This window comes from Sabethes cyaneus, chromosome 3 (assembly GCF_943734655.1).
Source record: "Sabethes cyaneus chromosome 3, idSabCyanKW18_F2, whole genome shotgun sequence".
NCBI lineage: Eukaryota > Metazoa > Arthropoda > Insecta > Diptera > Culicidae > Sabethes > Sabethes cyaneus.
This window is the reverse complement of record NC_071355.1, coordinates 219,263,913-219,335,745: the sequence shown is the minus strand read 5'-3', so window position 1 is coordinate 219,335,745 and position 71,833 is coordinate 219,263,913. Positions and strand designations below refer to the sequence as shown.

Below are 71,833 nucleotides of genomic sequence, written 5' to 3'. Positions count from 1 at the left end.
CCACGTTTATAAAGCCTCGAAGCCTCAAAGTCCCGATTTGTCAACGCGTCACCAGTGCGACCAAGAAACTCAAAAATAATCTGCAAATACAACCGCCGGCGAAATTATGGATGCTTCTTGCAACGAACGAGGCACGATAGCAAACGATGCTGGACTGTTATATGAAACGACACCCTGTATATAAGCACTTGGTTATATAAAACCAATTTAAATATTTTAAAATTCCTAGTAAGGCCAGTGACAACGAGCAATATAACGAAAAGTCTAGCTATTTTTTATAAATGTATTACACACTAGAATAACTTTTTAAGACCATTCATTTTGAACGTAAAAAATACATGCATTTTTACGTCCAAAATTTGAATCAACGTTCAAAACGTTCAACGTCGTGTTTCGTCCAAAATTTGAATCAACGTCCTCGCGTTTTACGTTCGAAATTTAAATTAACATCCGCGCTTTTTACGTCCATTATTTGAATTAACGACCTCATTAAATACCATCAAGTAATCTCAGGAAATTCGAAAAAAATGTTCTTTCTATTTACGTCTTTTTTACGTCCAAAATTTATATCAACGTCCTCTTTTTTGTAGCCGATTTTTTACGCTAATTTGCACATGCGACAGGGCTCAGAAACCAGAGTACGCGACGTTGGGCATACGAATTTTAGGCATAATGGACGGTTGGTATAACGGACGGTTAGGCATAATTTACAAATCTACACTTTCCTATGAATACGCACTGGAGTCGATCATTGCACACAATACAATGTGTGCCGGGTCGGTCATTTAGCATAAAGTTATTTGACGCATGACTGTTTGGCATAGCGTCGTTTGTCATAAAAATATTGGCATGATCATAAGGAACCATTTAGCACAATTCCTTAAGACATATTTTATGATTTTTCATAGCTTTGTTAAAGCGAGACGGCCACTGGTCACGAGTGTTGCCGGGGACCCGCCGTTGGAAGCGCCGGCCATATATTATGCCTTCCGCATATTATACCTATCGTTGATTACGCCTATCATCCATTATGCCTAGCATCAATTATGTCTATCCTTCATTATGCCTAACTTTTATTATGCAGAAAGCCCGTATGTGTTTGTATGTCTATCATCCGTATGCTCAATGGGTATGAAATGGGGAAGGCAAATGAAGAGCGTCCAATATAGCTCTAGCCATCCTAAGCCCCTACCTAGCGCCTCCACGTGGTCATACCTGGTAATGCTCTATTGAGTAGCCAAGCTAGGAGGTGCGTTGCTGGGAGGTTCCCGGCTGCCTGGTCTCAAAACCGCGGTTTTGGGCAGACGGCGAAGCCACACGGCCTAGCTAACAGGTAAGCCTAATAAGTTATTTTAATTATTTTTTTCGTTTTAGCTTATGAAGCATCTCCTGCTATATAGTAAAAACCTTGGCCAAAACGAGTTTTAATACTGCACATGGATACCAGAATGAAAAATTAAATTAACTATTAGAAGCATTTATGGAACCTTGAAGGACGCTACTCTATTCCATACGAAGGACTGCTGGTGAGATTGTTCTATTTTTACCATATATACCACATTTCATCTTAATATCATATTATTAACAGTATTATTATTGATATCATAAATGCGGAAGGCTGGATGACGGAGTGGATTGCCAACCTGAATCCTTAAGGTCTGAAGCAAATATGGCACTTCTCAATTCAAAACAAACAAATCATCACGTGGGTTAAAGTTGGTACAGCGAAATTGATTATTACATGGAAGGATCCTAATGCTGGAAGGCGACTCTTATAACCCCGGAATGCGCACAAGTGCCTCTGCTTGTGGGTCCGCCCAATCCCTTTTGGCCCTTCTGTAACAACATTAGTGTGAAATTCATTTGATAATCAAATTTGGATCTACTGTAATTCTACCCACATACATTGGCAAGTCCTTGAAATGATGGTGGCTTTCCCCTACTACTACTACTACTACTACTATCATCCGTATGCCCAATGGGGTACACCCATATGAAAACCATATGAAAAATTCAAGTTTATTATACCTGAAAATAAAAAAAAAACAGGCAAAACAAAACCAACCGATAAAGTCTGGGGATAAAGTCTATAAGGTCATGAGCATTTTGTCTTACCAATGCTAATATTTAGAGATATAGGACCCTACACGCTTAATCATAGAGATGTAAATAAGATATTTTTGAATAAATCATTTGCAAGCGCATGCAAACTGATTGATCCTAGAAAACAGCGACATTCAAGAATTTCTTAAGTAATTCTTAAGTAATAATAAGAGATTCTCTACATGTCCCTTCACTTCTGCTTATCACGACGATGCAAATGCATTTTACCATCTTTGCATGAATTGGCTGCTGGCGTTACTATCTAGCTAATAGTTAAGAAAAGTTTCCTTGAACATCATATATATTGAAATATATATAGAAATAATCGAAAGTAAGAAACACTAAAGAGAGTTTGTCAACGTTACTCAGATCCTTTTGAAAAGTTACGACCGATTTACTGTAACAAAACCGCATTATGAAAACAACGTTGTACAAGAACATTCATATAAAAGTTGTTTGTGATGATAATCCATTAATAATTATAATCCACGCGATCTCATCAAGGACAGAATTACAATGCGATTTGTTTGAAATGTTCTCTTTGTTTTGTTTTCTGTGACAAGCTAGAATTTTTTTTCCAAAACTATTTGTTTAATGCATGTCGAAGCATTTTTACACTCAAAAACATGAGTTTCAAACTTGTTCCCACAGCGAAAATGTTTCGTCATTTTTTATCAACAGCAACAAAAAACATGCAAACATCAGCAATGCACCAGGCGTCTCCTCGTCCGAGCGGCTCATTATTCATCAGTCTGGTCAAGCACATTGCCGCATACTACACACAACATTGTTCTGCTCGGCGGCCGCCACAAGCCACTAGCCGCGCTCACACGACCGCATCCGAACGGGATTGCTACCGTCGATTAAGATGCCTGGCAGCCCATCGCTTGTCGCACGATCCAACCTCACATAGCGCGAACAAAGCAATTTTTCCTACCGCCCCAGTCATTCGGCGCTATTCGCAAGGCACCTTGTTGTTTCTTGTTTGTATGTACAATGTTTTACATGTGCAAATCAGAATCACACTTTTTTTGTTGCATTATGTTTTCTCAATGGTTCCAATCTTTATAACACACAATGGAATACTACCTACAGCATGCGGTACGATACCATAGTCAACCGATGATGCTGCGGTCGATTTCCACATGCTCTGCTCACACCGAAAATGATGGAAAGTAGGTATCAACCCCTATCTACTACCAACTTGATTCTTTACTTGTTTCTTTAGGTCAGGAAATGCAGAGAAAATACACACCACATAGTGCGGCAACTTTCCGCATGATCAAGAAATTATTGACGATAAATCATTTGGTTCCGAATTAGCCCCTACTACAATGCATTGCTAAAATGTAAACAGCAAACTCTGTACATACAGCGTGTTGCTAATATACCTTTTATCAACAAATAACGAAGCCGAAAGATTGCCTGCAACAACAATTGTTCACTTCATAACCATCTCACTGAGATTAAACCGCAAAGACGCGAAAGTTATATAATAAACATATAGTAGATCCACTATAAATGATCCACGGTTCTGTCGAATTTACCCGCGCGCGCGTTTCGCTTTGACTGGATGAAAACTAAGATGCACAAGCTCACGCCCGTCCTGTTTGAGTAACGCCGCCGGTTGCGATGCTGCCGAAATAAAACGTTAGAACGAAACTGAACGGAATTAATTACTAAAACTTTGCGCTCTGGTCAGCACTCCGTTTTGCTCGGACGTGCTCGATTGCAACGCCGAGCCAGAGATTCTGCACTCGAACCGGCCCAGCAGCAGCAGCAGCAACGACAGCAGCCGGCAGACAACTGAAAGGAGCGACTGCTGCCAAATAGCTACGATGCTAGGGCGCTACTTACGACGAGTTGTATAGTATACTTATGTTGTTGGCAAAAGGCGCACGTACCTACCGACTGTGATGCTGGTGCTGATGCTGATGCCAGTGCCAAAGTGCCAAAGCGAAAGCACCCAGTGTGCTGCTGATGCGCGTTCTGTCCCAGTACGGTTTTCGTGAACCGGAGAGCGAAAGTCGACGGACGAGGGAAAAGAATATCTCACACAGCTTCGCACAAGAAAATTATAGCTTTTTGACCGTGAAACAATAGGGTTTCCGTTATGAACTAGGATTTTTCGTGGATTTGTTTCTGCCAGTGTAATATAATTTGGAACCTAATTGGAGTATGTATATATGATCCAGGCTAATATTGCCGATGTGTGCCAGGGTACTCCAAGTCCATGTGAGGTGAAAAAGAAATTAAAAATGATAATAACTGCTACCTCTGTCGCCGATTGAATGTCAACTTTCGTTGGATGGATGAGACATCCGTAAAATTTGTTATTTCTGTAAATTATAATTTGACAGACGTCCAACTAGTGAGGTAAATAGGCGGGTGGCGTATAATTGTCAGACATTAAGATAATTGAGCCATTCATTTGTTATTCGTACTGGGAATTGGGCAGATTATTCGTTTCGTGTGAACCAAAACAGCATGGTGGATTTGACCATTTGTTTTCGAACTGGTGTTAATGATGATGGTGCTCACTTGAAAGCTAGCAAAACGTTTAAATTTAACGAGAAAAATACTATTTGATAACTCTTAATCCGAACTATCAATTAGAACTAGACGATAAAATTGATCCAAAAGCCTTCGATAAAATATAGCTACAATATTTGTTTCTTTTAAAATCGAACCTCGGATCGTAAAACTGTGCTACAGTGAAAAGCTACATAGTCTGCAGCATCTTTCAAACGAGGTTAATATAATGCAAATTGGTAAGGTCACTTCGAAGGAACAGGCCATATTATTTCGGTGTCACATACCTAGCCATACGCTGCATTGTTCAGTTTTTAAAACCGTGTCGCATGGCACATGTGACACGGCCCTCTGGACATCCCGCATCCTTTCCATTATATTTTTCTATCGATTTTTATATCTCTGTTATTGTACCACAACAGTGTAAACCTACATTTGGTAAAATTTTATGGGATTTTATTAATCGAAAAATGCAAACGGAAAAGGCCAAGGTTAGCATTATACCACATGTGATGGCGTGATAAAAAGGTTCGCGTTACAAAGTGTTTGTCGGGAAAAACAACAGCTGAACGGTATAGATGTTATTTGGTGTTTCTCCAATTATATGTATCGAATGCAGACTGGTATCGGAAGTATCAATTCCGTTTCCGAAAAGAATGGGAATCATAAACGTCCGACATGGTGAGAAGTAAAAAAATAAATAAATTGCTTTAATTGTAATGGGTAACAGATAATCGAAAGCACAAAGCCAGTCGATAACATTTAAAAGAAAAAGGCAAAACTTTGGGCTTAAACGTCTTGACCCTTCTTTACCACTATTATGACGCTTTTAAGAGTAATGTTGAAGTTTAAGGTCGAGTGCGCATCTCCTTGCCATCCAATACTCGAGCCCTTCGGTTGACTCGATCGTCGACACATGCTGTATTTCCACTCTGTCGCTCGTTCGGACCTAAAAGTAAGGGACAAGCATGGGCGTAAGGCCTCCGCCTTTGCAATGCATCTAGGATAGGTAAATGACATATAAGAAAATGTGCAGATAAATTATTTGAGTCTTTAAAAATCGTTATCTATCAATATCAGTAAGCTATCAGTAATAATCAGCAGAAATGTCGAGTATACAACGTGTTCACGCAACACATCTTTATTGATTTTAAAGCAGCATACGATACAGTCGATCGAGACCAACTATGATACTTAATGCACGAAACCGGTTTTCCGGATAAACTTATGCGACTGATCAGAGCTATATTGGATCGAGCGATGTGTCTCACATGTCTCGGGGACACACTCGGGTCCCTTCGAGACGCGGCGAGGCTTGAAACAAGGTGACAGCTTATCCAACATGCTGTTCTTCATCGCTCTTGAGGCGAAGATCCGGCGAGCGGGCATCGAAACGAGAGACGTGATTTTCATCAAGCGTAGACAACTTCTAAGCTTTGCAGATGACTTTGATATCACAAGCAGTAACCCTGCGACGGCGGAGGCAATCTACGCCAGACTGAAAGCGGATTCTAGAAGGATTGGGATAAATATAAATGCATCGAAGACCAAATCTATGAAAGAAAGAGGCTCAAAAGAAAGAAACGCGTGTCTCGGCGTTGACGCCGATGAACTAGAAGTGGCAGATTAGTTCGTGTATTTGGGATCACTGGTGAGCGCACATAACAACACTAGTAAGGAGATCCAGCGGGAAATCGAGCATACTTTACCATTCGCAAAACGCAACTATCAAGAAGCATGCACTGCAGTACAAAGTTGACAATGTACAAAACCCTTATTAGACCAGTGGTAATTTATGGGTAATTTACGAGCCGTGATCGTACGGAATGTAATGCGGACAACAATTGGCGAAGTACAAACTGGAAGAGTGGCAGAGGCGTTGATCAGGGTGCGTGTTATATCGTTTTAATCTATACCTATAAAAATGGATTTCTGTCTGTCGGTCTGTCCGTATATTCCTTATAGAATCGAAAACTCCGATCGGCATGAAAATTTGCATGTAGGGGGTTTGGGGCCGGGGAAGGTTCCTATGATGGTTAGAGACCTCTCCTCTCACTTAGAGGGGGGACTCCCATACAAATGAAATACAAATTTCTGCATAACTCGAGAACTAATGAAGCAAATGGAACAAAATTTGGCATGTGAAGGTTTTTGGAGGCAAGAATTTTTTTTATGGTGCATTAGAAGCCCTCCCCACTTTAGGAGGGGGGCTCCTATACAAATCAAATACAAATTTTCTCATAACTCGAGAACTAATAAATCAAATGGAACCAAATTCGGCATGTGAAGGTTTTTGGAGGTAAGAATTTTTTCTATGATGAATTAGGACCCCTCCCCACTTTAGGAGGCGGGGCTCCCATACAAATGAAATACAAATTTCCTCATAACTTTAGAACTAATCAAACAAATGGAACTCAGTTTGGCATGTGGGTGTTTTGATAGGCAATTTTTTTTCTATTGTGCATTGAGACCCCTCCTCTCTTTAGGAGGGGAATTATGACCCCTCCCCCTATAAGAGGGGACGCTCCCATACAAATGAAATATGTACAAATTTCCTCATAACTCTAGAACTAATCAAGCAAATGGAACCAAATTTGGCATGTGAAGGTTTTTGGAGGCAACAATTTTTTCTATGGTGAATTAGGACCCGTTACTTTTTAGGAGGGGGACTCCCATACAAATGAAATACAAATTTCCGTATAACTCCAGAACTAATCAAGCAAATGGAACCAAATTTAGCATGTGGGTGTTTTTGTAGGCAATTTTTTTCTTTGGTGAATTGAGACCACTCCCCGCTGTAGGAAGGTAATTATGACCCCTCCTCCCTTTAATAGTGGGGGTGGGGGGCTCCTATACAAATGAAATACAAATATTCTCATAACTAGAGAACTAATCAAGCAAATGGAATCAATTTTGGCATGAGGGCGATTTTGAAGGCAGGAATTTTTTTTATGATAGTTTGAGACCCCTACCCCCTGTGGTAGGGCGATAAGGACTGTCATACAAATAAAACAGAAATTTTTGTAAAAATGAACAGAGTCAGCGATTGCAAACATTGGAGTGATTCCAAACGACATCTGGCGAAAGGGAGGCTACGATGGGTCGGTAATGTCGCAAGGATGACGGATGACTGCACTGCAATTTGTTCTTTTCAAAAACCCCACCGATACCAAGAATAGAGGGGCCCAACGACCAGGTTGAAGCCGACTTCGAGAAGCTCAATGAATTGGTGACAAGTAGCCTAGGACCAAGTACAGTGGAGACAAGTTTTTGATACAACACGACCCCCCGGTTGTATGCTGCTAGAGGAGAAGCTTGCAAAATTCAACTTTAAGATGCACAGAATATTCAATGTATTATTCACTATGCGAAAACGAATCTGCCAGACACTGACAATGCTATCTCAGAATGTATCGCTGAAGGACAGGCTGTCCTCAGTGTACCGAAAAGCATAGCCCAATACTTACTCTTCAATCCTTGATTTACATCGAAGTAAATTCATTCCGCAGAGTGTACAGGTCTAATCGAACTCCTTAAAGCTTGAACTGCTATATGGGGTCTGAAGTCCGTTCTAACTTTTCCTTCATGATCAGCTAGCCATATTCATTCCAATAACTAACGCTCAACTATTTCCTCAATCTCGTTACTGGTGTTAAATCGTTGTAGTAACTCATCCGCTAGCTTTATCAAAATATAGCGCGTAGTTTTAGAAATTATTTTAAAATTGTTATCTTCGATTTTAAGGCCGAATGTTAAAAAATTGCATATTTGATCAGTACCGAAAGTACCGGTTTTCTCTTGTGCCAGTACCGGTATTTCGGTACTGGAAAATCAGCCGGTAGTACCGGTATTCCCGGTAGTACCGGTATTCCCGGTTCCGGTACTCCCGGTATCCCAACGCTACTTAAGATCAGGATATGGGCCTAACAGAATGGGACCAGGCGTAATGGGGAAAGAGCGCAAAAATTAGGTAAGAGAGGATTGAAGCAACACTTAAGAAGTTCTGTACCGCTCCTTTTCATCCATGCTGGGGGCTCCACGGATCGAGCCAAGCTATAATCGGTGCCAATTATAACCGAAATCGAACCCATTTCTCCTCCCACGCCCTGTGAAGCGCAGGCAGTGAAAACCTTTTGTCCGGTCCGTTGTGGACCAATCCAACACCGACGACAACGCACTGTTTTGCCTCTATCACACTGATCGAGTAGATGATAGTATACAGTAGATAACATGCAAAAATAATATTGTCGCATGGGAGAGTGTGTCACATGTATACGATAAGTGATAGAATTGGGAGAAAACAAAATTAGGTATTAGACTACCTAATATAATGGGCGGCAGTAGTTTAGTTAGTAAAACATTCGGCGTTTTACTACGTGGTTGCGAACCCCACCTGCTATGGCCCCGATACACTTTTGGTCTAAATCGAAATTTTTCAGTTCATCCAATTAATTATTCTTCGCATCAGTTAAAAATTAAAATAATTTCAACTCAAAAACACACGTTACAACATTTGTGTCAGTCGGGATTTAAAACCAACACTGGATAAAAATTTAAAGTGAAACGGGCCAATGAACAATAAAATAAGAAATAGTTTTAAATCATCAGCAAAGAGTATACAGTTCACAGCCAGACGGGATAAAAGGTATCCCACATCAAATTGCTTCACGAAAAAACCGATGTTGAAAATTACCCATAGGGTATTTTCTCTAGAAAATTTGGGTAGAAGTAGTTTAGAGTGTATTGTTTACACTGTATGTTAATCGCTGTCAGTTTTACGAAACTTTAATAAAATGGCGTCACCCGAAAAGCAACGCCGCGAATTAATTTTACGCAAGCACCTGGAAAAGGCTCAACTCTCCCATCGGGACATCGGAGAACAACTCGGAATCGTGCAGTCAACGGTGAGTCGTATGATTAAACGTGATTAAACGTTACTACTAAACTCTGAGCATCGAAAGGAAGGAGAAATGCGGTCAGAATGGATGTTCTATTAGTGATCAGGATCACAACCGTGTCGTGAAAGTATTTAAACGGAATCCCAATGGTTCAGTCAGGGATGTGGCCAAACAGTTGAATCTGTCCAAGACTTTCGTTTAGATAGCCAAGGACCGGGAGAGACTGCATAGGTTTAGAAGGCTCCAAATCGGGGCGAACGGCAAAATACGGTGGGAAAGTCACAGCCCCAGAAACTGTATGCCCAAGTGCTCCATGACTACCAATCTCTTGTCTATTACATCCTTCGTGATAAATAACTTCGATGGCCGGTCGCAGACAGTTGTTATATACACTAATCTTTCCGCAGCTTTCGCAAATTAAATCATCAAATTGCCATTGCCAAACAGGATAAGCTGGGCATAGGTGATCCGTAGCTGCGTTCCGTTCATACCTATCCGATCGCCACTTAAAGGTGAACATTGAAGGCAGTCTTTCAGGATCGTTTACTGCTCATACTGGAATCCCACAAGGCAGCCATTTCGGTCCTTTAATATTCCATATCTACTTCAATGACGTCAACTACATGCTTAAAGGTCCGCGACTCTTGTTTGCAGACGACCTAAAGATGAGCACGTTCGCCTTTGACCACAGGCGCGAAAATGGTTTTAAGGGTCTGGGTATAACGGGTGGCAACTAAAATTTTGGATTTTTTTCTCGGCCGTTATGCTCTACAACAAATGAGAAATGAGAGTATGTATGTGTTGGCCCTCACTCTCCTCTTTTTGTTAATATTTTTGTTTTGTTTATGCTTGCCCAGTTTTGCTAAAAATGGCGCCGAAACAAGAAGCATTTCGGGAGCGCGTTGTACATTTCTACGAACTGTCACAGAAATCTCGGCAAAAAGTATACGGTACAACATTTGAAAAGCAAATATGTTGCGGCTTCGACTGTTTACCATATCCTAAGATGCCCAACAATTACTCGCAAGCAAAGTAGTGGAAGACCAGTCAAAATTATGGACACAGAAGGACATCGTTCATTTTCTCCTCTCTTCAACAACAAGCCCTCTGGTTTGGCTATCAATAGATGTGCACCAGACGAATGTTTGAAAAAAATTTGGATTCCGTTTCTACAAAAACATCATGCAGATGGACAATACGTGTTTTGGGCGGATAGAGCTTCATCGCATTGCACCAAAAAACACAATCGTTCCTGAATACCCATTCGATCCCATTTTTACCCAAAAACCACAACCCGAAAAATCTGTCTCAGTGCACCCAATCGAAGATTTCTTCGGGATTTTGAGTTCCTTAGTGTACAAAAATAACCGGAGAGCCACGAAATGCAAACAGTTGTTTGGTAGAATTAAGAGATGCATTCGCAAAGTTGACATGACGGCCGTACAACGCCAAACGAAAGCTTCGCCGAACAGCTGATTACGGACCGTTTTTAAATGTATACTAATTTTTTTAACAATGGATAATGTATCTTTAATTTCGGTAAATCAGATCTTCTTCATTTATCTTTGTCTTTTTTTTGACAGCTTGAGAAAAAAATTCCAAAATTTTAGTTGCCACCCGTTACTGCTCGACTCTAAACTTACTTTCAAACAGCCCATCGCATTCACCGTGGACAAGACTTGTAGAAATCTTGGGTTCATTATACGCATCGGCAAGAACTTCAATGATGTTTACTGCTTGAAAGCTTGTGCATTGTTGTTCGCTCCAGTCTTGAATATTGCGCTCCAGTTTGGAGTCCCTACTATCAAAATGGAGTTAGCCGAATCAAGTTAGTGCAACGGATCCCTTTTCAACTGCCAAGCTACGAACAACGTTGTAGGCCCATCGACCTAGGCCCCCTTCATATTCATCGTGATGTGTATTAGAGCAAAATTTGTCTCCGATTTGTTGACCTCGCGAGCAGATTGCCCGTCTATTCTGAAAAGCCTTGACATACACGTCCGGAGTTGTACCTTGCGCAATAGCCCCTACACCAGCTTCAGCACGAGTACCGATCTGCAAAGCCAATTTAACCGTTTTCGTGCCAGTCTCGACTTCGACTTATCTGCCGCAGCTAACAAAATGGAATGATTAACGCAATCAAACGCAGCTTGCAAATCATTGTAAATAGTCTCCACTTGCACGACACTTTCCATGTTTCTAATGCAGGGCTTTAACACTTAAACGCTATATTTTAAACTATTTTAGTTCACAAGTGGTCGAGTAACACAATCCCAATTATTCAGAATGGCGACGAATCGTCGATTCCTATTAATAGTTGCTCGGGTGTAAGACTTTCAGTAACAAAATGACAATACGAAACTAAGCATTTTTTACTTCGATACAAGTCACGCGTGAGCTATCAGAAATAAAACCAACCTCCAAAAATATTGGCCTTTTACTACAAACATTTTACAGATAGACGCGTTACGCGTTTTGCCATTACTACCTGCAATTTTATTCAGAGCTTGAAGTGCTCTAAAACGAGCGAAAATAAATTATAGATACAGGAAGCAAGTGCAATTTAGCCGTACATAATCCTGTAATAAAGAGTTTTTGTCATGCATTTAATGAAGACAATTGTAAAACAGCTGTACCGTTACAAATATAACTTGACGTCATTAAACAAATCTTGTTCAAATTTTCTGTTTTACCAATGCGCAAAAATATAATGATGTTGCGGTAGTTTTAGCTGTGAGGAAAATATAACGACAACATCGAATTAAAGATCATCTCTAGCTGCATATTTTATCATTTAGCACTGGTATACGGTAGGTAAATAGCTATGCACATCTTACAACAAGCAAAATATTGCCAAAAATGAATCTCTCAACGTTACACTTTACAAGGGTTCGTCATGGACAATTGCTTTTTACAATTACAATTGCTTTCATAATTTATTGAATCTATTAGTGGGACTGGCTTTATTGTTTTACCGAATAAAATTTAGTTTCAGAAACTGACGTGAATTGGAGCGTAATTAAAAAGTGGATAAATTTTGCAACAGATAATGATGGAATGAAACACGAATAAAAAAGCGATTTGCTGCCAAGAAATGAAGCGTGGAAATCTTAGCATGTCAAATTATTTGATAATTAGCTAGATTTATTGGTGAATGAGTAGATGGATGAAAATGTGAGCGAGTATTTTTGGCTCTGCAGTGCAGCGCGATTCGATGATTCACCAAAACTGGATTTCTAGGACGGTTCAAATGATGAATGAACCCTTCCACTGTGCCCTGTCATGGATTCTGTTCTTACTGCTGTGCTGACCAAGTAGTCCCAAATTAGTTTTACATTTTACCATCGTCAAATGGAAGATGCTAGCTAGTTGAACCAATTTCGGACTCCAAATTCGAATTAAACTTTAGCCCTAAATGTTTATTTTGCTGTCTTTGTCGGTTATGTTAAAATTAAATTGCTTTTCTCGGAACTGTCTGTAAATCATTCGGTTATCCACCCACAAACGGAACAGACACGATCTAGTTTGGATTTCTTGAACTTTAAAAAAAACCTACCAAGAACAGCTGCTAATATTTCGCGCAGTTAATCGAAAACTGCCGCTAGCCATTGCTCTTTCATCACTCACGGTACAACCGTGCCGGGTACGGTCGGCGGAAAACAGCCTAGGCCAGCGAGAATGTCGCCAGTGGTTTTACGGTTCTCTTACGACGAACGTCTTAATCTGCGTGGCAATTAAAATAACACTGCGACATTAAAAGTGTACAACCAGCTGGCCTGCGGCGCGCCGTGCGAACTCAAGCAACGGTGTAGCATGAAAAAGGTGGAAAAGGCGTGAATAAAAAGGCGACACTTCAGCCGTGTTGATCAAAAAATAGAATCACGGCTCTATAAACGTGAAGCGAATTTAGAATACATGCCAAGGTTGCCTCTCGCGGAAAACCATTCGATCGCGATGCCACCCGGAACGTACGGCTCATTTGTCATTCCATTCTCCGGTCCAAGAATCTGGGAGCAGCTTCATCCGCCCATCTAAGTAAGCGGAAAATTGAAACACTTTGAAGTAATTAAGGACGTAAACACAGCGTTGCTGAAGAGGTAAACATTCATTCATTGTGTTGATCACTTGCAGTGCGGGGTGATTATAAATAAAATATTGAAAGGTTGCGATGGCCAGGTTGAAAAATGTGTATTTTCATACCAGTAATAAACGGCTGCTCGGCGGTGCTAATCCGGTTCGACGTACTGACGGATGTGTTTCCATTGACCTCTTCGGAGATGAGGTACGGTGATGTCGGATACGGTAGGCAAAGAGTATTCAGTTGGGTTAATATCAGTAAAAAAACGGAATAAAACACCAGTCGAACAGCCAATCATTTATAAGCGCACAACCAGTGACTAAAGGGTACGCGCAGCGCATCTCATCACTTTCCAATCTGCCGGCCAGCTATGGATCACGATCCCCGAATACGTGCAATAATTCACAAATAAGCAGCAGTCAGTCATTTCGGTAGAGCACGTGTGCGATTTTAGTCGAGAAAACGTTCAGCTCATTCGATGGAGGTGCGTGGTTACCGGTGAGATTAAGTGGGACGGGCGTCCACATGCATTTGATTTTTTTTGTATTTTAACCGTATAGCTGCGTTAATAGAAAATATCTGATTTTTTGCCACGTGATGTTCATTATACATGATGCGTCAGTTAGAATTAAAACTTGCCAACATGAAAATGTTTTGAAGATATTTCCGAATTCATAATAAACATTTAAACAATGAATGTAAAACGTTTCTTTCCAGTATTATTATTTATTTATTATTCCAATAGATACGTATTTTATCTCCGAGCAGCAGGTTGTCTCTTTCGAACTCAGATTCTATTGAGATACTCAACACTTTTCAATTATTTCAATTATTGACTATCATAAATTTTACTCATTTGATTGAGATTTTTTAAGCTGAGTCGATGTTTGTTTTACAAACAGCTCATTTGTGCTCAAAATTTATCTTGACTTTGACAAACTTTAATGATGCTTAAGATGTGACACTGAAAGAAGTGTTGATAAGTCTTCGTTGTGGGGCTGGTTGAAATAATGTTAAACCTATGTATATTTTAAGGATGTGCTACTTTTGATTTTTGAGACGCAAATTACTTAAATATATAACAGTAGGGCTATAACACCGGCAGTTTCCGTTGTCCCACTTCTTCGGCACTGTTGACATTCCGTTGTACAATTGATACAATTGAGACACCGGCGTAGCGTTCGTAGTTTTCGTTTAAAAAATTACCAACCAACCTACCGTTTTTACCAGTGGCAATTCAGGGAAAACCGCCTATACATTCGGCATCCACTCGGTGGCCCCTCTAGACAGATCGTTTACTGATACTCCTCTGTTAATCCTGGCTCGAACACATGTTGTTATTACGAGATCCCGAAAATAAACAGATCCGTTGCCGTGTCTATTTTGGCATCCACACACAACCACCCTGCTGGGATCCACAGTCGTCGCCGTCTGTTTTTTCTCAGTGACCTGAACCTGGCTCAACTTCAATATCACTGCAGTTCTCTTGATTCCACTTCGAGCATGAATAATTGCTCAAATGCTTACGTTCATACAAATAAGACGAAGCGTCGACGTTTGCCCGCACTTTAGACACCGGCTTTCTTCTGGTTGAAGACATGCGGCGCGAAAGACCATAAATTAAACGTTGGGTGGCGTCTTTAATCACTCTCGATACCCGGACGCCAGAGGCGTTGAACAACTGCTGAATATCAATAGTAATAAACTGTCGTTCGTTTAAATATCAAAAAAATCTATCACACATCACAGCTCACACATGGTTCGAAACTAATTACCGACAGAAAGCGTAAAATAACCACACAAAAAAATCCAACAATTGTCAATGAAGTTCTATCCCATTACAACCGCCACCGACCGAGGCACACTTGTTGATGACCACGACGCAACGAGAACAACAAAGATCAAGCGGTGGTTTTAACTGTACCTGAAATATATGCGATTTGTTTCAGCGTAAAATGAATACTGACGGATGTCATGTGTACTCCCAGAACACCCAAGTGGCTGCCCTACGTGCCACGCAGTATGAAAATAAATAAATTTAAACAGCCGGCCGAGAGGGAGAGTGCTCACAAATGCGCTTGATCTTAATTATCGAAATCTTTTCTGCGCCAGTAGCACATTCGAGGATAGCAGGATTGATTGGTCGGTAGGTAGGATCGGTTCGGGTCTGTCGACAGCGAGTTTATTTCACGAGTTCTAAGAAAATAAAATGAAACCGTTGCCAACCGTATTAGTAAAATGCAGCCTGAAATTAATCTTGTTATGCTGCAGTAACTGCAGTTGCTAAAAAAATATTGTACTAACATTATTAATCTTTCTTCCCATCTCATGTTATATTAAGACGTTTAATAGGCGTTTGTCATCTAGTGAGCTTAATCGGTTTAAGAAACGGTAAATACTTTGCTCGAAATAAATTGGCTTAATGACAATTATTTGAGAAAAAGCTTAGAGAATGACAAACAAAGGCACGCCGCGGTGAGGAATTAGAAATCCAAATCAGTATGCTGATCAAGAAAAAAGAAGCAGTAAGACTGACAAAATAAGTTCTGATTACTGTGACTTGCTTTTGAAGAGCAGAGAAGCGAATTTTTTACCCTTTACTTTTCATTAGATGAATTTCAGGTCATTCTTTCATCGATTGATTTTTCATAAATGCTAACAGTTCACAATACACTAACGCTTATTGTTTAGACCAACCTCGTGTTTTCAATCTTGATTCATAATGGTAGTTTTTTACAGTCGACAGAGGGAACGGTAGAAGATAGTAATGAATCAAAGGTATTGATACCATCTCAAGAAAGACAAGGCGCGAAGGGGAAAGAACGGAAAATTAGGAAAATTAGGGTCATTGAAGAAGGGAGGGATCCGCGGATCGAACCAAGCTATAATGGAAGTCAATTATAAACGGATTCGAACACAACTTCTCACCAAGGCCCTGTGGATCGCAGCTTGGTGAACCTTTGAACTATCCAGTCCACTGTGGTTCAAAGATTCACCAATATCAGCTTGGGTAAAGGAGAGCTGTACATATACTTAACATGCGTTGCTTCAATGATCCTCCCTTTCCTAATTCGCTATTGTTCTTTGCGATTTAATTGTTTTTATCGTATGTATGTGATTGCAATCACATATGCATGTATGTGATGGGTATGAAATGGAGAGAGTTACCTGGAAGGAGCGTCAAACATAGCTCTGGCTCTCTCAAACTTCCACCTGGCGCCTCCACGCAGATCTCAGTCAAATGATGACGGTCGATAGCCTTTCCCGGAAATGCTTCATGTACTTACTGAAGCAGCTAAGCTAGGAGGTGCGAACTAGAGCGCCTGTTTTCCAGGTGAGGGGCTGCTCACACAGCGTCTGTCTCGAAACGGTCGGCTGAATATGAAATGCTGTATCCCGCAAGCTATACCTAAGATGGCCGACCCATCAGCGGAATGTAGGTATCGCGACCCCGGTGAGGTAGTATACCGAAAACTCAATTACCACGAACAACGAACAAAGAAATTCAGAACGGAACAATCGGTATAGGACACGGCAAGGGACAAGGAAACGATTAAGGGATAACGATTGGAAACTTGGTACCTGGAATGTCCGAACTCTCCATGAACCGGCACGTGCTGGCTTGCTTGCTCGAGAGCTGCATCAACATGGAGTGGAGATCGCTGCTATTCAGGAAGTTCGATGGCCAAATTCCGGAGAAAGGGAGTTCCGTGCAGTAGACCTTATTGCAGGCACTTCTTTCAAGTACCACATCTACTACAGTGGCGGTAAAAAAGCAGCACATGGAGTCGGTTTCGTAGTGTTGGGAAAACAAAAGCAACGAGTTATCCGGTGGAGTCCCGTAGATGACCGTATATGCGTGTTGAGGATTAAGGGCAAATTCTTCAACTATAGCCTAATCAATTTATACGCACCGACAAATGAAAAATCCGATGATGCTAAGGACGAGTTTTACGACAGGCTTGAGAGGACCTATGGAGAGTGCCCAAAACACGACGTGAAAATCATCATCGGAGATGCAAACGCGCAGATCGAGAGGAAGAAATTCTTCCGTCCAGTTATTGGAAGACATAGCCTTCATTTGTCGACCAATGATAACGGTCTGAGGCTCAAAAATTTTGCCGCGGCCAGAGGAATGGCCATCTGTAGCACCTACTTTCCACGTTTAAATATTCGGAAACACACCTGGAGGCATCCAAATGGAGACTCTAGCTCTCAGATAGATCATGTCTTGATTGACGGTCGACACTTTTCGGATGTTATCGATGTACGGTCTTTTCGGGGACCAAATATCGGCTCTGACCACTATCTCGCAGTGAGTAAGATTCGCGTAAGGCTGTCGAACACGGCGAAAGCTCGCACTGAGAGGAGGCTGCGTTTCAACATCCAGCGGTTAACGGCAGACGGCGTAGCAGTGGAGTACGCCAGGAAGCTTGACCAACGAATCGCAGAACAGCAGGTAGAAGAAGAAGAAGATATAAATGGGCTGTGGAGGAACATCCATGGTGCCATCCAAACAGCTGCGAGAGAGGTGGTAGGCTGATAGGCAAGACGCGTGAAAGACAGCGTAACAGCTGGTTTGATGCCGAATGCCAGCGAGTGACAGATGAAAAGAACCAGGCCTGCGGAAAAAAGAATCCATCGTCTAAAGTAACGCGAGTACGAGGAGAACGTGCTCGCCGATGCAGAGGAGCGATACGCCAACAACGATACACGGAGTTTCTATAAAACGGTGAGATGCAGGAATTTTGCCATGCCTGTGATGTGCAATGATAGTGCTGGCATCCTGCTCATAGACAAAACGGCAGTAGCAGCCAGGTGGAAGAAGCACTTCCAGACCCTATCGAATGGAGAGGTAAATGCGGAGATCAGCAGGTACAGGATAGGAATTGTAAGCGATGGTCAAGCTGTGGAGCCACCAACATAAGAGGAGGTTAAAAAGTAAGCGGGGAGCGAGCGGCTGTACGAAGCAATTCACCGGATCATTGTCAGGATCTGGGAGGAAGAACAAATACCGGAGGAACGGTTGGATGGCCACATTCGCCCAATTTTCAAAAAGGGACATCGACTGGAGTGTAAAAACTATCGAGGAATTACATTGCTCAACTCTGCAGACTGAGACCGTTAGCGGAGTCCTTCGTTGGCGAGTACCAAGCTGGTTTTCGTGAGGGTCGCTGAACGACGGATCAGATGTTTACTCTGCGTCAGTTGCTAGACAAGTTCCGGGAGTACAACTTGCAGGCACGCCATCTGTTTGTGGACTTTAAAGCAGCCTACGATTCAGTTAAACTAAATGAGCTGTGGCAGATAATGCTTGAACATGGTTTTCCGGCGAAACTAGTTACGCTGATTCGTGCGACGCTGGACGAGTCCAAATCATGCGTTAGAATAGCGGGTGAAACCTCAGCTGCTTTCGTGACGTTGGATGGACTGAAGCAAGGGGATGCACTCTCTAACCCTCTCTAACACTCTCTGCTATTCAACATTGCCTCTGAAGGTGCATTACGAAGGGCAGACGTGGAAAGGAATGGAACTATCATCACGAAATCTCACATGCTTCTTGGTTTAGCGGATGACGTCGATATCATCGAAATCAACCGTAGAGCAGTGGCAGAGGCCTTCAGGCCTGTTAAAAGGGTAGCGGCGAGATTGGGACTTACCATTAATACCGCCAAAACGAAGTACATGGTTGCTGGTAGGGAACGTGGTAGCCCAAGTGGTGTTGGTGCCGAGGTGGAGTGATATGGGGAATGATACGAAGTAGTGGAGGAATTTATATTCCTTGGTACACTCGTGACATGTGACAACGATGTAAGCCGCGAAGTGAAACGATGAGTTGCAACCCCGAATCGGGCTTTCTACGGATTTTGTAACAAACTGAAGCTCCGTAGTTTGCAAATTTGCACAATACTGGCGCTCTACAGAACACTAATTCTCCCGGTGGCCCTTTACGGACACGAATCATGGACGCTAAAGGAAGCTGATCGGCGAGTGCTTGGGGTTTTTAGGCGTAAAGCCGAAGCCAATACTGTTGGGTACTACGTTCATCTGAAATCTCTAAACCTGGCAGAGTTCTTGGTTGTAGCTGTAGCTGAATTCAGCACTCTGTTCTAGCAGTCAGGATGTCAGACTCAAGAATAACACGTGCAGCTTTGCGATGGATAACTAGAGTACTTAGTAGTTGGCAATGAGTTTCGCAGCTGGATAACCGGAATGGATATCTCCAAGAAAGGTGACGAAGAGCACACAATATACAACCCTCCGCTATACAGCTTCGATCAGCTCTAGTTTACCAATGTGGATTCCAATTTTGACAGCAACATTTGATAGGTGAATACACCAGTGAGTAACATAAAGACTCCACGCAATAGATGTTACTGAAAGCCTTAACGATTTGGACTATGAAGCCCAGATTTCTAGAGCTTGTTAGAAATATGCTGCTAGAACGATAGCTTACTATCTATGCTATGCCTAGATATTTTATTCAATTAGTTCTTTTGATATTAGTTCAGACAAAGGAGGTTTTTTTTCTTGAGAAGGTGATAATGGCAACACCAACCTGCAAAGCTGTCTAACTTTTGGTGCAGCATACGGACATCGATGATAGAATAGATTTAGTTGAAGATCATTGCAGTATAAAAGGAATATCAACGGTCTTAGGTGGCTGCCTTGAGGAATACCGGTGAGAGTAGAAAATTCATCAAAAAATTAACATAGCTCTACTTTGCCAATTGATAACCAGCGAGATACGAACGTAACCAACTGACAAGTTTGCCGCAGAATCTTAACTTTCCTAATTTGGTTAAAGTGAAGGCGACAAAAAATTAATCTCTCGTTTTGCACCTATAAATTGACCGTCTTAATCATGTGATTTGAAACCTGTATACTACTTTTCGTGAGTATACGTCTCTTGTCTATGTAGGTAAATCAGCAAACCTTGGAAGACTTCATTACACCTGTCATTGACGACATACTTGCCAAAATATTCGAACAAGTTATTTAAAATTGGACCTTTTAGTTGGCTAGCATTTTCATGAAAACAGTAAATGGCAGACGCTAATTTATCAGTTCAAGTAAAAAATTCATACAGTTTTTTGCGTATTATTTTAAAAAGGAAAATTAAACCTAACTCAAACGATGTAAAACTAATTTAATTGGGAAACAAATCAAACCAGCACTACTACCTACTAGCAGCAAGAAGCTAACCGACGATGTCGCTAAATGCCGCGCTTAAAAATGATTGCCAGAAATTTCTAATTAATCATATTAATGGCAGAAACGTGAAAAATAACCTTACTGTGTGCTAACATTCGAATCGCATTTGTAACTGCCGTGTAGGTACATTGAAAGAACGCACTCACATGTTCATTATGAATCAACGATAAATGTGTGACCGTTGAAATCGAAATTTCCGTGACACAGTCGGACGTGCACAAGTGGCGCAAAATCTTGGCTACCCAGCAGCGCCAGCGTGCCTCCCTGTGCGGCGCACCACGGAGAAAAATGAAGGTAGGCACCTATCGATGGCAGCACAGCTGTGACCATTTGGCATCGAGAAATGAATAAAAAAAAATTCCGCGGGGGCGGCCTGACAGAGAAAAGTAAAAGTGCCCGCAGTGTCAAGTTTATCGTTTGCTTACAGGTGCTACTGTACAAGTTCCACTTTTTTTTTTGCAAATAGCATTCAAGTATCATTGACTTTAATGCTCTTGCTTAGATTTGTTATTCAAAACATTTAAACAGTTGAAATTCATAATAGACAGACCGAATGTGCTAAACAAAGCCCGACAATTTATTACTAATAATTAATATTTCATTACGCTAGAGGACAGGGAGAATATAGAAGTGAGAGGCATTGACTAGATTAATACCATTTTTCTGTATTCTAACGGATCGGTGTTTCGGACGAAGGAGACTAGCATTCTTCATTCCGCCAGCAAATTCAAATCTTGACCAATAATTGAAAAGGGCCCAGGTCCAAAATGTAAACAAACCGAGTGAGAGTTGTTCCTTGCTGGACATGCATGGGTAAACGACCGTTACGTGACCGTCACTCGGTTTGATTACATTTTCGACTTGGGCCATTTTCAATTCTTGGTCTTCAAATGAGCAAATAAGTGGATCGAAACAGTTTTGTTCGAAATTAAATTACCTACGAACTAAATATGAATTGACGGTGAAAAAAAAAATTCAAGTTCAATTACACGGCAGCTGCGGGAATTCTTTCACGTTCTTTCACATAACTGTTTTAGATAACTAGCTACATAACTAGCTAACCATATACGCACTCAGGTGTATTATGAGAAGCAATGTTTTCTTCTACGCTACACCAAATTCTTGGGTCTATTTCTATTGTGCTAAACTGTTGCCAAAACTTAGATGCTTGTACATCCATTTCGTGGAAGTAAATTTGATTTTACGATCTCAAAACACAAAAAGTAGAAAACACAGAATAAATGTCTTCCGGAAATAGCCATCCTAGCTATCAAAATGCAGAAATCGTTGCCAGTGCACTAAAATGTGAATGAATGACGGAACGAACAATGTGTAATAAATACAAAATGCTACCTTTGGTGGGTGTGCCTTTGCCTCATGCGGAAAAAATCGTGCCTTATCTTTTGATTGATACGAGTTCAATTTCCGCTCAAGTGTTGTATTTTTAATTCACTCATACTGTCCTATGCAAATTGCGAAAATAGTTTAAATAACCTTGTTGTCTTATGGTAAGCAAAAATATAAAAATGACCAGGTGCAAGCAGTTGTCGAAAGAGGCGGCCGATCCTGTGGTATTTAGCTGGGTGAAAAATTTCCCACCCTGTTTTACATTCGACCAATGAAATTTCAAGTAATTGTAAACGTAAACCGATAGAACTTCGGCACTCGTCTCATTGTATTTGATGAGAAACCTTTGAAATATTGGTGTTGAGTGAGGTCTGGTGAGGGCGTAGTTTCATAGCTGAATATGTCGTATGTCGTATGTAGTGGACCACTGTCGTGAAGAAAAATGATCTTGTTTTACCTGTATTATTCCAGCAGTGTGCAGCAGGCGCTAACACTCACTTTCATAGACATTTCGAAGCAATGTTTTCCACCTATGTTATGTATAACGACAATGGAGTTCCTCTTAGATATCCAGTTGTCAGACCACCAGGACCAGGCACGACTGACATATCGCAGGCAGTGACTCGCTGATACGCACCACGTTTTGCAGCAATACAAATTTAACGTTTGAGTTGAAAATTCGGATTTTTGTATGTAGAGTGATCTGATTTGAGTGCCAAATGTTTCGCAGACCTGCAAAGGCACTCCTGATCCGTGTGCTTATATCAGAATTGGTACCACCATTGGGCGTTGTCTGACTACCAAGATATTGAAAGACTTCCACCTGTACAACCTGTTATCCCGCTACTTTAAAATTGGTGGTTTTATCAGTTTTCACTAATATAGATTTAGTTTTTGCTACATATCAGACCTGCTGCCTGGAAGTTCTCGGAGAGGTCATGTAACTTACATGGCATATCGATTCGGTGTTGTGCGAACAAAACAATGTCGTCGGTTAGGTCGAGGTCATTTAGCTGCTCCATCGTTAGAGGATTCCAAGGTTATCCTCGATTTGGTGATAATATGCGGCCCTGCTTCATACCAGCAGTAACCCTTGCAGGATCGGACAAGACGCCATTGTGCAACAACTGGCAAGGGAACGCCTCGTACTGATCCTCGATGAAATGGACTAACTTATCTGGAACTCCTCTACGCCTAAGTGAGCCCCAGATTTTTTCGTGGTTGAGCTAGTCGCTTTTTCGAAGTCAACGAACACCAGCAGAAGAGAGTTTTTTTCCTGGAGTCCTGAAATTGGTTGATCTACATTAATATAATGCGGAGCGTTGTGATGTGGTTTCTCCATGATCGGCCAGCACGGAATCCAGCTTGTTGATGCTGGAAAGCAGCGTCGATGTTTTTCTGGATCCGGTTGAGGATAACCTTACAGGCTACTTTAAGAGTAATACAGAGCAACGTGATGCTACGCCAGTTGCCGCATTCAGTTGGGTCTCCTTTATATGGACTTTGATCAATATGTCCTGCATCCAGTCCACCGGAAAAGTTACGGTTTCCCATATATTACTGAAAAGCTGATGCATCATCTGGGCTGAAAAAGATGGGTCAGCTTTGAGCATTTCGGCTGAAATACAGTCCATCCCTGGCGCTCTATTGGATTTCATACTCTTGATGGCTGCTACAGCTGTCTTAGCCGATCTGGTTCGCGTTCGTTCAATGCCGGCTTTCGCCCCTCTCCGCTCGTCGATCTTCCTCCAAGTTTCATCCGAAATCCACTCCCTCCGCCCGCTGCGCGCTTTGCCGAGGATTTCATCAATGGTCGTGATGAAGGCGTTCTTGATGCTGGTCCACTGCTCTTCGATGGTTCCACCAGGTGGCAACTCCGAGGCTCGGGATTCAAGTTGTTCGACAAAGGTCGTTTTCACCTCAGGATTCTCCAATCGGTGGACGTCGTAGCGGCACCCAACTTTCTCCTCCGGTCGTTGGACACGTGATACGCGCAAACGTGTTTCAGCGATAACAAGATGATGGCTGGCTGCGATATCAGCGCTGCGTTTGCTGCGTACATCAAGAAAGCCCCATCGCCATTTGCGGCTGATGCAGATGTGGTCGATTTGGTTTTTTGTTCGGCGTCGCAAGAAACCCACGTGACTTTATGTACTGGTCTATGGGGGAAGAGCGATCCACCAATGACCATGTTGTTATTACCACAGAATTCTGTAAACAGTTCCCCGTTTTCGCGCATCTCTCCTAGGCCATGCCGTCCCATGACGCGTTCAAGGTCTGCGTCGTTTGAGCCAATCTTCGCGTTAAAGTCGCCCAAGTGGATCTGGATGTCCCCCTTCGGGATTTTCTCAACCACGCTGTTCAGCTGACTGTAAAAACTCTCTTTCTCCTGCAGGTCGGCAGCATCTGTTGGCGCATGCCACTGGATTGCTGTAAGGTTTCTAACCCGTGTTCTGAATCTGGCAACGATTACTCGTTCATTTATCGGTTCCCACTTCATCAGGGTCGCATGTGCCCCTGGGCTCATGCTCTCTCCTCTTTCTCGAGAAGCATTTTCACCTCGAATGCCAGAATAGAGTACAGTACAGTACATTACAGTAGGCTGTTAACCTAAGCTCCTTATACCGCTGATGAGGCTGCCATTTTAATGTGGGCAGGAGCCACTGTGCCCCTTTTCCTGTTAGCGTACGACAACCGAGGTTGAGGGTCCCAGCCGGCACCACCTGGAGATAGGAATAGGAGTTAGCGAACAGAGGTTATGGAATGCACCTGTTCACCCTTTGATAGCCTGCTGGCTTTATTGGTCTCTGGTATTTGGAACTCGAAACAATTGTTCAAAATGTTCAGTCCATCGCTTAAACTGTTCTTTATGGTCAGTAAAGAGATGTGAGATTTGTGAGATGTTTTGAAGATGACTTCGACATCATCCGTAGAGGTATGGAGGAGGTTTAGAGGAAAACTATGCGAACTATGATCATCGTAATTGTCGTAATTTCCGTAGCCGGGCAGCATCTATGCGCGTGTTACTAACTAGTATCGTTGCCGATATAAGACAGAGGGCTCACCAAGAATGGCTCGCTTACTCGTCGATCGGGTGACGTCCTTCGGCTCGATTGGGCTACTTGAAGGCCCAAGAGTTGCTGCTGCTGCTACTGGTGGTCTAACTGCTTACCGCTCCCGATGTATACTTCTTAGCGTCCGACATTCGAATGAGCTCTCTTGCGGCGCGCACGCTTATTTATAGCAAATGACACTCACGTAATAGTAGAAGGGGCGGGGCGAATATCTACTCTGTCTAATGCAAATTGGCGGACTTCGGACATCAACTTGAGAAATATGTGTTATTTTCTTTTTCACGTATAATATTATTTAACTTAGAATTTTATTTAACATTTTATTCATTTAATATTCGTTTTATTTCAACATTTAACATTCTTATCCTACAGTAATCTTTATGGAAATTAAATATATGGTCGTCGGGTTTCGGTTTTCTGCAGGATCCTGCGATCAGTGCTGTGAAAAGACTATCACCATCACTCTGTATTCCGACGAATCTTAATCTATTCAACTATCTTCAACTATATGCGGATGACTTGTTTCACTCATTTGATTTTGCTGGTGGAATGGAGCATACCATCCACTTTCGTTCGACAAACGGATCCATTGAAATACAGAATTAGGCTGTATATTTCGCAACCCACAATCCGAAAAAGAGGAGTGACATTGTGGCATGTCAACAATTCCACACGAAGTTACTAACAAAGACTACAAACGTGTAGTATCGTCATATTCGGTCATATATTTTGTTTATGTTCAAAAATAAACGTTTGTTGCCCTCGAACAATTGTGATACTGTACACAGCTCTGGAACGATCAAACGATATGCTGTTCCTAAAGGACCTCTTAACGGACCGGTTCTACTCACCATATCTTCTGATGCAAGTAACGTTTAACGAAATAGAAATTTGAGGAGAGTTCGCCAGTTCCAGTTACCCACGAGAAATACGAACTACAGCATGAACGAACCAGTTCACCGCATGATGCCCATGGCATACGACGTACGAAACGTAGTATCGATTTTGGACTGTAGACAATCAATTAAAAATAAGTTAAGAGTGCCTTTTATGGTATACGTTTTTTATGTTTGTGATTTTTTTTAATATCCTGTGGATGAAGGGCAAGACCCATATATCCGGATTCCTAATAAATAAATAAATAAATAAATAAATAATAAATAATGGTAACCTTATTTTTTATAATGCTCCGTTTGTATCAATCCCTCTTATTTTAATTTGTTTACAATTTTCTTTAAAAATATTGCGTTTCCCAAAGAACATTTTGGTTGTATAGCAGCTTATCAAGCGCTTGTTCCATTGGTTTTAGTTATACAAAAGTAGAACAAGATATTCTAAAACAAAAATGTTTGTTGGGTTGTTTCTAAATCCAATATTTTCGCACCATAAAACTGTCGCTTCCAGGGGACTAATTTCCTTCACTACAAAGCTGTTACAGCTTTGGAGCCTTGCGCTTAGTCTCTGTTTTGGTGAATCTTTGCTGGGGATTTTCTACTGGTAACCTTTGAATAAAGCGGTACCTGTAAATTCAATGGCAGATTATTTAAGTTGTTTCCCCTGCGTATGGATATACTTACAATGACAATGACAAGTACTGCTATTGCGTGTTCGCATTTTCCAATGCTTGTCGAAACTAGTTAAAGTTCAAATTTTTACTGTATAAGGTTCTGAATAGAATTGTATGATTGTATTGGTTCTGAATTGAATGAATGATGATACGCAGGTAGGATGCAGAAAGTTCTAATCCGTTATCAGACTCTATTGGCAGACCCTTCTAATAGCAGATTGCTAGCCTGATAGATCCGTTTGATTTTAGTAATGAGTCCGATTCCTCCAGAAACATATCCGGCGATGCCTGACAGTTGTATTTTTGCTGTATTAACACGTTAATAAGGGCTTACTTAGGAAGGTCAAGATAAATTAACATCACCAGCATCTTTTTATCATCTTGATAGAGTATCCCAAGTGGCGATTTTTCGAAGAAAAATTGTTTTGTTCACTGAAAAAGATTGACTAATAATAACGTTTCGAATAAATACTTGCCATTTTAATCTGTAGAAAATACTATAAAGCACACAAAAATTTCAAAGTTCTACTTTTGTTTACATCCCGGTTTGACGCACACGAACGATGTGCATGTGCCCAGAAGAGATGCCAGATTTTTCTGAATAAATGTTTTCAATTAGGTAGGGTCTTTTTCTAATTCCCGTCGTAATAAGGAAAGCCATTCTAATTTTCATCATTTGCTGGATGGATTTAGTGAATACTCCAAAAGTTCTTGTACTGATTTGACTAAAACACACTTACCTTCCGATCCGTGAACTTTGAAATCACTGAAAAGCGACTATTAAAGCATAATATTGAAATTACGCAACTGACTTTATTGCTAAAATTCGTCGTACCGTTTTAAAATCCGTCCAACAAAATTTTTCATCGTCCGAAATAAAAATCACAACAATGTTTACGAAGCTAACGCGCATGTATTTGTGTAGGACGGCATGACAAATGTTATTCTACAAAATTTCTGCAGGTCAGGCAAGTTTTTCTGGCTGTAGAATAACGACAATGCCTTGCGTGAGTTATTTTCATTTATGAATGACGGAAATTAGCACGATTAGTCGACATTGTCTTCTTCGTCGCACGAAAAAACGTAGGAAATTTGGCTGGTAGGACTTCTTTAATGATAAAAAGCATTTAAATAGATCTCAGCTCACTTTGATTGATTGCGTATGATAGACAACTAACTAAAATATTAGGGAATACCTAGTTTTGCATTGTGTGTCATAAAAATGCTGATATTTTTAATAATTTGTGTTGGATAGGACGGGAATAGGCAATTACGACGATGTAGCAACATACCCTACTTGAAAATTTGTAAAAAAAAAGTCCGTGGCGGCAACGAAACAAAACACTTAATGTGTCCTTGCTCGTGTAATCCTGCATCAACCGCAACAATCACCTAAAGCAAAATTCCATACTTGTAACAGAATTGCACCAAAGTTTTGCACTCTCATCGAAAAAGACGGTTGGACGGTAAAATTTGAACGATCGTTCTCTCTGTTTACAAAGCTCCTGAACTGACAGCAGTTTCATCGATTCACTTCGTCACTAACACTAACACCACTCACACATTGTGATGTCGTGATATTTGTGTATCGACATGAAATTTTTATCACATTTTAGTTCCCGTTCGCTTGGGTTCGCATGTACGGGGTACGCACAGCGATGAGGCAATCATATACAGCTCCAACGGCTTCCACATTCAGCGGTTCACTGAAAATGATGTTTTTTCTAAGATATATAAAATCATATTTTGAATTTTCTTACTCAGAAACATAACACTTTAGATTGTAATATTTGATGAAACGTGCAAATTTCGTAAAAAGTGCAAGGGTTGCTGCATCAGTTCTTCAGTCTGTTTCTATTTTGGACCTACCCTCTATTATCCGCATCCTAGTTCTTACCGACACATATTACTACGGTTGCACATTCGTTTCGTGGCGATAAATAAATTGGTTCTTCATGTAGGTACAGGTAACACGAAAACAGAGTAGACCCAATAATTAGAAGCATGCCAAAAATACCATCCAATCCCAACAAACATTTTTGTTGTATAATTGCTTATTAAGCGCTTGATTCCTAAACATTGGCTATATAACGGTTGAATAATCTACTGTTAAAAAAAATGTTGGTTGGGATGCCCTATTTCTTAAAATTTCTATGGTACATTTTAGTAAATATTTGTATAATTTGTATTCCTATTTGCGGATGAAGTTTGCAATACCACACATCCAATGAAGTATTCCACCACGCACACATATAAAGATTTTTTGACATTAGCTGAGGCCCGCGCTGAGGCTGTTTGCAGTAGGAGTAATATCAACAACAGCAAATTCCAAACTCCCGGATCCCCTCCTCCACTCTTTGCTCCCCTCTCACTCCTACATAAGCGATCCTCAGCAAATGTCATTCTCGTTGGTGACGAAACCGCAAATTACTTCATGGTGTTTTCAAACTTCTGAGAAATCAAATTTCTTGAAAACTTGAATCCGACTGGGCGTGGCGTTCGCGAATACGCCTCCCAAAAGTTGTAAACACTCCACCGTACGTTGCGTTGGTCTGGGTGAAGAGAGTGATGATTATATTTTGCTCGTCGATTTGACCACTTGCTGTTGCTGGCTGGCTGCCGACTGCTGAGTGTTTGTCTCACTTACGCGTGTCGTTCGGTCGATCGGGTTTTAGTAGATGTAAAACCACCAATCAACATTGCCACTATAGTGTAATAGATTTGCTAGAGCTGTAACACACTTGAGCTGGAACCGAATTTTATGCTGGAAACATTACACATCGTATGAATCAGATAAAATTGAAAGTTGTCTTAATGTCGTGTACCTGCAACAAGTGTTCTGGTTTCCGGGAATAATCGTGCCATCAAAATCTAGTCTGGTAAGTGTTGTATTACGCAAATGCACATATGAGCTCAATTAATCAAAATACCACTCCCCGCTATTATGTTGTAGTCTATAGAAAGATATGGTTGCTCAAATGATTCAGTTTGGTTAAAACATGTCTAGAATTATGCGATGAATTTGAAATTAGAAAATCATTTTTCGTTTATATTACATACAGCCGATAAAACATTAGAATAGATTTTGAGTCATACTTATTATTGTGCTAATGTATGTGGGGGTAGTATTATTCACGTTGACATGAAGCTCGACCCGTATTCTGCACAGGAGTGATGTCAACATCTTCGTCGAGGACGTTCCAATCAGACAAAGCCAGTAGAGTTGTATGCGTGGTTTATTGATTATTTGCGTTCAGTTTTTCACATGTTTATTTTAAGCTCTGCGCCGAAAATTTTATCAAAGCATAAATCACAATTCGTTCTTGACTTCTCGACAATATTCTCATGTTTTGGAAAAAATGAAAATTGACTACCATCATCTATTTTTTGTTCATTTTAGCCTCACAACTGATCGCCTAGCGTTTCGTGATAACAACGATTTAATCTCCAGTTCAACATGACGGATTACACTCAAACGGCCACGGTCACCCAGACAACAACGGTGACTCAACCGTACATCCGGTACGACCCAGCTTACGTTAGAACCATTCCCGGTATTATCAAAATTGTGTGCATCGTATTGAACCTGATAGGGTTCATCTGCATAGAAGTGTCGTACTTCAGCTACCACTCGAGAGGATCCTTCTTCAACACAGTGGCAATGATGGGATTCTGGTTCACAGGCATTATGCTAGTCTTCTATTTGTTTCACGTGTGCGAAAAGTTTCACAAGATTCCGTGGTTAAAAATAGAAATGTACTTCTGTGCGGCATGGGCCTTGCTCTACATGCTGGCCTCGTCACTTGCGGCCGCAACCAATGTGGAGGCGTTTCTGGCAGCTGCGGTAAGTGGGGTGTTGCAAATTTGTATTGAGATTTATTCATTGGAAGTTCCGGAGCAAATTACGCTTTGTCGCATCATAATTTGCAGTTGCAACATTACATCGTATTGCATAAAAATATTCCAAAATAGTAAACCCGATGCCGCTTCAAGTTCTAGATGTGCAATTTTGCATAAAATTTATTCCATCTCTATGTAATTATTATTACCGTTATAATCATCATCTCTTTTTATGCTAAAATTCCAATATTATGCTTAGTCACATATTTTTATAAAGCATTTCATGAGTCATAACAATACTCATAAAATACTTTATTAAAAACAACACATAAAGAGCTTTTAAAGTTTCTTAATAGGGTTGGGTGTATTTTGAGCCTTGATCCTTTCCAGGCGTTGCTCACTGAGTTCTTAGGGAGTGGTTTCTTTGGGTTGTATGTTTTACGCCTACCTTATATGAACAATTAATTTTTAATTGCAGTTCTTCGGTTATTGTGCGATGATTGCATACGGGTATGATGCATTCCTGAAATACAAAGCCGTCCGCTCTGGTGAAATTGCTCAGGGCGATCGAGCCGTCCATGTATCGCAACAGCAACAGACAATCTCAACCGTCACGACTTACTAGAGAGAGAGAGAAAGAGAGAGAGAGAAACGGTGACATCAGCATTTTCCGCAGCATTTTGCACTCAAACCGTAGAGGAGGTATTCGTTTTTACGAAATAGATAAAGTTTTATAACTTTTAGAAAACATCTCACCCAGTCAACTCACCAGTTCGTAGAGCGTATGTTAATTGTAAATTATTTCGTTTGATTATTGTTAGTGCGCTAATAGATTTTACAGGGTTCTGAAAAAACTGAATTTACTCAAAATTTCAATAGATTGAATCTCTAGTGAGTATAATCTGAGGATTTCTTGTTACAACTAGTATTATGCTTATAAAATCAGATTGCGTCCTTCATTTTTGAATAATTTATCTTTTGTACAGTCAATTTTTCAAACATAATATGAATAAACCGTGTATGCTTTATTCGTGTAACAAAAAGTCTAAGCATTGTGCAATTTATACAAAACTAAATACAACTCCACCGTCAAAAGCGCCTTAAATGTATTTCACAATATAAAAGTAGCCCAGTTGGCAATTGAATCACCAAATACATATATTTATGAAACAACTCGCCAGAATAAGGCGCATGTTTTGAAAAATAATTGCATAACGAGAAAATAAAATTGATATATGAAAAAACTTTGTATCAACACTTTGAAATGTATTGAATAAAACCAAAAGTCATCAACATTACATCATTTAATTTCAGAGAGAAAAGAAATGAACAAATCTGGCTTTAGTTTTCAAAAGGTCGCATAATCAATGCAAAAGGGTTGATTATGCGACCTTATGAAAACTAAAGCCAGAAATCATCTTTTGGCACTGTTACGATTTACCGTGACATGCTTTACCATAAGCCGTGGAAGGAAACTAATTCCAGAAAAAAAATCTCTTTTCTAGTTCCCGCCAACAGCCCGGACATGTCATTGGTTAAACTGCGCCGCCATGAACTTCTAGGGTTGCCTTTTCCTCACTGTCTTTGCAGATTCCGGTCCAGTGCTCCTCTGCAGATCTCGATCGCTCCGCTCTTTAAGATGTATCCAGTAAACTGTCACAAACGTTCCCGAATTTCTGTTGTTATCGGCCGTTCATCACATCGGCGATGGAGTTTAGCATTTGTCCTGATTTTCATGAGACTTTCAATTTTGTTGACGAGCTATCATTTTTTCAGTTTCGTTTTTGAGTGGAAACATTCTTATTGTCGACTAAAATTTTGCTAGCGTGTAAAGAGTGACAGTTACATCTGTTTTTATATCGAGTTTTCGTTTCACCGGCCATGGCGCCGATTTTGTGTACCGTCTCGAAATTCCAAGTTGTTCATTCTTTTGAAAATTCTACATCAAAGTGTTTTTAGCGAAGAATTGCGCCGGAAGTATCCTTGTTTGACAGAAGGACATAAAGAGTATGAAGCTAAATACTGTGTATGTGATTTATACGTGTCGGTAGCTAATAGCTAATGTGTAGGTTTTGTCTAAGGTAAAACAAGTTTGAAGTCATCCATGAAACATTACAGGTAAATCTGATTTAGAAAAGCATATCCAAACACCGAAACATTAGGACGTATGAATAAACAGTTTACTTTGCTTTCTCCATAAGATTTACACGGGTAAAGCAAAGCGAACTATTTTTTTCATACGGGCTATTGATAAAATATACAACTGACATCCACTTCCAAATCCATGCTTAGCTATGTGGTGAAAAATCAAATCCAACCGCTCAGAAGATTTGGGCTACAAATAGAAGTCTTGCGTTTCATACCGTGATGCATCGTGGATCTATGTCGTTTGTACTATTACGCACAATATTTGATGACTCGCAAACCGGTAAAAAATCGCCTCTTCTCGAAACAAAACAGAAGCCGTCATCTCCGGAATAATTCCAGCTCACGCAATTGACGTTACCCTAAAGGAACTTCTCAGGCAGTGAACCATTTCGCGAAATTTTTAACTTTTTAGTTAAAATTTGACAGTTTGATGGTTATTTCTCCTCGAGTGCTTAAAATCAGTTCAGAATGCGAACCATTTCATATTTGACGTATTGATAGTTTTTTTTTGTTCAATGAGAGCCTATAAGGTGAGGATGAAAATATTGTTTATTCTGTTCGAGTTAAAATTGGATGAATTTTTGATGTTGATTTGCTTTTATTTGATAGATAAAATTCATCTCATTTCAACCCGGGTTGTTTGAACAAATTTATTATGCGATAAGCATCCATACCAATGCAAAAAAAAATCCAACGAAAAATCAGTGAAACACGTCGAAGCTCTCTTCCTCACCTGTGCATATCTCATTGGCTCTGAAGCGAACCATCGAACTGTCAAAACCTTGGTCAAAACTAACCATGCTCCCGAGCAGGGTTATTTTCGAAAAACCATCGAACTGTCAAATTTTAACCAAAAAGTTAAAAATTTCGCGAAATGGTTCACAGCCTCAGTACCGCATTCATCAGTGCAAGTAAACGGGACAGGCACGGCAGCATATTTCGAATCGTCTTATAGTACTTTGACTCAAGTGCGAATTCTGGATCTTCATGAAGTGGCATATGAAAAAGTTTACATGATTGCTAGCCTAATCGAAAATACGCCCTAGAAATACAATGTGCAAGCAAAATTTTTAGTTTCCAGCAGAGACAATACAAGCACTATGTTTGATGGTATCAACGGACGAGGAAAGGAAAATATCTCAAATACACTCAAGTCGCTTTTTACGCGAAGGATATGTCCCGCATAAATCCAAACCGCGTAAGTTCCAAAATTCGCGTAAAAATAGTCACGTAAAAAACAAACCGCGTAAAAAGCGACTTCAGTGTAATTACCAAATTTAATCTTTTTGCTACTATCGCTATTCGTTATTGATCTGTGGTTTGGCCTGCTGACAATAGCTACAACAAGTATCTCATTCATAATGATGAGAAACGACACTTCAATGGATAATTTTAAGGATTTGAGAGGAGAAGAATCTATCCTAAACAGATATTATATCATCTTCTTATTGAACCATTTACCGATCCAAAAAGGAGCTATTAAACCTCGTTGAGTGAGTTGTCCGTTCGGAGAGAGATCGATTTCGCAGCTTTTGAGACCATACCTACCTCCCCCCAGCCTGAGTAAATAAGAGCTTATGATCCATTCGACCGGGATGGAAACCATCGATAGACACGTGTAAGGAAAAGGTTGGTGTCTAGGGTGAGTTGAGTATTTGGCGGAATATAGTTTATAGCAAACGACCTTATGGTAACTGTACATGTTTCAAAGGTTAATATACCGCGCAGGCGCAAACAGCAATTGACACGGGTAGTAGAGTTGTATGCGTTCAGCTTTTCACATGTTTTTTAAGCTCTGCGCCGAAAATTTGATCAAAGCACAATATTCACATGTTTCGGGAAAAAAAAATAGAAATGGACTTCCATATTTAATATATTTTCTGTTCATTTTAGCCTCACAGTTGATTGCCTAGTTTTTCATGATACCGATTTAATCTCCAATTCAATATGACGGATTACACTCAAACAGCGACGGTCACCCAGACAACAACGGTGACTCAACCACACATCCGATGCGATCCAGCATACGTTAGAACTATTTCCGGTATTATTAAAATTGTGTGCATCGTGTTGAACCATATCGGGTTCATCTGCATAGAGGTGTCATCCTTCAGGTACCACTCGAGAGGATCCTTCTTCAACACAGTGGCAATGATAGGATTCTGGTTCACATGCATTATGCTAGTCTTTTATTTGTTTCACGTGTGCGAAAAGTTTCACAAGATTCCGTGGTTAAAAATAGTAATGTACTTCTGTGCGGCATGGGCCTTGGTCTACATGCTGGCCTCGTCATTTGCGGCAGCAACAAACGTGAAGGCGTTTCAGGCAGCCGCGGTAAGTGAGATGTAGTAAGCTTGTATTGAAATGCATTCATGAAAATTTTGGAACGAATTGTCATAAACTTGCAGTTGCTATACTACATCGTATTGCATAAAAACATACCGGAATAGAAAAACCCCATTTCGCTTGAAATCAAATTCTCAAATTTCCGTAAACTTTATGACCTTATTTTGTTATTACTATCATTATTTATTATTATTATTGTTATTATTATTATCCATCTCTATATGCTAACATCCCAAAAAATATCATGCTTTGCCACATATTTTTATAGAACAACTTTTCAGGTGTTTCTCTTTGTGTCAGTATTATGCTCCTTTAGGTTATATGTTTTAACATTACGTTATACGAATAAATAATAATTTACTTTAATTTGCAGTTTTTCGGTTATTGTGCTATGATTGCATACGGGTATGATGCATTCCTGAAATACAAAGCCGTCCGCTCTGGTGAAATTGCTCAGGGCGACCGAGCCGCCCACGTATCGCAACAGCAACAAACAATTCGATTGTCGTATTTTTTCAAATATTTACTCTTATTAGTATGTGATGCCATGCAGTAATTTTAATTTTAATTTAATATGTATTTTGTTGTTGAAAATCACTTGAAAATGTTTGCAACAAAATTTACTTTGACCACCCCCCCCCCCCCCCGCCTAACCTAATTTTTGTTGAAAAATATGTTAAAATATCAACAAATCTGTCTCAAACTACATTATGCAATGTACCCCAAACTTGACTTTGCATGAAAATATCATGGATCTTGAATGTCTTATGATGTACAAGCTATTCCCGTTGACTCACTGTTCCTGTTGTCTCACTGTTGACTACTCTCCCCTTTAATCTGAGGCTTCGTATCATTGGGAAAACGGAATGTGAAACCGATTTGACACGCTAGATCAGTACAAACAAATCGTGTTTATGTGTATTTCTTCATAAGCAAATGTTGTCATGATGAGACTGACATTTGAACCATTTTTAATTTGTACGTCGTACAAACCAGCGGGGTTTAAATTAAAAAGTGTTCAGATCAAGGTTCAGACTAAAAACGGTCAAAAGGTCCACGGCCACGGTATCAGTAAAACTGTTTTTTGCTTTGATAAATAAATGAAATAATTTGCGGTTTCGTCACTAACGAGAATGACATTAGCTAAGGCTTGATTATGTAGAAGTGAGAGGGGAGCAAAGAGTGGCGGAGGGGATCCGGGAGTTTGGAATTTGTTGTTGTTATTATTCCTAATATAAACAGCCTCAGCGAGGGCCCCAGCTAATGTCAAAATATCTTTATATGTGTGCGTGATGGAATACTTCATATTTTACGACTTTTAGAACTACTCAGAAAAGCTAGTACTACGTATTTATTTCGAAATCGATCGATTATTTCGATTAACTTTTCGAAATTCTGTTGCATTTCTTTTGATTACAAAACAAAACAAGAAACTTTGCCAAGCTGGCAGCTCTTCAAAAAACATTGCAATGTCGACTCATAATCGACCACAGAGCTGCCATATATACCATATATCGATTTTGAAAATTTCTATAAATGTTTATTTAATAAAGATTTTTGCATTAATTCAAAATATCTAAAATACAGTACACACAGAAACGCCGTGTTTTAACCGAGGGTTTAACTGATGCCGTTTTTGGAAGCTGCTTACAAATATTTGATCTGATATCTGATATTTTTATCAGAAAATCTAATACCATATAAATTGTTCCAAAACAAACTGGCAACGCTGGTAACTTTTAAAGAAAGTTGACGTTTTACGCGAAACACATTATTTTTTTAAAGTGGATCTCATCAAGCAATTTTTGCTTCGAAAATACTGAAAATATGGCATTTCTCAATAAGATAGTTCTATTTATTGGTTTTCTTTCGCTGCTACATGCCGCCTATTCAGCTGCTCAACGTAAGTTTAACTAAATCATTAGGTAAAATATCAGTTATTCCTATTTTTGGTATTTGTAGATCGAGCATACTTGAGAATTACCGACCAGGAATTCACAAATCTGCCAATTGATGTACGTTGTTGAAAATATGTTCGTTAAAAAAGTTAAAATTAATTACCTATCGTTTCGTTTACAGATAATATTTCAAGCAATTCTTAGTTTGTTTTTAATTATCTATAACATTCTGCAAGTAGTAGGTGATTTTAAGGAAATTCGGGCCGCCGTAGATCTGCAGGTTAAATCCTGGGAAACACTTGGAAACATCCCATCATTTTATACGTTCAATCATCGCGGAAAAGCGCTTGCTCCTTTTTACGAGCAGCCGAACCCCGGTGCAATCGATCGTTCGGACCTCAGTGCGAATAACTAAGGTGCTAGCTTTTCACGTTGATGGTGACCAAATAAATAGTGTGTAGGCAATTGATTTGGATTTGAAAGTTCTGAAATGGATACTTAAGGAAGAAACTCACAGAGCAACTTGTAGTATTGGCGAAAACCTATAGACCTTGAATTGACCTTGTTTCGGATAGTTCCCGAGTCGGAAGAATGGTAAAATGTTTTTTTTTTTTTCATATAAATTTCAAATACTTGATAAACCGCCAGCCCTGGATACCAATTTGAATTTTCTAAAACAGCAGATTCCTTACAATCTTCTATTAGCGACAGACTAGAATATTCCTTGTTGCTTTATTTTAAGTCGAGTCCGATTCATTCGACCAAGTCGATCACCCTTTAAATGCTGGTGTTTGGTGGTAAAATAAAAATACCTATCAATACATACTTCCTTTACTTTATGGCTTTCGCGATAAAAGCGATAACAATATATAAAATTTAACTTCTTTAACAACTAGTTATTGTCTCGGACTATTTATAGCCCGGATAATCTAGATATAGTCATCTATCTGAAAGTACGTGATCAAACATAAGCGTGATGTCATGTCCGAATTTGACTTTAGTCTACCCAAACTGCTCTTCTAAAACTATCTACTTCCAGTTCCATGGTATGCAAACTGTTCCATCTGTCAGTACCGAATAGTAAGTGGTAATGTTGAGATGGATATCATTCAATTCTAATCCATCGGTAGCAATCATTTTCTCCAGGCATTCAATCATCCGATCAGGTGTAACGGAGTCGTCCTTATCCAGTGAGACCAACTGAAACTGTTTGATGCATCGCGTGTGCAGATCGCGTTCAACATGCTTTTGCCGGTCGTAAGATTGCTGCTTCTGAAGAGATTCTTCTAGATGGTTTGTTAAAAAATCGACTAGTAGTGTTCCGGGGCAAGTTGCCGGTACGATCAGTTGTCCGGTTGGACTAACCATTAAAGGACCTGCCTCAGATTCGACGACTATTTCGAACTTCGACAGATCTGTTGGCCAGTTCTTCGGATACTTGTATTTACCCAAATAATCTAACAAACTAGTGGTAATCTTGCGCAGATGTGAAGCATACGCCATTGCTTGTGCCTTGGGCATAAATTTGCGGCGTCCTATTCGAATATTTCGTAAAACCTGTGATAGAGCATATTCATAGGCGGGAAGTTTTCGCAGATAGGCATCATGCTTTTCAATATTCTGTATGAGCTAGAAGAGAATCAGAAAATGAATTCAGTAAAATAAGATCAAATCTAGAAACTAATCGCCTTACATCCAACCAGTTTCTTTGGACGTCCCCCGTAAAAAGCATTACGTGTCCTTCCAAGCTAACTCCAGTGAATTGTGCGAAAACAACGACTCTACCTTTTACTACCTGCATCGCCCCAGGGTGCAAAGTTGCTAGCCGTTCTAAACTTTTCAGGCAACCCCTAAAATGTTCAACGTTCCAACCACAATCGTACACAATGTCCTGAACTTGCAAGAGTTTAACAACAGATTCCCTCAGCTTTTCAACTTCATCTTTGAGTTCTTGGAGAGCACGTGTTCGGACGTTTGCCGTGACCATGTGCTTTTGCAACCAGAGTTTTAGTGATTCGTTTTCTCTAGCCTTCTTAATACGAAATTGAAACACATCGAATTCGCTTTCGAAAGGAGATTCTTCTTGATTGTCGGAACCATCTTCCGTTCGTTTGCGGTAAGTAAAAGATTCGTTGTAACTGCCTGTGTCCGAGCTTGACCTTGATCGTTGACTTTTGTCACCACTGCTCGTGCCAGAGGGAATTTTGTCAAGATACTCCGTTGATAAATTGCAAGATTCCAAAATTTTTCGTAAAAATATTTTTGGATCGACAGTTCTTTCTAGTGGTACTTTGACTAGATTGAAGGTCCCCCGTTGTTCGGGAGAATTTGATGTACGCACATAGAAGGGTAACATTTTGGGTGTCGAAGGGAGTATACGCCTCTGGCTAAGTAGTGATTCTAGGTGTGCACTAAGCAGCTTAAGCGAATCCTCGTTCACTTGTCGCTGTTGAGGATAACGTCCGAAAAGATCTGGATGAACCGCAAAATAGAATGGTCGCAGTGCGGTGGCAACTTCAGAAGAACTTATCATCCGAAAGATGATGCTGCCGTAATTGTTGCACGGTATGCTAGTAAGCGTAATTTTCATGAATAACACAGAACTTAGGCAAATCAACAAACTTTATACTCACCATCTCTTGAGATATATATTCATCGTTTGTTGTATTGCGTATGCTTTTATTTTATATTATTTTTTCAAGTAATCACGTACTATATCAGCGAAATACTAAATCTACTCTGTGCGCGATACTATTTTCTCGGTAGGGTGTAAGTAAATAGGAAAAGAACATTTTGTCATCACAAACTTTTTGACAGCTGATTACGAGATTTTGCATACAGCAGTCCTTCGACTAACGAGACGTACCCACCGTAATTTATAAAAAAAAAAATCCGATCGATTTAACTGATTTTTTGTCAGGTGACAGGCTCATAAGCCATAACAACATGCTAAAACCTTGGCTATAAAACTGAACTGATTGCAGGCCAGCTGAGGAATTACGACGGACACACAGCATTTGGATTTGGACCACCCGATTGCGAGATTACTGTAAGTGAACAGGATCCTGTGTATAGAGGAGTATGGGGATCATTAATTAATCATGCCTTGCCTTGTCGTTTCAAAAGTTTGGCTGTTTTCCAAGGGGTTTCAAACAGCATTGATTACAAGCAGTTTATCGTGGAATCGCGTGAAGAGGATCTGAGAGAACAGTTTTTTAACGAGATGGCAAGTTTTCCGAAAAATGATTTACATTGAACTTGTAGTATTGTCAATTGCAAGAAAAAATTTACCATCCAAAGTGCGATATCGCTCATAAAAGTGCTATTTTGCATTAAATCGTCTCGGTATCTTCGGTGCACTTTTTCGTTATCTTCCAAGCAATAAGTGCGCCGAAGAGACCGAAACGATTTAAGCTAAAATAGCACTTTTATGAGCGATTGCGCATTTATTGACTGGACAATTTTCCTTGCAATTGACAATATAAACAATGCGTCTACAGCACGGTCTACAACAGTTTTTATTGTGGGCATTGAAATTTCTGCTAAATTTATTTTAAAGTTGTCGTAAATTCAAATTTTATTCATATTCTTGTTTCTTATTTTACACTGAGAAAGCTTTTCGTATAATTTCTATGTGTCCCACACATAGATTTTCGCAATGTGCCCAGTAAATGTACCAAATGAATTTTTTGTGGCAGCTTTCATTTATCATTTACTAGCTGACCCGACAAACTTCGTATTGCCACAAATTAACCTGTGTTGTACATAAATCATGAATCTCGGATGATCTTTGTCACAATCTCGAGTTTTGCACATTGGCGGAACTAGGGGGGGCTAAGCCCTCCCTAGAAAAGATTTAGCCCCCCCTAGAAAAGTTGACTAAGTTTTTTAATTTTTGAAAAACCAATAGTTAGATAACTAAAGGTACGAAAAACTTCAGAGTAAAGTTTATTTGCATAACTGTTATAAGATTCCAGGCATTAATGTGCATTAAATTTTAATATGCCGACGAAATAAAACGGTTGAAAAAAATTCCGGGGGCTATAGCCCCCCCTAGAAGTGAGCACTAGTTCCGCCAATGGTTTTGCAAGCCCCCCAGTGGGCGGCGCTTCCGACGGCGGGTCACCGGAAACACTCGCGACCGTCTCGTCCTGAATGATCTAGTGTTACTATAGATAGTTTTTGTGGTCTTGTATTGACTAATGTTTTATGGAAGAGTCTCGAATTTCTCGAGTTCGATTAGTTTTTGAGTTTCGCAAAAATTTCTGTTTTATTTGTATGAGAGTCCATATCCCCCTACCACAGGGGTGAGAGGTCGCTAACTATCGTAAAATAAATTCAAGACTCCAAAATCTCCCACATGCCAAATTTGGTTCCATTTGCTTGATTAGTTCTCAAGTTGTAAGGAAATTTGAATTTCATTTGTATGGGAGCTCCCCTCTTAACCCTCTCTGTCCCATGGTAGCACAGGTGCTCCATGACTTCCGACCCTAAAATTGGCCGGGAAAATTTTTGAGGCATTCAAATATGGATATTTTGGTTTTATAACGTAGTAAAAACATTGTTTAACAAGCTGTATAGTTGCGTTTGACCAATTGCTAATTTATAGCTTTTTTACATGATCAAAAACTGTAAACCAACAAAACGCCCCTGGGACAGAGAGGGTTAAAAGGGGAAGGGGTCGTAATTCACCATAGAAAAAATTTCTGCCATCTAAAACTCCCACATGCCAAATTTGGTTCCATTTGATTGATTAATTCTCGAGATAAGAGGAAATTTGCATTTCATTTGTATGGAAGCCCACCCTCTTAAAGGGAAGTTGGGCCATAACACGCTTTCTAAAGAAGAGAGGGGCCTCAATTCACCATAGAAAAAAATCTTGCGTCCAAAACCACTTACATGTCAAATTTGGTTCCATTTGCTTGATTAGTTCTCGAGTTATGAGGAAATATGTATTTCGTTTGTATAGGAGCCCCCCCTCTTAAAGTTGGGAGGGGTCCTAATTCACCATAGAAAATATTCTTGCCCTCGAAAACTTTCACATGCCAAATTTGGTTTCATTTGCTTGATTAGCTTTCGAGTTATAAGGAAATTTGTATTTCATTTGTATAGGAGCCCCCTCCTAACGTGAGGAGGGGTCCCAGTTCATCATAGAAAAAATTTTTGTCTCCAAAAACACCCACGTGTCAAATTTGGTTCCATTTGCTTGATTAGTTCTCGAGTTATGAGGAAATTTGTATTTCGTTTGTATAAGAGCCCCACTCCTAAAGTGGGGAGGAGATCTAATTCACCATAGAAAATATTCATGCCCTAGAAAACTTTCACATGCCAAATTTGGTTCCATTTGCTTGATTAATTCTCGAGTTATGAGGAAATTTGCATTTCATTTGTATAGGAGCCCCCCTTCCTAAAGTGGGGAGGGGTCCCAATTCATCATAGAAAAAATTTTTGTCTCCAAAAACACCCACATGCCAAATTTGGTTCCATTTGCTTAATTCTCGAGTTATGAGGAAAATTGTGTTTCTTTGGTACAGGAGCCCCCCCTCTTAAAGTGGGGAGGGGTCCTAATTCACCATAGAAAATATTCTTGCCCTCGAAAACTTTCACATGCCAAATTTGGTTTCATTTGCTTGATTAGCTCTCGAGTTATGAGGAAATTTGTATTTCATTTGTATAGGAGCCCCCCTCCTAACGTGAGGAGGGGTGCCAGTTCATCATAGAAAAAAAATTTGTCTCCAAAAACACCCACGTGCCAAATTTTGTTCCATTTGCTTGATTAGTTCTCGAGTTATGAGGAAATTTGTATTTAGTTTGTATAGGAGCCCCCCCTCTTAAAGTGGGGAGGGGTCCTTATTCACCATAGAAAATATTCTTGCCCTCGAAAACTTTCACATGCCAAATTTTGTTCCATTTGCTTGATTAGTTCTTCAGTTATGAGGAAATTTGTATTTCATGTGTATAGGATCCCCCCCTCCTAAAACGGGGAGGGGTCCCAATTCATCATAGAAAAAATTTTTGTCTCCAAAAACATCCACATGCCAAATTTGGTTCCATTTGCTTAATTACTTCTCGAGTTATGAGGAAAATTGTATGGAAGCCCCCCCTTTTAAAGAGGAGAGGAGTTATAATTCCCCTTATAAAGAGGGGAGGGGTCTCAGTTTACCATAGAATAAATTCTTGTCACCGAAAACACCCACATGCCAAATTTTGTTCTATTTGCTTGATTAGTTGTCGAGTTACGCAGAAACTTGTGTTTCATTTGTATGGGAGCCCCCCCTCTTAGTGGGGGGAGGGGTTTCTAACCATCACTAAAACCTTTCCTGGCCCCAAAAAACCTCTACATGCATATTTTCATGCCGATTGGTTCAGTGGTTTTCGATTCTATAAGGAACATACGGACAGACAGACAGACAGACAGACAGACAGACAAACAGACAGAAATCCTTCTTTATAGGTATAGATTCACACGCGTATACTTTTTATGTGTACTTCTTGACGGATTGTGTTTATATGTGGCACATGATAATCATTTGGAATCTCAGAAATTTGACATTAGATATGTTCAGAATATTTTAAGTGTATAGAGTGGAAGTGGCTATGTTTCATCATTAATATATTGTGAGTTTCATTGAAAATTATCCACCGCGCAACTCAAAAATGAAATGCTCTTTCATAGTTGCCGGATCGATTTTGATATTATTGGAAGAAATTATCAGAAATCATAAAGTTTTAGTTACTTTTGACAACCCAGTCAGGTGAACAACATGCCTGTTTACAGCATTCTGCTTCAAGCGCGGTGTTTCCTTTAGATCGCATTTAACTTTGGGCAAAGCACCCAATACACTCAAGTCGCTTCTTACGCGAAGGATACGTTCCGCTTAAAAAAAACCGCGTAAATTCCGAAATTCGCGTAAAAACCCGCGTAAATTAAAAAATTCGCGTAAAAAAACTTAAATTTCGCGTAAAAAACTGTGGATTTCAAAACTTCTCGAAAAAATACACGTTTTGAGCACATCCGCGTAAATTCCGAAAATCGCGTAAAAAACCGCGTAAATTCCGAAATTCGAGTAAAAAAAACCACGTAAACTCCGAAATTCGTGAAAAAAACGCGAAATTCCGCGCAAAAATAGCCGCGTAAAAAACCACGTAAAAAGCGACTTCAGTGTACTGCCGTTTTTAGTTATGTTTTGCTTCTTCGTTTACCCATAAAAGGACATATATTAACATTCACATTGTTAATATATTTTTTTAGATTTTTTACATTTTTTGTCGTCAAATTACTAAGCAATCCGTCATTTTTATAGTAGAATCTTTCAAAACCGTAAAGGTTATGATGAACGATAAAAAGTTTGATGATATGGTTATCTTTTTTGACAACAAATTTAGAATAATTCTCGGATAATTATTCAAATAGACCTATATGTTACAATGAGAGATTTTCTTCGCGTCTCCTCTCTTCCGCTTTTCACGGTTACATACATGTATAGAAAAGAAAATTTTCAAAACATTTAGATAACTAGTGACGCCAGCAACCGATTTACGCAAAGCTGATGTGTTGAAATGCATCAGTAAAAAGCGGAAGAGAGGAGACACGAAGAGAATCTCTCATTGTCACATAGGTCTATTTGAAAAATTTCCCGAGAATTCATTGTATTTTGCATCCTACTGGCTACTGTTACAATAATTCTTAACTCCGAGTCTCTACACTGAAACAAGGATCATAATGATTGTTACCACATTAGAGGGTAAAATTGAGAGTACATACTAGTTAATTTCGCAGAAAAGATTTCTGTTTAGCTTAAGCAGTGTTCTGGTCAAAATTACTATGCGTTACCCCGACACATAACAAAAATAACTGAATCGTAGTCAAAATTACTAATGAAAGGTAGTAAAATTATCTGAAAACTTGTTACTTGTACAAGAATCATGGTAAATTTGAATCTACCTTTTCGCGCGCTTAATGGCGGCTAATGGGTCCAACCATCGGAAAATATTAACATGCCTTTGGTAACTTTATTAACCTCAAGTTGATATTTCCAGCTTTAATTGTTGTAGAGCTTTCAAGCATCCGTGAGCGGAGTTCTTAAAAGCAAATAAACATTGTTGAAAAGTGTACCCATTCCCAAAGAGAATGCTGCCTCAACGCATCCGTCAGCGTCAATTTGATAGTAAACCCATAGAAAAACTGTCAAAATAACGCTGATGGACGCGTTGAAGCAGCATTCTGTTTGGGCCTTTAGCCGCCAATCAGCGCGCGAAAAGGTGGATAGTTTTTTCATGGTATACTCAACCCCCGCTAATATGAAAAACACCTCGTTCTGACCAGGAGAATTCATTTTTAATCTGAGTATTTGTTAACTCTATTCACTGTCACATACGCGCAAGGCGCGCACCCTATGACTTTGTTGTTTTGATTTGACGAAAACAAACGTTTTGAAAACATGTCGAATATGCGTGAATTCCGAACATCCCGATTGTAGAAGAGGAAATTGGCTCGACAGTATCAACTAAAATGGTCTACTTAGAGTGCCAAAGCTGCTGAGCAAGAAGAAACGTATTAAGTTTTTTTTGTTTTTTTTTTTCAATTTGCCCGGTGAACTTAACCGTCAATTGTGTATGACGCTTGATCAGTTTTTAATGTGAACGCATTCATACCAACCATACAGATTAAAAATGTTCAGATTAAAGCGGGGTACGCTGCTGAAAAGAAAACAGCTCAAGAAAAAATCTTGCTATTTACCGAAGAAATTTTGACAACTCCAATCAGGGTGTCGATTAGCTGGAAAATCAGGGAAAACCTGGAAATGTCAGGGAATTTCGTTTCAACCTGGAAAAGTCAGGGAATGTCAGGGAATTTCCTTTGAAGTCAGGGATTTTTGGCATGGGAAGAAAATATATCGGAAAAGTTATGGCATCGCAAAGATAACATTTACTTCAAGTATCTAACACCTTTCTATTCAAGGTCTTCGCGTATACCCGCGTGCATCCAATCTGCTGTGTACTAATTTCCCAGAGTTTCGAAATTTCAAATTTCATGACTGTGACTGACCTACTTTTTCAACAACGGTTGGACCGATTTTGGTTTCAAAGGGAAGGGCTCACAATTTAAAGTTGTGTAGATCAAAAGTTGTGTATAGAAATTAGCTTATTTTGTACGGAAAGTGACATGAAAAGTCCATACCAGGCTGGTAGAAGGTGACCCGCAAAGCGCATACTTTGTTAGAACAATACTTTATTTGTTTTCACTGCGGCGAATTCAGCAAGGATGTTAAAACACTCTTCGATGCATCGAGAACAAATACCTATTCATTGATATTTAAAAAAAACTCAGCATTTAATACAAGCAAATTTTGCCTTTAGATAATTGCAGTCTTCCGTACCGAGATCGGACTGTAACTGGAATCAAACTGAACCAAGATCAGCTTTTGAAAATTTGCTACGATATTCAACCTGAACAGGTCAGAACCCACGGATTTCAATTTTTATTCTCGTGTTTCATGTCGATCACTAATGAAAATCTACGCTTAATGCGTATTCGAATGAAAGACCATCTCAGCCTCAAAATTCTGATTAAGTCTAACACATTAGTCATATTTTTGAAACACGAATGTGAGCAGAAAGTCGATAGAGTCGCAAACCCGAAGTTTTCTGATTATCAAAAGTTAATTGCAAGCAGGTCGAATAAAAGCAAATAATACAACGATGCTAAATTCCTGAGGAACAATTATTTCTTCAAATTTTGATAACAAATCGAAATTGCTGCTCAGGCAATCAGGCATTGTGTCAGAAAATTTCTTCAAATTATGTTCTAAACTAAAGACCAACTTTTATGCTTAATGGTTTGCTTAGTTAAATGTTTGAAGCGGATTAATACCCATCCATCTCATCCCACCACCTTTTGACAATTGGATAAACCAGCAGACTATTTTAACTTTTCCCATAAATACCTCCTGCAATTTTTATTTAACTCAATTCTTTAATTTGCGTTAATGTGCTTTCGATGTGCGTTAATCAAATTCGATAGTATTAATTTTCCACCTCGAAATTTCGCATAAAAAGATGAATTTGAATTGAAAAGCATAAACGAACTCATTAGAAAATAACAATTCGAGAGTAAACAAAAACTTAATTCAAATGAACACTTTAAAAAGAGAAATTAACGAGATAGTCTGCGTCTGGATTTTTTCGAAATACACCTGGAAAAATCTGGAAAAGTCAGGGAATTTAATTTTCGCTGGATAATCGACACCCTGCCAATGCAAGCAACCACCTGTCATAATAATGGTAATAACCTGTGGTAATAATTGCGCCGGATATTATTCCGTACGGAAAAGTGACGTTTTAATTCACCTGCATGTAAAACTGCGCCATCTGAACGTGAAATAATATTTCTTATGAAGTGCGTACTGCTTAAGAAATCGTAAACGAAATCGATTTCTTGAGCATTTCTTGTCCTATCTTTTAACCCATTACTTTTCAGCAGCGTACCCCGCTTAAGGAAGGTCACTCCAGCGGGGGTACATGGTACTTACAAAAAGTAACCGTTTTCTCTTGCGTTTTCTGCAAAATGGTACGAGATACCATGGATATTGTTTCAGTGTAGTATGCACTGCCGTGAAATTTCTGTCGAGATGTAATTTGTGTTGTCTTGTAATCACGGTTGTTGGTAACCCCTTGGTTTGAAGCTTTGCAAAACATCGCAAGCCGTTTTGACAGTATTTATCGTTTTTCTTTTAACGATTTTGTAAACGTCGTCCGTTAAGATAGATTGCATGAAGAGATGCCAGAATTTTTAAGCAGACAGCTATGCTTTGCGAAACCTTAAATATTTGTTATTGATCAGCAAATCGTGATGGTTTGTTGTTTTTGTACCGCGTATGTCATGAGATATGGTCGGTGGTTTCGTAAAATTCGTACAATTCGTAAAATTTAAAAAAAATGATATAATGACAGCAAACGATTTAGAATTTTCTTAGTTACAATATCAAGCGCAAGTGCAATATCAATATCAGCACGTTACCTTGTCACTTATAAAATGGTCTATTTGCAGCTAGCAACTGGTACGATTGCAGCTGCAGGAGCTTGCTACGGTCGTTCTGACGGTTAGTGCGCGAGAGCTGTAATACTAATTTATTTCAGGTTTTAGTTTTCAAAAGGTCGCGTAATCAATCCTCTCACATTGCTTGTGCGGCTATTTAAAAACTAAATTCAGATTTGGGATTCAATTCATGCCGACAAAGCTGTAGTCTTGGTACATGTCCTACTTTCTTTATTACTGTAGAATTTATGTTTTGTGCTTATTTCGTAATCTTAGGATTTGAAGACTAGCAAGAAGTTAAGCTCTCAATTCAAAACAAACTTTTTTTGTGGGAAGATTTAACCACTCTGACCATTATTTTGATCTATTGTGATGGTAAAATCACAACAAACTTCGTTCCTTATTTCACGTAAAATCTCCGCAGAAACTGTAGAAGTTGAAAAATTTGAATCTCTTTAATCTTGTCTTTAATGTACTCTCCGTTCTTTCTCTCTGTCGGTGGAATTGGCATCCCTGTTTTATGGACAGCGGCAGCGGCTCGGCTAGCGGTTTTTCGTTCATTATTCGAGTGTTGGCATCAAAGTAAAGAAGTTACGGCGCAAGAGAGAAGACGTGAAAAAAGTTTTTGCAAGTTTTCAACTAAACGATTCAACGGTAGTGCAAATTAGCAGCTAATGAATAATTCGAAAAACTAAGGTAACAATAAATTCCCCATTTCTTTCTGCGTACGGTGACGGTTAAAATGTTTTACTTTGGTTGCTAACTGAGTTGGAAATTTGTCGTGAAATGGAACACGTTTCCTCGATGGCTGTAAATGGCAGCCGAAAAAAAAATGAATGCCGCTGTGCTTCGAAGGCCATGTTTAATTTTGTCGAATATTTTCTCGGCACTCGTTGCACTCGCGAAAAGTGACTTTTTCATTAAATTTTTAGTAGTATTTTCGCCGTTTGTTCTATTTAATTTTGACCCGAATCAAGTTTTTTTTTTTATAAAATGTCTCCTGAGATTTTACTACGTGACGTCACATTTCGTGCTTTTGTCTTGTCCAACAATACGGAAAGAAAAAGAAGCAACATAAAAGAAAGTGAAGTACAAAGAGGTGGCAACTTTTTTTACACTCATTTTTCGACTAGTTAGTACTTCCGCAAGATGGTTTTTGGTTCAAAATGAATTACATTCGATGAAGTATACTGTGAGAAAACTGTTTTAAAGCTCAAAACAACTATTTTTAATTGAACATAAATATGTAAAATTAATAGTCTGTTCGTAAGATTTGCGTAATTACATAGCCTATTAATTATAATCAGCATCGCATCGCACATGATAAAAGATTATATTTTACTCAGTTTTGCTCCTACTCCATTTTTGACGCTACTGACATAACCTCCAATATTGCGAAAATACGTCTATTGGGATGCAAAGTAATTTTACAAAATTCATAAAGACTAGGTAGTTTGCTCATTCAAATAGTTTTAAAACTATTTCTGATGACCTCGTGATACGTAACGGGTGAATGAACCTGTAGCGCTGCCGTCCCATCACTGGCAGAAATGAGTAATGTTTATTTTTAAATTTACTTCTTTACGTCTTTTTGCAAATTGTAAAGACATCGTTTTTGCGGTAAATTATCAGATTGTTTTTACATGTTCATTTATAACTTGCATTCGAAATATCAGATTATTATTGAAGAAATAACCAGCTATATGCTTATCCTTTGAAAGAGTTGAGGTTTCGAATGTCTGTACAAAAGTAGGCGGTGAAATGCGATCATTGATCACTGTTGCTTCTTCTGGTATGACTACCTGGTTGTCCTTAGTACAAACACCGTACTGCAGGCACGTGGACATTTGGCATTTGGCAACAAAAACTGGTGTAGCGTTGCAATCATTCAAAACTCGATGTAATGTAAAAATTATTCAATAACCTTCAAGACTGCTCAGTTAGCTTCGAGGTACGATGTTGGTCTAACAAATCAGTCGTCGTATGTTCGAATCTCGGCTGAGTGATACCGCTCTAGAGTCAATAGGATTACTGCACTAGCCTCGTAATTGTCTTGTAGTTTAATAACCGGCTGCAAAGTCTGTCGATAAAGAAAGGTCGAGGTCAACACGTTTATTATATCCAAAGCTTTATAAGAAAAGTCTAAAATAGGGTTTATTTAGTTTAACAATTTTCGTGTTTGCGGCAGCAAGATGTTATATCTTTCAATTGATATTTGCTTGAATGTTTCAAATCCTTGGAATATCCATGAATTTCTGGCTTTAGTTTTCAAAAGGCCGCATAATCAATCCTTTTGCATGGCTTATGCATTCTGAAAACTATAACCAGATTTTAAAATACAAGGTTTGATAGTTTCAACACCGCTCTCCTGCATAACCTGTGATAAATCGTCCCAAACCTCCTCCCACGAAGCGCGCTTCGTAATTTGTGAATGATAAGGTATAAGGTGTTTGCCGTTTTTTGAATTGCCTTGAATCTTGCACTTCTAACCAGAATTCGTATAAACTCGGGGCTTATGTAGGCTACGATAAATCTAGTCTCAGATGTGAAGGCGTTCGTGAGTAGCTCGCTCTTAACGATTGATAACTCTGCAGAGGTGCATGAAACTGTCAAAATTTAAAATAAAGCTGGTTAGATGTAACCGAAGTGACTCCACTTGGATTCTCATTGGACTATCTGTGAGATAATTCGAGGTCAATGGGATAGTAGCGCTAGCTCGGCAGTTGCCGTGTATTCTAACAACTGTCGAAAAAACATGTTGCAAAAACGGAATGTAGCACCTAGGCATTGCTTTGTTTAGTACATTACAACAGTACGTACAACATTACATTAGTACAACAAACCTGTAGCTTCCTATCTACTAGGTGATTTCGGAACTAAAAATAATCATAATCGAGTATTGTGGTCAAACGAATTGATTAGTTCTTTGTAACAAGAGACCAGTGCTTGCTTTTGCGACGGCGGGTCGACGGCCGATGCTTCAACCGCTTTGTTCCTCAGTCTCAACAGTGCGTCTTATCAGCAAAAAAGTAACGTAATGTCTCGGTGCTACTTTCTGTTTTTGAAACTTCACGAAACTTGGTCAGCTTTAATTCGACAAATTAAATCCTAAATTGCCTAGGTTTTTTTTCACCACACCTAGCCTTATGCTGCCTTTACATTTTCATGTTTTAATCTTTTGAGTACCGGCCTTTTATTACTATTCCACGTAAAACCGTATCAGAAATAATTATATCTGTTAGAAACAGGACAATCAGTATGTCAATTATTTCAAATGTTACTCTTGAGATACGTATGATAAGAAGTGCATTCAAGATGCCTAATAAAAATTGAAATTTTGGTTGCACACGAGATTAGATTAGCCTTAGTAATATGTTCAATAATTGAAAATCCCTACGATAAAACTGAACCTTGTCGTGGTGTAGGGCTTTTTAACTAATCAGTAAATGAACAGCGGTCACGTTTACTTCTGAATGTGGGTATAAATCAAAATACTTTTGTGATTTCAAGTGGGACTCGGGGTAAAAATTTACCAAATGTGATTGTTGAGTTGTTCAGAAAGTGCTTTTATTCCGTTTAAGAATAAGGCCAGTATGGGGATCTCTGACAATAGATGAAGTTTTCTGGGATTCATCCCTGTTTATAACAACTGTCACAAATATCTCCGAAAAATGTCGGATTGATTGAGTTGGTCGGGGGCTTAGGGTTAGTAAGGGGATGTAAGCGGGATACCAGATCCGATTGGATGCCGAAGCACTTCTTGGTAATAGCACTTCTTAGGTAGCAGATGGGAAAATTAGGTCAATTCGTGTCGCGTGTTCAAGTTTCGGCTAGGCGGTGCTGCTAGATAGAATAGGATTTTTGCACTGGCCCCGTGGCTGTCCTGACCTCTGATGGCTGCCCGCGGGCTCTGTCTATGGGAAGGGGTCGAGTCTTAAAGAGACGTTTAAGCCCAGAGCTTTACAGCACTTTGGTCTCGAGGGTTGGAAGGCGGGCGAGTCTCTATATTTTGAAGCTTCTGTCGACTACCGCGAACGTCCAGCTTGTGCTGCGCTCAATTTACTTTGTATCGTGGGAATGCATTGTGAATGCTAAGGGGATGAAAGATTAAATTTGCCCTGATAAGTTGATCCGAGTTGCTCCGAAATTTGTCTTATCTATTGGTTCATTTGTGGTTGTTTGTGTTGGAAAACTAAAAGCGGGCGCGCGGTTGATGGCCAGTGTCAGGCGGGGCTGACGAATTCTCCACTTCTTCACTATACCACATATTGCAACTCGAGTGGTACAAAAAGTCCAAAGCACATTTACAAATTCGATCTATTATTTTTCTTCTCATCATCATCATTATCATCATCATCGTCATCATCATCATTATCATCATTATCATCATCATCGTCATCATCATCATTATATTTAAAATATGACATTCCGGCCTTTGGCAGAGAGATCTTAGAGTCAGTTCGTGGAGTCCGCGCAGGGCCGAAACGCCTCCGCCTGCGGGTATAGGCGTGACGGCTATGCTTGGGGCTCTACCTGTGTTTTAGTGGGCGCCAGTGCCTGTCTCGTCAGGTAGAATTGATGTTTGAGGTCTCCCTGACACTTTGTTGACAACACAAAAGGGCCCAGCGCAGAGTTTTATACGCTATTAAGCGACCAGTTGGATAACCCGAAAAAAAGGAAAAAAGGTAATATGTTCAATAATTGAAAATATATTTCCCTTTCTCCAATTGCAGAGCTAATAATCAGTGCAGTTAGTAAACGTAATAGAGCCCCTTACAGAAGGAGCAAGCAAGACGCAGGTTCCGACCGGCGAATGCACGCTTGAATCGATTAAAGAAGATTTCCAGCAAACTGTGATTCTCTGGCTATAGACAAGTTCTGGCGGAAAAATATACAGTTGAAGCGAAGAAAAAACCTTACAGACACTAGAGCAAAAATTCTGCCAAACGACAGCTTTGCGTCGAGTTTGGTTAACACCGCAATCATCCGCGTGTGCAAACTGAGTCAGCTGTTTTTGCTCGTCCATTCAATTGTATAAAAAAGAAGGAGGAAGACCTTTCAAACGTAATATTAAAAGTGCATGGTGTAAAAAAGTTTTATAAGTGATAAGAGACATCCTAAAAAGAAGAAAAAAGTCATCAAACGAAGAAGAGCAAGGTGAAGAGGACAAGACTTTAATTTATTATTTATACTACATTAGTTGTATGAGGGGAAATTTACAGAAAGTGGTTACAAGAACAAACACAGCAGCGACTTGCGAGCGAAGGTAGACAAGGCTAAACAAATGATTTTGAGATAACGTTTAATTACGCAGTCACAAATATACAAACAAACAAAAAAATAAGAAAACAAAAACTTGAAGTGTGAATAAACCAACCTAAGTGTAAGCATTCTAAGCATAAGAATAGTTTTAAACGGAGAATAAAAGTGGAACAAGGAATCTGGAGTGCGGTTTTAAAAACGCGATAGATAAAAAGCTACCCGTGAGTTGTTTTATACCTGAAGCAAGGACAACGGTGAAACAATAGAATAAGCGAAAATCTCTGTAAGAGCAAAAACACCAGTAGAAAATATAGTCCGTGCACTCGACTACAATCATGATGACTGAAACGCTGAATTCTAATAATCACCTCAGCCAGAAAGGGTAAGGCTAACTCACTGCATATATCTTTCTGTACCCATTTAGTGTATGTTGCATTATATCGATAACTACTACTCTGTTTGCTTCTGTTTGCTCTTCTTTTTCGCAGCGAGAATAAAGTGGATGACATGGGATGGAAAGCCAAACTCAAAATACCGCCCAAAGATACTAGAATTAAGACTAGTGTAAGAAAATCTATTGAAGACTAATTGCACACATTATTTGAATTACCATTTTCCTTTCCCTAATCACCTCGACAGGATGTAACGGACACTCGAGGTAACGAGTTTGAGGAGTTCTGCCTGAAGCGTGAGCTGCTGATGGGCATCTTCGAGAAGGGATGGGAGAAGCCGTCGCCAATCCAAGAGGCAGCCATCCCAATCGCACTAGTTGGTAAGGACATCTTGGCGAGGGCCAAGAACGGTACCGGCAAAACGGGCGCGTACAGTATTCCTGTACTAGAACAAGTTGATCCTAGCAAGGACTATATTCAGGCGTTGATCATTGTGCCAACGCGCGAGCTGGCACTGCAAACATCACAGATTTGCATTGAACTTGCGAAACACATGCATATCCGGGTTATGGTGACCACCGGTGGTACCAACCTCAAGGATGATATTATGAGAATATATCAGAAAGGTTAGTATTTTGGGCATACTTTGACGGTTTTTTAGTGACTGTTTTCTAAATGATGAAAATCTCTCAGCCATTGATTGTCTATGATGCAAACCTTTTTGCCAAATTTCCTGATTGTCGTTTGTTAGTTTGCTGAGTGAAAAGCTTGCTAGTTTTGGTTGACTAATTCGCTTTCGCATTCTGCTCCTTTTTTCAGTTCAAGTGATCATCGCGACACCCGGCCGTATACTGGACTTGATGGACAAAGAAGTGGCGAATATGGCCAACTGCCGTATGTTAGTATTAGACGAGGCGGACAAACTGCTTTCGCAAGACTTCAAAGGCATGCTGGATCATGTCATTATGAAATTGCCGAGAGAGCGCCAGATTCTTCTGTTCTCGGCGACATTCCCGCTAAGTGTGAAGAACTTTATGGAGAAACATCTGCGCGAGCCTTACGAGATCAATCTGATGGAAGAGCTAACCCTGAAGGGTGTTACTCAGTACTATGCATTCGTCCAGGAGCGGCAGAAGGTGCACTGCCTCAATACCCTGTTCTCCAAGCTGCAGATCAACCAGTCGATCATTTTCTGCAATTCGACACAGCGTGTCGAACTGCTGGCGAAAAAGATTACCGAGCTAGGCTATTGCTGCTACTACATTCACGCCAAGATGCAGCAAGCTCATCGAAACCGTGTTTTCCATGACTTCCGATCCGGGCTGTGCCGGAATCTGGTTTGTTCCGATCTCTTCACGCGCGGTATTGATGTACAGGCTGTGAACGTTGTTATTAACTTTGATTTCCCCAAAATGGCGGAGACTTATCTGCACAGAATCGGTAGATCCGGACGTTTCGGACATCTGGGTAAGTTTTTCTTGGCTTCCTTTTGTTTCTTCTTTATCAACACTTATTTTTTTTCCAAACCTACAAATTACTCTACATAAGTCCTAATGCTATACTTGATATTTTCCGATAGGTATTGCCATTAACCTAATAACCTACGAGGATCGGTTCGATCTGCATCGCATTGAAAAGGAGCTTGGTACGGAAATTAAGCCTATCCCTAAGGTGATCGATCCGGCTCTGTACGTACCCAGGTTGGACGATCCCAACAATACACAGGAGGAACAAAACATTAGCAAATAAGCCCTTAGCCCACAGTAATTCCATCAATACACCCGCAAAAATCAGCAGCTAAAGTAAAGAAGAAGAAAAAACTAAACAACAAATGATAACCACTAAATCGGCGTATTTCGTTTCGAAACAAAAAATGTTTCCAAGCAAACGTCAAAACAAAAAAAATTGTAAAGCCACATACGCCGAGGAACCGAAGACGGGGTTCAAACTGGAAACCAAGCTAGCTGCTGGCTTCGTGGGTTAGTCACACACACACACACATTTACATGAGAGAAATGGAGTCTTCAAATTATTACATTTTTGTTCACGAAAAAAAACCTTTTTTAAAAATTGTTCTATAAGAAAAGAGAGAAGATACTGAAGAATTCAAAAGGTTCCCATACACGCAAACATACAAAACTAAATCTGTAAACTATTGTGAAGAAGGAATGCGGAATACGAGAGTGTTAGCGAGAACCTGAGAGCGCGCGGATCGGGTGGATGAGAGCAGTGCATCGTGCGGAACCTACCAGCAAAACTACTAGAACATCGTTGTGTACGGGTTGATGAACTCTAGACATCAACATTTTTTTAAACTAACCGCACGAGTAAACAAATCTGATGAAATAACGAACCGGAAACTGGTTGCAGAGATCAACAACAACAAAAAACATGTGTATATAGCATTTCAATGGAGAGAAGCTTGTAAGTCTGCAAGAGAAGAGGATCTGCTGCTATTATGGAAGGATACACTAACTTAGAAAAGTACCGGTTCGCCTTTCGTCAGTTTGCTAGTGTAGGTTTGCAACAAAGTCCAATTGTTAATCATTCGAAAAACTTCTCTAAATTGGACTGAGCATATATTGAACCCTTGTGCGGACAGAAGAGAAACTCCTAATAGACAAGTTAGCAAACGAGGGACAATTTTTATAGCAGAGGAAAAATATGAGTAAAACCAAAAAATATATACTTACAACGTGGGACAACGGCTCAGAGCTTAGTATTTCTGCGACAGAAAAGATGCTTGGAAACCAGTATCAACGAACGAAAAGGCAATATTCTTCAAAATCTAGGTATAATTTTTACCTGACGTAAGTCTGATCATTGATCAGCGTTGCAGATGCTCGTTGTCTATTGGGTTCAATATTTGCGCAGTTTCCTCAGGTAATTGGGCTAGGTTATTTACATTCATCTGTCATTTAGCTAATCACCAAACAGTTCACGATCAAATTTTATTGGTGTTTATTTTCTGTTGGTTATAATACAATCGCTCAAAGCGCAATTCTTTCCGACGATCAACATTTTGCTAAACCAAAACCATTAGTACTTTCCATTTTTTGTTTTGCGATGGAAGAAGCATTAGACAAATTAGGCGACGAAAAAGCAGCCAAAAGAGCAACATCATGCATGGATTGCAGTCATTTACTTTCGACGCGTTTGAGACAAATCTTAAAAGGCAAATAAGCGAGCAGGATTCAAATTTTAACTGCAGGATTGAGTTTCGTGTACAGGTTTACACCATGTTTCCTTCCATTGCACAACCATCGTCGTCTTTGTTTTGGTGAAAAATTACATTAACATACATATGCATCAAACATATTTGTGTCATTTTTTTTCGACAGTTTTGTTTTCTACAATTGCCTTCTCCTGAAAAGACTTGTTCGCTATCGATTCGATAATGGGAAAACTGTCGCCTATTTCTTGATTGCTGTGTTACTGTGAAACTGCCTCTAGTGGCAAGACATTCCGACAAGGAATGCAAATCAAACAAGGCGCAGATTTTCCATTTTCGCCAATAATTATCTAGTTTATTTTATAATCAGAATATTTGTTATGGTTTTGTGGTATCTGCGGCGTTGACAGAAACTCAGATCAACGTTTGCAGTTATGTAAAATATCGTTTTTAAAGTTGAGTTTCTTATTGTTGGATAGTTTCACATAGGCCGCAGGTACTGCAGACCCGGAACAATGTAGCAGTAAAATTAGATACAAAGAAACGGACCTTCGTTTAAGAAGTGTTTGTTCTTTGATTAAGGAAAACAAGATAGTAAACTAAGCGTTCATTTGTCGGTGGAAATTTTTGTCGTTCAACCGCGTGGTTGAGCGAAATTTCATTTGTTTATACCTGCTGTCTATTGCCAGAGGGCGTTTCTGCAGATGCAGCGCCAGAAGCGGACATTGATTTTTGACAGTCTAATACATTTGGCTCCATCGAAAAAAAATTGTTTCGTGTTTCAGATTCGTACTTCATGCTATGTTTAGGTTATCGCCAAAACGCACATTGTTTTATAATTTTAAAGGTATTTACAGCAATACATGAATCAGCACACAATTGACCACCAAGCCTTGTTTTCGCAGCGAAACACACTAATTTGGCAGGAATTTGTGTTGGATAATGTAAAGTTTTTGATTATTAGACTGTCAAACTCAGACGAAAAGAATAGCGAATTTTATCATGTTGAGTCGACGTTTTATTTGAAATAAGCAGTCAATTTCCTGTAGACTAGAAGCTTTGATTCTTAAATAGAGTTTGATTTTTAAGTAAGTACACTGAAGCACGTCTAGTTGAACAACAACAATTCTTAATTTTCATTAAGAATAGGTGTGCGTTTCTTTGAAAATTTAATGGGATTTTTTCCCGTCCGGATTGCCGGTAATGGGGCTGAAATTCAGGCTTCCGTTTACCATCGTGAATTCGTTACCCCGCCGGTTAATCATGTTACGTAAAAAAACTCAGTGGAAGCCAAAACAATAATGCATTTGTAAGCATGAAATGCATTAAAGTAAACGATTAAAAAATGTGATAATCGAGAATGCTTAAAATTAAAAAAAAATTCAAAAAGAACATCAGAAAAAAAAGTTACCGTGGCGGTGTGAGATGTTACACTGCATGCTAGTAACATCCTGTCAAAATTCAAATTTACGTACAATGTGCCATCTTTTTGAATCTAGAATCTCCGGTATGTAAATTTGAATTGGCAGACAACAGTAATTCCAACCGCCGGCCGCAGGTAGAACATCTAAAGCACAATCAAAAGACCAAATCAACAAACCTTTAGAAAGGATCGCAGCGGCTAAACCCATTCAAGCAATCGAAAAAATATCTTAAAAACATGTAGTTAATCCAGGCAAACCGATTGTGATCTCTATCATTAAGCAAGGTTGAAAGAAGTTCACTATTTGTTTCCTCTATCGAATAATGACAACAACGTAATGTGCTTCCGCTCTGAATAATTTCTTCTTTAAGTGCAATTTAGATTTGTATATTCAGCTGACTGCCAGTTTCGTATTACATATGTTCGGTGTTATCCGCAATCGATTATTTGCTGACAAATTAAACCAGCATTTTGGGTTTTTTACTCTATTGAACAACATTGTACAAGCAGCAGAGCGGAAACAAGCGATTGTTGAGGAAAGAAATAAAATCACATACTTCAAAGTACCTGTTATTTACACGAATAAGAAGCAGAGTAAATTTCAATTATAACTGATTTAGTGAGACGTAACTTAACAGCATAAAAACGTCTTCTTAAAAAATACGGAGATTCGTTACAAATCAAAGCCAAGTTTCCCAACCCCTTTTGAAATAATATATCTCTTTCGGTGCAATAGGACAACAGCAAATTGTAGAACGGCGTACGATTCAGATTTTCGGAATTCTGCCAAAAATGTTGCTGTTGCTTTTTTCTCTTTCAAAAATGAAAAATGACCCGGCATTCTCTTGCACAGGGAATGAATCGGCGAACAGTTGACTGACAGTTTACAATTGCTTCCATTTTACAAACAACTGGAACAGTCCGTATTTTACTTCAAATGTATTCTCAAGACAAAATTTGCGGTTTTTCTTGAGGCATCAACTATTCCGAGATAGCAGTTTTGATTGGCTTTGATTTGTAAAAAATTCATTTAACAAAAAAAAAAACAAACGTGTATTGAGAAAATAGTTCTAAATCTATTTCCTATAATTTCAAATAGAAGTAAGGAACTACACGAACCGATGATGAAAGGAGATGTCAAATGCGAACAAGTGATGTGTAAAACAAGCGAAATCACCGTACCTGATATTTGTTTTTGTGAGAAATAAGTTTAGAAAAAATTTTAGATCAACACAAAAAAAAACAACAAAAAAATAAAACTGCTATCAAAAACAACCATTTGTGATTAATGAAGAATTAGAACGAAAAGAAAACAACGTTTCTGTGAAGATGGAACTGTTATGCGAGTAGCGGCAGTATAGCTAGTATCCGCAATACATCGTATACGCAACATAGCAAGCGCTACGTGAATGTCCCCATTATCATTACATTGTTGAGATTTGTGCCGGTTACTAATACTGACCAAACAGGGCCAAAATGATGAAATTCGGAACTACAAGATAGGAGCAATATATCCCAACTTTTGTAACTTAACAAACAGGCGAACAGCTAAATTACGGGTTCTTCAAAAATGTATAAATAAACTAAAGAAACACGTCCTAAAGAGGCACAGTCCGAAAACGAATCTCAACATACATGATAGATCATTTTTTTCCCTTTCATTCATTTCCGTTTGATTTTAATACTTTGCATGTTTTCGAGTAAAAATAATTTTCCCCTCTGGAAACATTCCGATCCGATTGGTTTAGGAGACCGGAATATTAGTTACGTGTCACTTCTTTGTCTTTCCATTTTAACTTCTTTACAGCCTATCTATACCAAAAAGACCAAAAGCTTGATGTGGCTTTGGGCAATAAAATGTGCTTTATCCAGAAAACGAACACCCTGTTAGAATAGTGCTTTCATGGGATACATCGCGGTAAAAGCTCGCAAAAGCTACTTTGATTGGACGTTACGATTTGTATAGAATCTCATTTCCGTTATTCTTGCTTCTAAAAAAGTTTAAAGTGCATTTCATTTTTCCTCCATATTCAAGGGTAAAAAAATTACTATGTTCGCTTTATTCCCACTAAATTATTGACAACGTACCTACTTGAATCTTTTTGGATTCTAGTAAAAGTAAACTTAGAACGATTTCAGCAATATATTCCAGGGCAAGATGAGCACCTCTTCATTTATCAGCTGTAAAACAGTTTTTGCCTGTAAAACTCCCACAAGCTATTAAATTGTGCTGAAAAAATGTAATATTTTGGTATTGAATTTTACTCTAGCTTGTTCGAAACAGGCATGGTTTGATCACTTTGACTCAATTTTGTTTCTTTTGACAGTACCGTCCCAGAGTCGAGCAAAATTTGAAAGAGTTATACATGGAACATTTGTAGAACTAGTTAAGTTATTATCTACAATTTTGCTGAATGAAGTTTTACTGTATTTTTTATATTTACGGTTCTACAATGCTAGTAACGCGTTAGTAGTTTAGTGAACGTTGTTGGGCTGGACGGTACTGTCAAATGATTCAAAATGAAGTCGAAGGAGGGACCGAACCATACCTGCTTCCATTCATAAAATTATTGTTCCATTAGCTTTGATCTCGTATAACATTTTGCCACCAGAATATAAAAATCATGAATAAATAAACATAAGATGCTTATTTGTAAATTTGATTCACATTACGATTCAACAACATGCTCTTTTCCAATTTCAGTCGTTTTAAAATTCAAAATGTTTTCTAGTATTTCTTTAATCTGTTGTTACTTTTTAAAATATACTTTGCGTTTTGCCGGGCTGAAATGAGCACCAGAAAAATAAGCATCTTTAAATTTTAAATTTTGAGGGTTACAAAAATAAAAACAACTGCCAATTCATCATCGTCAACCCATGAATCATAACGGAGAGTTACCTTTATTTGTGATAGTACTCTCCGTTTCGATTCACATTTTAGCGGTTTTTGAGTGCCTTGTCGCCTCTGTAACCTATAGTTTCTGTGCGTGGTCCGCATGGACTATTTCGCGATTATCGCTAACTTCTCTCAGCCTTCGACAGACTTGGCTCTAACTGCCCCACCTCTGCTTACTTACTTTACCAGTCGAGAGCCGATGTGGCTCTTGCCGTATCAAGAATTCCTCTCCATTGTACTTGGTCCTAGGTTACTCGTCGCCAATTTGCTGCGCGTCTCGATACACGCAAGTCGGCTACAACTTGGTCGAGCCATCTGACACGTTGGGTCCTTCTATTCCTGGTGCCGGTGGGATTCTTGAAGAGGACGGATTTCACTGCACAGTCGTCCGGCATCCTTGCCACGTGGCCGGTTCACCGTATTCTCCCAACTTTCGCCAAGTGACGATGGGAATCTCCAACTCGTGGTTCATACGCCTACGCCATTCTCCGCTATCCGTTTGTACTCCACTAAAACTAGTCGGCAACACCTTTCGTTCAACCGTTTCGTTTCGGCAAGTGCACGTATGTCTTCCGTAAACTAAGTTGCTGTCTCAAGTCCGTTCTGATTAGCGTTTTGTACATCGTCAGCTTTGTGCGGCGATGAATGCTTCTTGAACGAAGCGTCATGTGGAGGAAGAAGTAGGCTTGATTTCCAGCTGGAATGCGTCGTTGAATCTTCTTACTCGTATTATTGTAGACGGCGACCCAAGAGAGATCCCAAGTATACGAATTCATCAACCACTTCTAGTTCATCGCTGTCAATAGACACTGTCCGTTGGAGGCAAACGTTGTTTTCTCTTCCTACAATCTCTTCCTACCATATATGTGGTTTTCGATGCATTTATTTGTAACCCTATCCTCCTTACTTACTTATTCAGCCGAGAGCCGGGGTGGCTCTTGCCGTATCAAGAATTCCTCTCCATTGTACTCGGTCCTGAGCTACTCGCCGCCAATTCTTTGCACGTCTCGACACACGCAAGTCGGTTACAACCTGGTCGAGCCTATAGCACGTTGAGCCCCTCTATTCTTGGTACCGGTGGGGTTCTTGAAGAGCACGAATTTCACTACACAGTCGTCCGGCATCCTTGCGACATGGCCGGGTAACCGTAGTCTCCCACATTTCGCCAGGTGTATGATGGTAATCTCTCCAAGCAGTGCCTGTAGCCCGTGATTCCTACGTCTCTGCCCCTCTCCGCTTTCCGTCTGTACTCCACCAAAAATAGTCCGAAACACCTTTCGTTCAAAAACGGCTAGTGTACATAGGTCTTCCGTAGGCAAAGTTACTGTCTCAAGTCCGTAAAGGACTACCGGTCTTATTAGCGTTTTGTACATCGTCAGCTTTGTGCGGCAGCGTATGCTCCTAGATCGAAACGTCTTGCGGAGGAGAAAGTAGGTTCGATTTCCAGCTTGAATGCATCGTTGGATCTCCTTACTCGTATCATTGTAGGCGGTGACCACAGATCCCAAATATACGAACTCATCAATCACCCTATGCTCCTAGCCTCCGCTTTTAGTCTGGTGTAGAATGCCTCCGCCGTCCCAAGCTTTCTAGTAGTAATATCGAGGTCGTCTGCGAAGGCTAGGAGTTGGCTATTCCTGTTGTAGACCGTTTCTCTCGTTTCGATGCCCGATCGCCGAATCACACCTTCAAAAGCGATATTGAATAATATACAAGACAGTCCATCTTCTTGCCGCAATCCTCTTTGCGACTCGAAAGGACTCGAGAATATCTCCGAAATATGCACGTAGTCAGAGTTGGCATGCTCTTTTCGCTTCGATTTTGCTCTTTCGATTATTGCGCCTCAGCCAAGCAGAATTTGAGAAAGTGGTGTATGGGACATTTCTACAGCAAGTAATTGTCTACAATATTGCTGAAGGAAGTAAATGTTTTATCTTTTGTAGTTATGGTGCTATAGGGCTGCAATACCGTTGAAGAGCGCTCTTCAATGAGGTAGCAGCCTTTTAGCGTCATAAATAGAAAAGATAAAGCAATACTTACTTCAACAATATCGCAGGTAATAACTAATTCTACAAATGCCCAATACATCAATTTTTCAAATTCTGCTTGGTTGATATGCAGTAATCAAAAGAGCAAAATCGAAGCAAAAAGAGCGTGCCAAGTCTACACGTATAACATCACTCGCTCCAGGGTAGCTTTGACCGACCGCGGCAATTTGTCCGGAAAACCGTACTCGTATTATCTGCCATAGCTGTTCTCGTTCAACTGTATCGTATGCTGCTCTGAAATCCACGAAAATGTGATGCGTGAACAAGTTGTGCTCCCGACATGTCTGGAGGATTTTTTGGAGAGTAAAAATTTGATTCTCATTAGCACAGGCCCCCTACTGCCCTACGAATTCTCTTATTTACTTACTTATTCAGCTTCAGGCAGTGGTTTCCTCTGCTGTACGAAGAAATCTCCATTCCACTCGGTCCATGGCCGTAATTCGCCAGCCACGTAGTGTGCCTAGGGTCCGCAGGTCGCCTTCCACTTGATCGATCCATCTTGCTCGCTGCGCTCCTCGCCGTCTCGTTCCAGTCGGATCGTTATTGAGAACTTTTTTAACCGGGCTGTCGTCTGAAATCCTCACGACGTGCCCAGCCCATCGCAGGCGACCGTTTTTTGCGGTGTGAGCGATGGGTGGTTCCCTAAGCAGCTGATGCAATTCATGGTTCGTTCGCCTCCTCCACGTTTCGTCTTCCATCTGCACTCCGCCGTAGATGGTGCGCAACACCTTCCGTTTGAAAGCACTAAGGGCGCGTTGGTCCTCCACGAGCACAGTGCATGTCTTATGGCCGTAAAGGACTATCGGTCTAATTAGCGTCTTGTAGATTGTTAACTTCGTGCAGTGGCGAATTTTGTTCGATCGCATCGTCCTGCGGAGTTCAAAGTAGGCACGATTTCTTGCCATAATGCGTCTTTGTATTTCTCTGCTGGTGTCGTTGTCTGTGGTAACCAGTGAGCCCAGATACAAGAACTCTTCTACCACCTCGATTTCATCACCGTGTAAATGAATCCGGGGAGGGAGGTCAGCATTTACTTTACGTATTCTCTTGCTAATGAGGATAGACGAAGCAACCAAATCTGCAAGAGCACCTTGTAGGCGTTGACCAGCGTAATGCCGCGTTATTTACAGCAATCTAGCCGATTGCCCTCTTTGTAGATAAGACAGATTACACCTTCTATCCACAGCTTCGCTAGTTTCTCCTCCTCCTAAATCGTTGAAATTGTCCAGTGAAGTGCTGTTGCTAGCGGTTTTTGGCCATTTTTGTATAGTTCTACCGGGAGTCTGTCCATGCTGGCGGCTCCATTATTCTTCAGCTGACCGATATCTCGCCGAATCTCTTCGAGATCGGGAGCCGACACGCTGTTGTCGTTTGTAGGCAACCCTAGCTTAATTTCCGTTACGTCTCCTTCTGTTATATAGCCGTTGAGATGCTCATCGAAGAACTGCTTCCATCTGTCGACCACCGCGTGCTCGTTTGTGATTTGATTCACTCAAGGCCCTGGCCTCGGGCCGCTGAGTCGTCCCACGGCCGACGTATCTCAGATCATAGCGTAAGATGGTCGGCTATTTATATGTTGAAGATTAGTATTTTATCGTACAAATTAATTTTACTCGTATTGCAAATTGCATCAAAGACGCGAAATGCAAGAAACTTGCAGACATTTTGCAAGCAAAATTCCAGCAGTGAGCCGTCAATTATTCATGTCAATTTATTGGGATTGGCACTTGCAATAAGTTGACATAAATATTTGACAGCTCGCTGTTAGCATTTTACTTGTAAACTGTTTGCAAGATTTTTGCATTTCGCGTTTTTGATGCAATTTTCAATCCTTACTCAAATCAACAATAATTTACATGTACTTAGTTAGCAATTTCGTGAAAGAGGCATGTATCAAAACCGAAACGTGCTCCGATTTGGTTTAAATGTTATGTTTTTTATTTGACGTTTGGGGTGGCCCTAAAATTGACGTTTTGTGAAATAGTCTTTTTTAACTTTTGAACGAATGTACCGATTTTTATGATTTTGAAACCGAATGGTAGGTATTATAATTCATGCTATTCATTAACTTGCCTCTCAGTTGGTTTCGAGGTATGACGCTGGCCTAATTAGCCGGTCGTGGTATGTTCGAATCTCTACTGGGAGAGGCTATTAGAGTCAATAGGATCGTAGCAACTGGCCCTGCAATTGTTCTGCACTTAACAGCTGGCTGCGAAGCCTGTCGTATAAAAACAGAAGGTTAAGTTTCGATAACGGAATGTAGCACCTAAGCTTTGCTATACATTAACTTACTAATCGTTAAATATCTGTTAGTAGAAGTGATATAGAGCAACTAATATAGTGTTAATAAACGGTTGAATTATGTTCCGAAGACGTGCCGATTTCTATCTCAAATAACAAGTAAGATGTTATAATAAAAGCTCCTTTCACCACTAGGTGGATTAATTTTGGTTTTTATCAAAAGAACGTCAAAACCGCCTGTTTTTCCACTTATGCCTATGCCGAAAAAGTAGAAACAATCGCTTAATGGGCCGAAAATACACTCCCGTACCCTAGTTTGAGTCAGAACAAAATTCGAAGTAGGCACCTAATAATTGGAATGTAATTCGCATAAAAGTTGGTTCTAAGCTGTTTTTTCATCTCTATGACGGGAACATGGACGAAACCATCCTGCACCTAGGTATTGAAAAGTAATCAAATGTTCTGCGAACATTGTAATTAAAGTCCTCAATATTTTATTGTTACTGCTTTATTTTCAAACGTTGATCACACTGTTCAGAGTTACAATACCTGTGGTTCTTTGTTGGCTTCGACACCAATTTATTTCATTGATGATAGAATTTTCGTAGCGATAACTCATATCACCTGGTATTTACAGCTCATACTATCGCCGTTATCAAAGAGCTTTATCAAACTGCTTGAAAGCTAATCGTCCCGTCCCGTCTCGTCTCGGACCAGAAGGTCCAGTGGAAAACACAAAACCTTGAACATTTTTACCGTTATGAAACTGCAAAGGTAGGTACATCCGTTCATATGGCAAAGGCAATTCCACTCAGCAACCAGCAACAGCAAGTAAATCGAGCCGGTGAAGCGGACCTTCAGGATCAGTAACTAGATGAACAGCAGCACTGCGAAGCAGTTCGTTCATTGAATTTTACAGTACATGAACCGTTCTGCTGGAACCGGAAAGAGGTGGGCTTCACGTACCAGTTAAGCCCAGCGTTGACAGAGTGTCGGGCAGGAGAGACTTATGACAAAGGATTGACAAATTATCCAAAACAGGAAGGCGGGGCGCAAAAATACAAAACTGTGTTAGGACTACGTACAATGTGGAATGTGAAGTTATTTTTTTATTATGATTTGATTGATTTTTCTTCTCTTATATCTACTTACTTAATATAAATTTTTGACTGAGCTCAGGTTCTAGAGAATCCCTGCCATTATGGTTTGTCAATGAGTTGTACTACACGTTATTTTTCACACCCCACAATCTGGGAAACGCTCAGAATCCGAATTCAATTTTCTATTTAATCCTGCTCACATTTAAATTCATTTGATTCAAATATGGGATTTATTGCATACTTTTTTTTCTCGGCGTCGGTTCCTTCGCTTGTTTTCGGTGTCAACTGCTGCGGTGTGAGCGCATAGGCTTCACAGTAGGTATATCTATATTCCGTTGCCACATATATTTCCCGCTTCCAGATTTCATCTTAACAATTTCATCCTTCGCTGGTAATATGCATTGAAATATATTTTCTTCCAGCCACATGTTGCCACTGCGCGGGAAATTGGGATACTCAAAAGCTGAAGTTTTGTTCAATTTCAATAATCTAAATAGATTTTTTGAACACTTTTGTTAATAATTTTGGGCAAGATAGAGAAACGTTGAAAGTCTTTAAAATCGTTAACTTTAAGCTCACAGTAAAACTTCTGACACAGTGTCTCAAGATGGGATTAAAGTGCCAAACCCGTACTTGCATGTCGTTGCGATGCCAAATATGAGGTTCTAGGTGAATTTCTTTTAATAATTCACTACTGGAGAATTATTTATGATTTCGGTGCTCTGCTGGAGTAAAGATTCTTCGAATGGAACTTTCAGCATATGGTGAAGTTAGTTCCGGTTCTTAATATTTACAGTTGCTTCAGAGCATGACGTTATAAAAATGTCAAGATTTGATTTTGTGGGCTATCGGAAGTAATTCTCTTGTATCCAATGTTCGAGTTTTTATGAAATTTCACTTTAAGGAAAACAATAATAAACTAATATAATTTTACCTTAGAGATGTGCAATCAACAACCGTTCCAATAACCACTAGAACGGGAAAATCATAGTCTGCATTCGGCATTGTGCTGTATTGCCTTGAAGAAAGATTGAACCCGACAGTCCGCGTTGGTTTCGTGTTTTAAAACATCAGCATCCGGCTCGCTAAAACCATAATGAGGACCTGAAAAATTATTTGCACCATAAGAAAGGTCGATGCAGCGGGGATTACTGGTTTTCAATCACTTTCTCTTGCATCAATCATAGTTTCGTGGATTAAATGCCACTCTTCAACTGTTATTTGTTTAAATGTTATTTGTATTGTTTATTTGCGATATAGCCACTTGAATTAAGAGTCCCAAGAATAAATTCAGTGCTCCAGTTCAACGCTCTTTATGATTATTATTACTGAACAAGTTCATTCAGTTGGAAGTGTTTCAAACTGTATACTGTTAATTTGGATCAGTGGAGGTTTCGTGATAACAAAGTTAACCATTGTTCAGTTATTCAGTTCAGTTAGTTTTATTTCAGAATTGAAAATACTTCAAAAAGTTTATCATGAACGCATTCAATGACTCAATGACACTTATGAAACCAGCAGCTTACACCGAGAGCATCCGAGACCAAGCTCTATCACTGATCAGTTTAGCAGCTCAAAGGGTATATCTTACGTCTCGTGTTCTTGTCTGTAATACACTCAATCAGAACAATACGAAAACTTTTGCCCGTATCTAGAGGTGAAAACGTACCTATTGCTGTATTGCTGTTCTTGTCAGATAATACTATAAATACGTCAAACTTCCTTTCGAAATCGGCGCAAAGAAACGGTAGCAATCTTCACGTAGGTTCATATATCATCGGGATGCACAAACTGGCGGAGGGTTGATACCGTCCGGGTCGATTCCGGGCGAACAAAGTACGGTTAAATTGAATTTCTATGTTGACAGCCCCGCTATTACCGACCTGTCGTCTTCACTGCAAGCGACGAACCTTTTTTCGCCTATTCTCTGCTCTCTGTATGTCCTTTTCGACGCTGGCTGGCGGTACGTATGTGGGAAGTGACTTTTGTTGATGTTATCGGCTAACCCGTATAAGACAGTATGTACTACACACAAGAAGCCACCGGTGTCAGTACCAGAAAGAGGATAAATCGTCGAACGTGTGCAACTATTTGAGGAAGGCTTGGCCAGTCTTTTCGCCAACTTTTATCTCGTCATATATCAATGCAGTCACGCTATATTTATATGTCGGAGCTTTGAACTGCTAAATTTTTAGTTGAAGTTACTCCCATGCTTGCAGAAATGCTGAATATAGGATCCGACAGATGATGTGTTGTTTGTTTTAGTATAAAAATTCCAAAAAAGTGGGTGTTTGCCATATTGACTCCACGAGCTCGAGCTATGGTTAAAGAATGTTGATACTTTTATTCGCATCTCGATAAGATTACTCGTTCCAAGTGGTATTTTCTGCTTACAAGTGCAATCAATGCAGACTGCATGTTCGAGCATCGTCTTTTCACTAAGCCGATCTAAGTGTGTTCTGACAATCTGCTCTAATGGAACAAACAACTTTTATAGAGAACTTGTTTGTCGCAAAAGACTCACGCCGGCCGCCGTCGCCGCCCATAACGATAGACTTGTAGCAACGCTGGATTGTACCTTCCAACAACGTAACAGTTTCGAATGAAAAACATGCTGTGGCAATTCTCCACCGGGGAACGACGGTGCCTTGTAACAGTAGTATGTTCGGCAAACAACAATAGCAAAGATTTCGAGAAAACACATGTCAGACTATTACAGGCAGGGTATTGCTTCCGTCGCAACTGCACGAATTGCCAACGTGATTTGCAAGTGTACTCAAATGTCACTTGTTTTGAAAGGAACATAAACGATAGAGGAACATTTTGGCTTTGCACTGAGTCTGTTCATTTGTTATTCATTACACACCGGTCAACGAGGGTTTTGCTCTGAAGAACACATTTGGAGTAATTTGAGATAGTATTTTTCAAACATTTATTACATGTATTAAGAGTTAGCCCTGTTGAACATTTGGTTGTGCAAAATAAATATCCATAAACATGGAGATGCACTGTTTACATAGTGCAAAATAATACACGCGAGGCAATCGTAAGCGTTCTTGCTGACTTTAAGAAAACAATAAACTAGGTCAATGCAAATGCGAACTGACAAAACACTACTGTCAAGTTTCTTCCTGAACTAAAATACGGGTTCAGAGTATGTTGCAATAAGATACGCGGGGAATGGGCGCTACATCACCCCCTCCTTAGAAAGCTGCAAGTCATCAAGCAGCTGTTAGCGTAGCGATCGGGGCATTACAACCAGATTAGAGCCCACTGCTGCTTCCCAGGCCCTGTGACTCGCTGGTAGTGAAGATCCTTTGAACCACAGTGGACTGGAAGGAAGACTCCACAACTCCCTTATTAAGCATGGGGCGTACTTCCAACTACACCAACACTGGCGGGTTGAGTAATTTTTAGACACAAATTGTGCCTCTTCCTCCATTTATTGTAGTCAAACAGGGCCTTCACAGGGCCTGGGAAGAAGTAGTGGGTTCGAATCCGATTGTAATGCTTCGATTACAGCTTGATTCGATCCATGGAACCCCAGCTTGTACAAATGATCATCTTTATGGCGCCGCTTTTGGAATGAAAAATTTGCTCTGGTGTTCTCACCAACTATGTCGAAGGAATTTGTCTTATGTCGAGGTAAAAATGTCTTATATCGAGGTTGTTTTATAAGAAGGTTGTCTTATATCGAGGTATCCCTGTATACGTTCAATCCTCAATAGATTTCAGAGTTATTTCTATGCGCATTTGGAAACAAGTTAACAAAATCAAGAACACAAAATATTGCTTTCCTGCTACTTTACAGAAATTAAAAATTTTTTTACAAAGGACTCCGTCTTACGGCAAGTTTTGAGATAAGGTGTCATTCCAAAAAATCGAAAAACGCGAGCGTCACGAAAAATGAAAGGTTTTGAGCGCTAATAGCTCAGCGGTTTTCCGATCGATTTTCAATATTCGTACACCAATCGATTGAATAATCTTCTAAGAATTGACCCAAATGAAGAAAAGTATGGATTTTTGATGTTGAACTATTGAAAAATTGAAAATAATGAACCTATGTTTTACCAGAATTCTCGCTTCGTGATTGGTTGGAAGATTCTTTGCGATGATCTAAACCTATACCAATTTGATATCTGTGCTTGGGAAGTAAGGTAAAACAAGTGACAAAGTTCCCTCATTTCAACAAGATTTCTTAACACCGCGGTTAAACCTAGACCATTTTGATGTCCTTGCTTGGGAAGTACACCTAAAAAAGAGTGACAAAGCTCCCTCGTGCCAACAAATTTCTTACGAATGCGATTAAACTTAGTCCAATTTGATGTCTGTGTTAGGGAAGTGTGCCAGAACAAACGGCACAAGTTCGTTGTCCCAACAGATCGCAAATTCTTTAATGCAAGACGATTAAACCTCGGCGAATTTGATATCTGTGTTGGAAAAATGTGCTACAACTATAGTGTTCGGTTATAATACGACTCTGTATGAATACGCATGCTTGCCGTTTCATTAGAAGTGTAGTGAAAAGATGTGCTGTTGATAAAATAGGATTGAATTGGTAAAATCCCTTCAACGTGGGGAACCATTGGTAATACAGGGATACCTCGATATAAAACAATTTATAATTTCTAAAAGTTGTCTTATATCGAAATTGTCTTATATCGAAACATGGTTTTTTCAAAAAAAAAATTTGCATTAGCGGTCGCCAATTTTGCTCTGTGTTATGTGTTTACGGTTTTTGAACTATTTATTATTGTTTGAACTATTAGGTTTTTACTATTTTTGGGGTTATATTGAAATAATGAACATCTTCATGGCACCGATTTCAGAATGGAAAATCAGCTCTGGTATCGTTATCAGCTTTGTCAAAGGGATTTGTTTCGATATAAGACAAAATTGTCTTATATCGAATTGTCTTATATCGAGGTTGTTTTATAACGAGGCTGTCTTTTATCGAGGTATACCTGTAAAAACAATCTTTAATTTCAGTAAGGTAGCAGGAAAGCAATAGTTTGTGTTCTTGATTTTGTTAAATTGTTTTTAAATGCACAATCTTTTGAGAATTGAATGTAGGCAATGTTACTAGGGTAACCAACGTATTTTGGACCCCATCAACAGCTGTACATAATTTGGACACTTACGGCAAAATCAAATGGAAGTGTCCAAATTATGTACAGCTGCTGATGGGGTCCAAAATACGTTGGTTACCCTACTT

At 39.7% G+C, this 71,833-nt stretch overlaps 5 protein-coding genes across 5 annotated transcripts; 4 read left to right on the top strand and 1 right to left on the bottom strand.

The window, feature by feature from the left end:
• The first annotated feature begins 29,447 nt into the window (after positions 1–29,447).
• On the top strand, positions 29,448–31,939 carry LOC128743022 (CKLF-like MARVEL transmembrane domain-containing protein 4). Its single transcript, XM_053839529.1, has 3 exons — positions 29,448–29,693; positions 30,215–30,658; positions 31,133–31,939. Exons 2-3 carry the CDS (start codon positions 30,272–30,274, stop codon positions 31,277–31,279), a joined length of 534 nt encoding a protein of 177 aa, XP_053695504.1. The 5' UTR covers positions 29,448–29,693; positions 30,215–30,271; the 3' UTR covers positions 31,280–31,939.
• A 2,810-nt stretch (positions 31,940–34,749) lies between these two features.
• On the top strand, positions 34,750–36,489 carry LOC128740734 (plasmolipin-like). The gene is made up of 3 exons (XM_053836299.1): positions 34,750–35,136; positions 35,522–35,655; positions 36,471–36,489. The coding sequence occupies exons 1-3, from the start codon at positions 34,750–34,752 to the stop codon at positions 36,487–36,489; spliced, it is 540 nt and encodes a 179-aa protein (XP_053692274.1).
• Positions 36,490–36,928: 439 nt separating this feature from the next.
• Positions 36,929–37,609, top strand: LOC128741898 (ER membrane protein complex subunit 5). The gene is made up of 3 exons (XM_053838010.1): positions 36,929–37,051; positions 37,111–37,163; positions 37,228–37,609. The coding sequence occupies exons 1-3, from the start codon at positions 36,976–36,978 to the stop codon at positions 37,459–37,461; spliced, it is 363 nt and encodes a 120-aa protein (XP_053693985.1). The 5' UTR covers positions 36,929–36,975; the 3' UTR covers positions 37,462–37,609.
• Positions 37,610–37,694: 85 nt separating this feature from the next.
• On the bottom strand, positions 37,695–39,900 carry LOC128741897 (T-cell activation inhibitor, mitochondrial). Its single transcript, XM_053838009.1, has 3 exons — positions 39,680–39,900; positions 38,740–39,616; positions 37,695–38,675 (listed from the first exon to the last, which is right to left on the bottom strand). The coding sequence occupies exons 1-3, from the start codon at positions 39,700–39,702 to the stop codon at positions 38,076–38,078; spliced, it is 1,500 nt and encodes a 499-aa protein (XP_053693984.1). The 5' UTR covers positions 39,703–39,900; the 3' UTR covers positions 37,695–38,075.
• An 8,761-nt stretch (positions 39,901–48,661) lies between these two features.
• On the top strand, positions 48,662–59,600 carry LOC128741207 (ATP-dependent RNA helicase me31b). The gene is made up of 6 exons (XM_053836843.1): positions 48,662–48,780; positions 52,818–53,728; positions 53,835–53,910; positions 53,986–54,364; positions 54,558–55,205; positions 55,318–59,600. The coding sequence occupies exons 2-6, from the start codon at positions 53,682–53,684 to the stop codon at positions 55,485–55,487; spliced, it is 1,320 nt and encodes a 439-aa protein (XP_053692818.1). The 5' UTR covers positions 48,662–48,780; positions 52,818–53,681; the 3' UTR covers positions 55,488–59,600.
• Positions 59,601–71,833: the final 12,233 nt, after the last annotated feature.

Coding starts and splice junctions, on each gene's coding strand:
- LOC128741897 (XM_053838009.1), bottom strand. CDS start 39,702: ATGAATATATATCTCAAGAGATG. Junction 39,617..39,679: donor AATATATATCTCAAGAGATG/GTGAGTATAAAG, acceptor TACGCTTACTAG/CATACCGTGCAACAATTACG. Junction 38,676..38,739: donor TCCAAAGAAACTGGTTGGAT/GTAAGGCGATTA, acceptor ATTCTCTTCTAG/CTCATACAGAATATTGAAAA.
- LOC128740734 (XM_053836299.1), top strand. CDS start 34,750: ATGACGGATTACACTCAAACAGCGACGGTCACCCAGACAACAACGGTG. Junction 35,137..35,521: donor AGGCGTTTCAGGCAGCCGCG/GTAAGTGAGATG, acceptor TTTAATTTGCAG/TTTTTCGGTTATTGTGCTAT.
- LOC128741898 (XM_053838010.1), top strand. CDS start 36,976: ATGGCATTTCTCAATAAGATAGTTCTATTTATTGGTTTTCTTTCGCTG. Junction 37,052..37,110: donor CGCCTATTCAGCTGCTCAAC/GTAAGTTTAACT, acceptor TGGTATTTGTAG/ATCGAGCATACTTGAGAATT. Junction 37,164..37,227: donor TCACAAATCTGCCAATTGAT/GTACGTTGTTGA, acceptor TTTCGTTTACAG/ATAATATTTCAAGCAATTCT.
- LOC128743022 (XM_053839529.1), top strand. CDS start 30,272: ATGACGGATTACACTCAAACGGCCACGGTCACCCAGACAACAACGGTG. Junction 30,659..31,132: donor AGGCGTTTCTGGCAGCTGCG/GTAAGTGGGGTG, acceptor TTTTAATTGCAG/TTCTTCGGTTATTGTGCGAT.
- LOC128741207 (XM_053836843.1), top strand. CDS start 53,682: ATGATGACTGAAACGCTGAATTCTAATAATCACCTCAGCCAGAAAGG. Junction 54,365..54,557: donor TATGAGAATATATCAGAAAG/GTTAGTATTTTG, acceptor TCCTTTTTTCAG/TTCAAGTGATCATCGCGACA. Junction 55,206..55,317: donor CGGACGTTTCGGACATCTGG/GTAAGTTTTTCT, acceptor ATTTTCCGATAG/GTATTGCCATTAACCTAATA.